General features: G+C 36.7%; 2 protein-coding genes across 3 annotated transcripts; one reads left to right on the top strand and one right to left on the bottom strand.

Moving 5' to 3' along the window:
• Positions 1 to 18,914: 18,914 nt before the first annotated feature.
• Positions 18,915 to 33,034, bottom strand: LACC1 (laccase domain containing 1). Of its 2 annotated transcripts, none has more exons than XM_046663950.1 (7): positions 32,771 to 33,034; positions 30,658 to 31,277; positions 29,831 to 30,009; positions 28,923 to 29,088; positions 25,575 to 25,800; positions 24,304 to 24,464; positions 18,915 to 23,068 (listed from the first exon to the last, which is right to left on the bottom strand). In XM_046663950.1, the coding sequence occupies exons 2-6, from the start codon at positions 31,217 to 31,219 to the stop codon at positions 24,305 to 24,307; spliced, it is 1,293 nt and encodes a 430-aa protein (XP_046519906.1). In that variant the 5' UTR covers positions 31,220 to 31,277; positions 32,771 to 33,034; the 3' UTR covers positions 18,915 to 23,068; position 24,304. The 2 variants fall into 2 exon arrangements, with proteins under 2 accessions (XP_046519906.1, XP_046519907.1); XM_046663951.1 differs by lacking the exon at positions 32,771 to 33,034 and adding an exon at positions 32,024 to 32,158.
• CCDC122 (coiled-coil domain containing 122) lies at positions 32,134 to 66,080 on the top strand. The gene is made up of 6 exons (XM_046663948.1): positions 32,134 to 32,833; positions 42,050 to 42,139; positions 42,657 to 42,772; positions 48,416 to 48,814; positions 49,586 to 49,702; positions 65,614 to 66,080. Exons 1-6 carry the CDS (start codon positions 32,134 to 32,136, stop codon positions 65,761 to 65,763), a joined length of 1,572 nt encoding a protein of 523 aa, XP_046519904.1. The 3' UTR covers positions 65,764 to 66,080.
• The last annotated feature ends 6,009 nt before the right edge of the window (positions 66,081 to 72,089 follow it).

The following is a 72,089-nucleotide window of genomic DNA, read 5'->3' as shown; positions in this document are numbered from 1 at the left end:
GAAATTTTCATTATACCTTAGAAAAATTATCACAAAATGAGTCCTGAAGAGGAGATGGATATAAGAGAGCAGGAATAGGATCATAAAGTCTATCAGTCGCTCTCTGCGGCTGAGTCAAAAAACTAATCAAGATAGGCTGTGGGCCTCAGTCTCCCCTGCACACATTGAGGTGATTTTTCAACTCTGTGCCTTTCCTAATGCTGCTCTCCTCACCCATCTGACTTTCAGATCCTGCTCATTCTTTAGAGCATTGCTGCAGTTCCAGCTCCTCCTCAGTGCAGTCCTCTCTCTAATTCCTCCTACTCAAAATGACAGCCACTTTCTGGACGCCCCATGAACCTTCACAACATTGCGGTTTACCACTTAATGGTTCTTTAATGGGTGTTGAGTTCTTCTTCTGGATTAGACTACAGACTCCTCACTTGCAGGACTCAGGCCTTAAACCTTTTAATGATTTATGAACTTATTTATGAGAAAAGTCTTACAAGATATAAAATTAAATCACATTAATTATATAATGAATTGCATTTGTTGAAAAAGACTAATATTGTAGGAAAGTGAAACTATCTTGGAAAACTTGGAATGTATGATTCACAATACCCATTGCAGTTAACTCCTTATAAGACATAAAGGAGAGACTAAAATATTTTTGGTTGATATATTGATTGATTGATAAATGGTAATAAGGAAGTTTTTCTTTACTGAGAGCTTTCATTCCAACCTATATGTTAATAATGTATGAAGTTGATTAGTGCAAATCATCAGAAACACCAAAGTAAACTTAAGGTATTCACCACCCCCACCCCCAAAAAACTGTTTTACCTCCTGTATCCTCTATCCTAATTAATGACATCACCATTCACCCAGTGACCTAAGCCAGGAATCTCCTGGTCACCCAGCATTTTCTCTTTACTCTCATATTTGATTCCTCATCTAAAAGTTCTGGGACCAATTCCAATTTGTGTGGAGAGGGATTTTCCCACACATCAACATGCAATTCTCAGACATCAGCTGGGTGTCCTACAACTCAACTCAATCCTGACACCACATACTCAGAGGTAGCATCCGATTCCACAGGTTAAGAGTTCAGTTATACCCGACCTTTACCCCCTTACTCACCCCTATTCTCACCCCAGCGCTTCATATGCCAGTCCCAAATCCAGGTTGTCACCTGTGCTTCTGATCCATCAGCTATAGATCAGAGGTTCCCATGACCCTCTCCTCTTGTTTGATTAATTTGCCACAGCAGCTCACAGAACTCAGAGACACATTTATTTACTAGATTACCAGCTTGTTATAAAAGGATATGACTCAGAAACAGCTAAATGGAAAAGATGCATAGGGCAAGGTATGGGGAAAGGGAACTTCCACACTCTCTCTGAGTGTACTGTCCCCAAATCTCCAGGTGTTCACCAACCTGGAAGCTCTCTGAATCCCATCCTTTTGAGTTTTAGGAGGCTTCATTATATAGGCATGATTGATTAAATCACTGGCCACTGGCAAATGATTCAACCTCCAGCCCCTCTTCCCTCCTGGGAGGTCAGGGAGTAGAAATGAAAGTTCCAACCCTCTAATCACTTAGTTGGTTCTCCTGGCAACCAGCCCTCACCCTTAGGTGCTTTCCAAATGTCACCTCATTAACATAACAAAAGACATCTTTATGGCTCTCATCACAGGAAATTCCAAGGGTTTTAGGAGCTCTGTGCCAGGAACAGGAAAAAAGACCAAATATCTCTCTCCTATTATAAATCACAATATCACATCACCAATTCTGTTGACTCTCTCAGATCCATCCCTGCCTCTTGTTCAGTGCAGTTTTTACCTTGGTTCAGGTCTTAGCATCCCCACCCAGGCTCTATGGTCATTTCCTAACTGGTTGCCTTGTGTCTGGCCTGACCTCTTTCCAATCCATGCCACAACCGCTTGGTTTGGGATGATCTTTCTAAAGTGCAAATCTGTTCTTAAAATTACAATGACTTCTAAGGCCTAAAGGATAAAGTCCCAACTTCTTTCCTTGTCATTCAAGGGCCTTCATAACCTGGTCCCTGCCTTTCTTTTCTTTTTTTGGTTTTTTGTTTGTTTTTTATTGAGATTATGATAGTTATTCAGTCATATTATAGGTGCACCACTTCACCCTTTGTGCCCACCCCCCACTTCCGCTTCCCCTGGTAACCACTAATCTATTCTCTTTGTCCATGTGTTTGTTTGTCTTCCACATATGAGTGGAGTCATACAGATTTTGTCTTTCTCTATCTGGCTTATTTTGCTTAACATAATACCCTCAAGGTCCACCCATGTTGTGAATGGGACAATTTTATCCTTTTTATGGCTGAGTAGTATTCCATTGTATATATACACACCATATCTTCTTCATCCAGTCATCAGTCAATGGGCATTTAGGTTGCTTCCTTGTCTTGGCTATTGTGAATAATGCTGCAATGAACATAGGGGTGCATGGGTCTCTTAGAATTGCTGATTTCAAGTTCTTTGGATAAATACCCAGTAGTAGGATGGCTGGGTCATATGGTATTTCTATTTTTAATTTTTTGAGAAATCTCCATACTGTTTTCCATAGTGGCTGTACCAGTTTGCATTCCCACCAGCAGTGTATGACTGTTCCTTTTTCTCCACAACCTCTCCAACATTTGCTGTTTTTTGTCTTGGTTATTTTAGCCATTCTAACGGGTGTAAGGTGAAATCTGAGTGTAGTTTTGATTTGCATTTTCCTGATGATCAGTGATGATGAGCATCTTTTCACATGCCTATTGGCCATCCATATGTCTTCTTTGGAGAAATGTCTGTTCATACCCCCTACTCATTTTTTGATCGAGTTGTTTGATTTTTTGTTGCTGAGTTGTATGAGTTCTTTGCATATTATGGAGATTAACCCTTTGTCAGATATATGATTTGCAAATATTTTCTCCCAGTTGGTGGGTTGTGTTTTTGTTTCAATCCTGTTTTCCCATGCCTTGTTGAAGCTCTTTAGTCTGATGAAGTCCCATTTGTTTATTCTTTCTATTGTTTCCCTTGCCCAAGAATACATGGTGTCTGAACATATCCTTTTAAGACCAAAGTAAAAGAGTGTACTGCCTATATTTTCTTCCAGAAGTCTTATGGTTTCAGGTCTTACCTTTAAGTCTTTAATCCATTTTGAGTTTATTTTTGTGAACGGCATAAAAGAATGGTCTATTTTCATTCTTTTACATGCGGCTGTCCAGTTTTCCCAAACCATTTGTTGAGGAGACTTTCCTTTCTCCATTTTATGTTATCAGCTCCTTTGTGGAAGATTAGGTGTCCATAGATGTGTGGTTTTATTTCTGGGCTTTCAATTCTTTTCCACTCATCTGTGTACCTGTTTTTGTACCAGTATCATGCCATTTTGATTACGATAGCTTTGTAGTATATTTTGAAGACAGGGATTGTGATGCCTCCAGCTTTGTTCTTTTTTCTCAGGATTGCTTTAGCAATTTGGGGTCTTTTGTTGCCCCATATGAATTCTAGGATTCTTTGTTCTATTTCTGTAAAGAATGTCATTGGGATTCTGATTGGGATTGTTTTGAATCTGTAGATTGCTTTAGGTAGTATGGACACTTTTAACTATGTTTATTCTTCCAATACATGTGCATGGAATGTCTTTCCATCTCTTTATATTTCAACAATTTTTTTCAGGAAAGTCTTGTAGTTTTCATTGTATAGGTCTTTCACTTCCTTGGTTAAATTTATTCCAAAATATTTTATTCTTTTTTTTGCAATTGTGAATGGGATTGTGTTCTTGAGTTCTCTTTCTGTTAGTTCGTTATTAGAGTATAGAAATGCTACTGATTTATGTAAGTGGATTTTATACCCTGCAACTTTGCTATAGTTGTTGATTACTTCTAACAGTTTTCCAATGGATTTTTTAGGGCTTTCTATATATAAGATCACATCGTCTGAAAACAGCAAATGTTTCACTTCTTCTTTGTCTTTTTCCTTTTTTTTTTTTTCTTGCCTAATTGCTCTGGCCAAAACCTCCAGTGGTATGTTGAATAAGAGTGGTGAGAGTGGGCACCCTTGTCTTGTTCCTCTTCTCAGAGGGATGCCTTTAAGTTTTTCCCCATGGAGTATCATGTTGGCTATGGGTTTGTCATATATGGTCTTTACTATGTTGAGGTACTTTCCTCCTATACCCACTTTATTGAGAGTTTTTATCATAAATGGATGTTGGATCTTGTGGAATGCTTTCTCTGCAGCTATTGAGATGATCATGTGGTTTTTGTTCCTCATTTTGTCAATGTGGTGTATCACATTGATTGATCTGTGGATGTTGAACCATCCCTGTGTCCCTGGTATAAATCCCACTTGATCATGGTGTATGATCTTTTTAATGTATTGCTGTATTCAGTTTGCCAATATTTTGTTGAGGATTTTTGCATCTATGTTCATCAGTGATATTGCCCTGTAATTTTCCTTCTTTGTGTTGTCCTTGTCTGGTTTGGGGATCAGGGTGATGTTGGCCTCATAGGATGTGTTACTAAGTGCTCCATCTTCCTCAATTTTCTGGAAATGTTTGAGAAGGATAGGTTTAAATCTTCTTTGAATGTTTGGTAAAATTCTCCAGAGAAGCCATCTGGTCCTGGACTTTTATTTTCTGGGAGGTTTTTGATTACTGTTTCAATCTCTTTACTTGTGATTGTTCTATTCAGATTCTCTATTTCTTACTGATTCAGTTTTGGGATATTGTAAAAGTCTAAGACTTTATGCATTTCTTCTAGATTGTCCAATTTTTGGCATATAGTTTTTCACAGTATTCTCTCATAATCTTTTGTATTTCTGTGGTATCCTTTGTAATTTCTCCTCTTTCATTTCTGATTTATTTGAGTCTTCTGTTTTTCTTAGTGAGCCTGACTAACAGTTCATCAATTTTGCTTATTTTCTCGAAGAACTCTTTGTTTCATTGATCCTTTGTACTGTCTTTTTGTTTTGATTTCATTTATTTCTGCTCTAATTTTTATTATTTCCCTCCTTTTACTGACTTTGGGCATTGTTTGTTGCTCTTTTTCTAATTCTGTTAGGTGTAGTTTGAGATTGCTTATTTGACATTTTTCTTGTTTATTGAGGTGAGCCTGTATTGCAATGAAATTCCCTCTTAAAACCACTTTTGTTGCATCCCAAATTATGTGTGTGTTTTCATTTGTCTCCCAGATAATATGTGATTTCACCTTTGATTTATTCAATGATCCATTGGTTGTTCAGAAGCATGTTGTTTAATCTCCACATCTTTGCCCCTTTCCCAGCTTTATTCTCACAATTGACTTCTAGTTTCATAGCATTATGTTGGAAAAGATGCTTGATATTATTTCAATCCTCTTAAATTTATTGAGGCCTGCTTTGTTTCCCAATATATGGTCTATCCTTGAGAATGTTCCATGCACACTTGAGAAGAATGCATAACCTGCTGTTTTTTGATGGAGTGTTCTATATATCTCTATTCAGTCCATCTAGTCTAGTTTTTCATTTAATTCTCCAATTTCCTTGCTGACTTTCTGCCTAGATGATCTATCCATTGGTGTTAGTGGGGTGTTGAGGTCCCCTACTGTTATTGCATTCTTGTTGATATCTCCTTTTAGTTTTGTTAATAGTTGCTTTCATACTTTGGTGCTCCTGTATTGGGTGTATAGATAAGTGTTATGTCTTCTTGGTGGAATCCTGTCTTTCTTTTTAACATGAACTTTGGCCATTTGCCTATATACATCAGACCTTCTACTCATGCTAGAATTGTCAGTTCTTGAAATACCATGCCATTTCTTCTCACTGTGTAAATCCATCTTTGATTCTGTATCCATTTAAACTATTTTCATTACCTCCAGACCTAAGCTAAGGATCAATTTCTTTCTTGACCACCCCTACAAGACTGTTACTTTGGTTACCACTATGCCTGGTAAATACCTTCAATATACTTGTTCATATACCCATTTTATCAACTAGATCTTCCCTACTCTCAGACAGGTAGGGAGGGACAGAGCAGATTCTGGTATGGGGAAAGAGTACACAGTTTGGCATTTCATATATTACCATCACCATAATAACCACTCAAATGTTTGCTGAACACTGGTGAATCAATTTAAAAAATTTAAAAGAGAAGGAATTTCAGGGAAGAGAATAGCAAGAGCAAAAGCTCAGCAGCAGCAGTGAACTGGCAGGAGGCTGGGAGCAGCCCAAGGTGTTCTTTTCCTGACATTGCTAAATGGGAGGTTTTTATGAAGGGGCTAAAAGTGACAGAAGGAGCCAGTTTGAACAAGCAGTCACTCAATAAGTAAAACATGAAATGAAACAGAAAAATAACTCAAAGACTTCTGCCTGGGAGGCTGGAAGACTTTTTTTTTTTTAACAGAAAATCATAAGCCTGGATTGCACATTCAGACCAGTTCTCACCATCCGAATTTGAAAAAATGTCTAAGAGGAAAATCTGAATGGTTACCAATAAATTACCTACAAATGTCCTTGCCAATCTGAGGGCTTATGCCACCTGGTGGCAGTTTGCTGAATTTTAGATTCAGTTCTTTAAAGTGGTATCAGCTCTTGAAATTTGTACTTGCAAACCCTAGCACAGTGCCACGCACGAAGCAGCTCTTCAAACACTTCTTGTTGATTGACTGAATGAGTTGATTGTATAAATCAATGATTACACGAGACAAAGTTCTGCGGTGAAAAGAGCTCTGATCTGAAGGCAAGAGAGTTGGCATCTAGTTGCACATTACTACCTGTGGGGTGACCCGAAAAAAGCCACCAGCTCTCTGGGTCTCAGTACTGGTGTATGTAGACTCTCTAAGTAAGTGATCTCTAAGGTCATGTCCAGCCCTAACATTATTGACTTTCTATTGGGGACTCTGTTTACTGGTCTGAAAAAAAAAAGAGGAAATCAAACTTGATGAAATGTAAAAATCCCTTAAAGTTATAATATCATGATTTTTTTTAATATATACAAAAACTTGTTTTTCCTGGAAAATTATTAGCTGACGTCAAAACTCCTTGGAGAGTCACAGCATAAGGTTTATCAGAGCTGATGTGCAAACTTCTGGCAGTTGAATTTTAACTCACAGCTGGAGGACTCTTTCTGGTTCTGACTAGGTTCCCTTCTGATTATGTCATTCTCTCTCTTCCTCAGCTACATATTTCTAAAAATGGCATTCTAGATGACATGCCTCCTGGTTCGACCCAGCCCCAGGATCCCCTCCTACACCCCTCCCTCAAATCCAGGCCATTTTCATGGATGGCAATCGAAGAGGGAAGAAATATTACTATGTGAATTTTTTTCTTTTTAGGCTAATCTTAGGCTTAAAAAATAGAATGCCATTATATGTTGGTCTAACTTTCTCAGCTAAAATGCAAGATCTAGCTGAAAAGAGATTTTTTTAAAAAATTATATTCCTGGGGCTGGCCCCGTGGCCGAGTGGTTAAGTTCGCGCGCTCCGCTGCAGGCGGCCCAGTGTTTCGTTGGTTCGAATCCTGGGCGCGGACATGGCACTGCTCATCGAACCACGCTGAGGCAGCGTCCCACATGCCACAACTAGAAGAACCCACAATGAAGAATATACAACTATGTACCAGGGGGCTTTGGGGAGAAAAAGGAAAAAAAATAAAATCTTTAAAAAAAAAAAAAAATTATATTCCTAACACAAGATCTTGCATGCAAGAGACACTCAGTACTTTTTGATAGTGATCTTCATGATGAAGAGTTAAAAAGCATGAGCCAATTCTAGGAGCGGGGCAGGGACTGTACACGATGAGTATGGAGGTCTTGTAGTGCCAGAAAGTAAGGGGGTGCGAAAAAACCTCATAATGACGGAATTATGTCAAAGGGACAGAGGAGGCAAACCGAAAAAGCTGCAAATGGCCAATTTGAGCAACAAAATAAACTAATATTGGATTATAATCCAAAGTATAAAATAAACATCCATGAGTCTATACTGATGTAAATAAACTATTGAATAAATAATAAATTCAGGAGAGTAGACAAATCTCCTGTACAGAAAAGTTTCAAATAATTTACATCGATACTCTGCCGTTGCAGAGGTGGAGCATAACACCCCACTCCATAACTGCGCACACCCCACCAAGGAGTAAAGCGTGGAAAGGTGGAATAAAAGAGTAACTCTGAGTGGAGAAACGTGGCAAATACTACCTCAGCCAGGTGACGAACAGTGCAAAGTCATGTCAATAGCACTTACCCTTGATATGCCTTTACCTCTGCTGTCTTGCCCCCCATAATCCATAACCCAAGTCCAATCATTAGAAAAACATCAGAGAATCCCAATGGAAGAGCATTCTACAAAACACCTGCCCAATACTCCTCAGGGACAATCTTTCTCACCAAAAAAAAAAAGATGAGTCAATCTTCCCATCACACTCAGCACCATGCGGAGATTCAAGGAAATGTCAAAATATTATTATATACCTTTTGGAAAATTAGATAGCAGAAGGATATATGAAAGAAAAAGGAATTTTTCAATCTAGGAAGGAGAAAGATAAAAGATGATTTAGGTGCAGTTATATATATTTTTTCATTTGAAAACAGCATAGTTAATTAAAGAAAATACAGAAAAAAATACAGAAAAAGCAGAAAGGGGAAACAATTTCATACTTAGCTTGCATAATTTCACCATCTAACACAACTATGTACTATTACAGGTGTTTTACTTTCGATTTTTAAAATATGTATATATTTTTGTGGGTTTTTTCACGTTGTAATCATACTTGATATACAATTTAATCTCTTGGAAGTGCTCTTAACTGAAGATAAATCCTACACAGAGCTAGTTAATTGGTCTCACTCTGCGTTGTGGGCAGAATTAATTTAAGTGAAAGGGAATGATATGGTTTCGCAAGACTACATGAATACCCAGAATCTGCTCTACTTATCTAGCATATAGAACAAAACCAGAGGGAATGCATATGACATTGGACAGGAGCCCAATTGTATGTCTCTTGATTTCATTGCAGAGAAAGTATGATATTTAAGAAACAAAATGGAGAAAAGGAAAAGTCCATTGTCAGGCAAAAGCCACAGAAATAAGAGGTAGGTTACTAAGAGTAGAGGAGTTAGAAACTAGAGGAATTTAGAAAGGTATGTGTGTGTTTAAAGAGTAAGGTATGAGTATAAAATGGCGAGGAATGAGAAGGGCATGAGGGATCATCTATTTTGCAAATGTGTGGTGGGTGAACATGTTGGGAGAAGAGAGAATATGGTTGAGAGTAAATGATAGGGAGTATCAATATTAGTAAAATCTCCATAGTCACTTCTAGATAGGAGTTTGAATTCAGACAATACTGTTTCTTAGATTTGATACAATGGCTATTTTCCAGATAAAAAAGTTTGGCATCTTAAATTCAGTTAGGTTGAGGGAACTAGAAACAGTAAACATTCTTGGGTACATATTGCCACCCAGTGGCTGAATGTGCATGATGCACAAAGCATTTGCAAAGGAAAAGACAAAGGAAGACTAAGAGATTATGGTGTTAAGGCTTTGTTTATGTTCAGTGAAGGCCAGATATCATACGTGACCCAAACCTGAATCACACCACTCACTCAGAATGCCAAACTAGATTTTAATATACATTTTCAAAATATTCTCACAATCATCAGAAGCTTACAGCAATGAGAGAAAAATGTTATGCGTATGCTTACCACTACATTAGATACTAAAGTCCCATTAATGCTAATGAAACTTATGTCCATGAATTTCCAATAAGATAAGTCAGACATACTTAACTTACAATAGGGCTGGTAGGGCAGAGATAGAAGATTCAAATCTTGACCCTCTAGGGTGCTAAGAGCTTTGACATGAAGTCAGGGATGAATTACATCTTTGGCATAATAGTCTTGTTTCCCTTCACCTGAAAGCAAATAAAGATTTACTAGAGTAAGGAAATATAGAAACAATTGATGGAAGCTGGGCATTTAAACATGTAGTGAGGCCATGTTTATATAGGGATTTCCTAGTGGTTCAACCTGGAGAGGTACAGCAAAATCCTTCTCTTGGAGTAACTCCATAAGAGTCTTCTCATATTCCACAGACAAATCTAAGCCTATTTACTGTGTTTTCTAAAAATAATAGAATTTACGTGATTGGAATGACATTGAAAATCCAAGGAAAACTAGTCTTGGGCTTTATGTTTTGCTATGTTTATGCACTATCCTTACCAAAAGGTTTATCTATCCACTTTTGAAAACCTCTAGACAGGGAACCTACTAATGTGCTTCTCCTTTGTTGGGTCTGGGATTTATTGATTTACCCTACTTATAAGCTAATAAGTTAGCCTATTACTGTTTCATGGATGTCGGAGGAAGACATGAGGTGCCTGAGTCAGAGACAAAAGATTTCATTATTCACAGTTAGCAAGCATATTCGAGTTACTTTCCCTTACCCCCAATTCCAGGGGGGCACCATAGAGGGGTCCAGGCATATTCTGTGCACACAGTAGGTTTTTGTCCTAGATTAAGAATATTGAGCTCGGGGAATCCACTGCCTTTATAATAAGTGGTAAGCAAGTCTGCCTTTTTCCAAAGTGGGATCTTAACTTATCCCTCAAGGTTGCTTGTTGCAAACACAACTCTGATAAATGGCCTGGATAAAGGGCATTCAGGGCCTTGCTGGGAAACTTAAGGCCCACGGAAGATTGCAACTCCCAACATTCACACTAAACCCAAATCAGCCTTCCTACAATTTCCACTAATTAGTTGTGGGTTTTTCTATCCCTCCAGCATTTTGTACTTCAAACATCTGCAGAGTGCTGTCTTATTGCCACTGAGACTTTTTTCCAAACTACTCATTTCTTATACCTTTGACTATTCCTCTCGTGATCCGGCTTTGGGGCCTCTCACCATTAGTATTGCTTTTCTCTTAACCTGTTTAAGGGTTACTTCCTAAAATGTACTATAATACTCCAAGTATGGTCTAATCACTTCAGAGCAGAAGAGAAACATTACTTTGCTTATTCTAGAAATATACTTCTATATGGCAACCTGAGATCCCATGAACCTTTTGGCAGTCCCATTAATTCCCACTGAAAAACCCTGACTTTTACCACAAAATGCTATTAAGCCATTCTACTCTAATCTGTTCCGTTCTGTTCTGTTCTATTCTATTCTTATGCCAGAGGATGGAAGCTCCATGTAGTTTTTCATTAAAGGAATCATCATACCAACCAGACTCCAATTAATAATAGGAAATGTAAAAGTAAGCTTCTTCTTTTAAAGCAGTTGTTATTTACCAGTTCTAGCAGAAAAGTGTAACTCCTTATGTCTCCTATTTTGTGAATTATGGACCTCTTCTATATAAACTGTTTGTTCTCTGTGTTAATATAAATAGCATATGACTCTCATATTCTTTGTTTAAATAAGAATCCAACAGAGACCTTTGCTTTCTCCCCTCCCCTCCCTTCCCCACACCATGCACATACAAGAATAGGGAATTGGCAACGCTCATCTTCTGCTTTTAACAAAGGAAACCAACATGTATACATACTTTTTCAAAAACAGAAATGTTACTTTAAATATTCTAGCAGGGCAATAAGTTTAAATTTTTTAAAAACTTATGGCTAAATTTCAAATATACAGAAAAGTTGAGAAAATAGTACAATGAACCCCCAGATAACCATCACTCAGGTTTAACAATTATCAAGATTTTGCCACATTTGCTTCGTTGTCTCTTTATTATTATTATTATTATTATTATTGAGGCATTTGATAGTGACTTGCACATAACACATCAGTTTACTCCTACATAGTTCAATATGGATCAACATAGATATTTTTTACATAACTGCAATGTCATCAACATCTAGCAAAGCTAACAATAATTCCTTGTATTATTTAATACCTAGGCCATATTCAAATTTCCCTGGGGCTGGCCCAGTGGCATAGTGGTTAAGTTCACATGCTCCGCTTCAGTGGCCTGAGGTTCGTAGGTTTGGATCCTGTGCGTGGACCTAGCACCACTCATCAAACCATGCTGTGGCAGCATCCCACATAAAGTAGGGGAAGATTGGCACAGATGTTAGCTCAGTGACAATCTTCCTCAAACAAAAAGAGGAAGATTGGCAACAGATGTTAGCTCAGGGCCAATCTTCCTTACACACACACAAACAAAAAACCTTTCCCTAATTGTCTCACTAATATGTATTTATGGTTGGTTTCTTCTCATTGGAATCCAAACTAGGTCCACTCATTGCATGGGATTTTTATGTCTCATAAATTTATTTTAATCTAGAATAGTTCCCTCCCATCCACTTTTAAATTCTTGACTAGTAACAAAAGTCGATCACTTTTTTACCACTCTGAATTTGTCATATCCCTTAACTTAATCCTCTCTCCCCCATATTTCTTATAAGTTGATATGTTAGATCTAGGGTTTGATTAGATTCAGACTCAATATTTGTGGAAGGAATGCTTCAAAGTGGTTCTGTGTACTTCCTCTTCCAGCACAGTGGGAAGCAACAATATTTGGTTGCCTTACTATGATTAAATTATTTTAAGGAATTATGCATTGACTCTTACTGGGCTTTTCTTTCTTGCTTGCTTCCTTCCATTCTTCCTTCCCTCCTTCCCTTCCTTTCTTTTTTCTTTTTTTCTGGTCAAGAATATGTGTTGAATTTTGTCACCACTTTTAGACATCCATGGAGATAGTCACATGATTTTTCTTCTTATAATTATTGGTATGATGAACTGATGAATTACACTAATAGATTTTCTAATAATAAACTCTGCTGGCATTCCCAGAATGAATCTCACTAGCTTATGATGTATTTTTTTAATACGCTTTGGATTTGACTCAATATTTTATTAAGATTTTTGCATTGATATTCATAAGTGAAATTGTCCTGTAATTTTCTTTTTGAATAATCTTTATTAGGTTTTAGTATCGATACACGATTACTTCACAAAAAAAATTTGGAAGTTTTCTTTTTCTACAGTATGGCACAATTTAAGTAGCATAGGGTTTATCAGATCTTCAAAAGTTTGGTAGAATTCCTTGGTGAAATCAATCAGGCCAGGAGGAAGAATTGGGGGAGAAGAGCAGCCAGGAGCAGACTTCGACATCTTTTAGGAGTCTTTAAGCGTATCTGCATACAATTATATAAAGTTGTCTCATTTTTAAAAATTTTCTCTGTTTCAAAGATTATTTCCCCTGTGTCATTTTGTATTTTGTGAACTTGTACTTTGTCCAGTTTGGTTGACTAATAGCCTATCTTTTGTTGTTGATCTCTTTAGCCAGCTTAGTTTTTTTAAATTAGTTTTTTTGTTTTTCTCTTTTCTGTATCATTAATTTCTGTCTTTATTTCTATCAATTCCTTCTGGTTACTTTTAGTTTGCATTCTTTTTTAAACATTCTGTTGAGTTGAAAATTTTTTTCATTTTTGTTGATAAAGGTAGTTAATGTAGTACATTCTTTAAAACACTGCTTCAGCTTGACAAATAGAAATGGCAAGCAATAGCATATATTGGAGTATATGAGGAAGCCATTTGATGTAAACCTAATTCGGCCTGACTTTGTTTTTCCAAAAGGGCCTGACTGTGGCCATTGAGCATGCATTGTATATCTGCTTTAAACATTTACTATAGCAAGAACAAATGCCCTTAGGATAAAGGTGCAACTTCCCCCCACATTGGCATTTCCTTAAGGATAAGCATCTCTCCCTAGGTTAGGAACTGATTGCTGCACTCACCTTTGACCACCCAGCTCACCTGTGACCACCCACCTTGAGACAGCAGACCTGCCACCCTTCTGTGTTCACTGAGACAGCAGAACTATACCTGCTGTTTCATCAATCACTGCGCCGACAGAGAAGTCTCGTGACTATTGTAAAAGGGACATTTCAATCATATGTAAAACATCCTCTTTGGGGGTATATAACCACTCTGTACACCCCACTTCTTTGGTGCCCTTTCTTCCTTCGGCAAGAAAGGTCCCAGACCATGGTCCTCACATTTTAGCTCAGAATAAACTCTCCCAAATTTTCATTTATAGATTGGTTATGGATTATTTTCATCGATAAGCTGTATCCCATGGATTTTGGTGCTTTTCTCATTATTTTCTAGAAACTTTGAAGTTTCATTTTGCAACCTCTTTCCTTTCAGCAACTCTTACAACACAGCTGCTCATCTTGCTTAGGTCCTGCTCCTGTTGGAGATTTGGCCACATCCACCTATATTCTTGGATTTTGAGGAGTTTCATGTCACTGACTTTTGTTGAAGATGCTATCCATAATTCTTTCTTTTGCCATCTTGTTAGTCTGTTTGGTTTTCAGGAGGAGTTTTAAAGTGATGATTCAAAACTGCCACTATGATCATAAATCTAGAATATCTCCAAACAAATTATTTAGTAAAATAACCAGTAGGAATTGCAGATATTTAGATATTTTTAAAAGATACTAAAGATTATTGTCACAGAACATACTAACAGTTCCTGAAGCCTGGGAGCCTTTAAAAGCCTTCTTTGTTAGAAACAACCTTTGCAAAGATAGTTTTACAACCCAGCCACTAGAGAGGAAGAAGGAACTTTTCCCTTTATCATGTGATTTCTTTTATTTCTGTCACCAGCAGTTTGAAGAGCCTACATTTTCAAGGCCAGGCACCAGTATCCTATTAGCATAGAAAGAGAAAAGCAGCCCTGAGCAGCTCAAAACTTAGCATATAAAAAGTAAAGGACAGAATAAGAATTTTAGCAAATAAAATCTGGGGTGTACACTGTTAAGCTATGTCTTCAGCCAAGCCCACAGATTTTGGAAAGGAAGCACAGAGCTGGAGAAGGAGATGCCTACTTAGATCCTGAGAGGAGCAAGTGAGTAAGATCTGCCATTAATCCTTGAATTATCAAAGCCAAATTTTCATGTGCCTTAAATAGATGTGATCTTTACAGGGTTATGAATTAAAATTTATATAAATAATATGAATAAAAAGAAAGAGAAGAAAAGATAAAGCAGATATAGATTCCCTCTCTATAAGTCTCTTTTATTTCTTCTAGAGTAATTTGGAAAATTAGAGATGTGATTTCCCACGAAGTTATAAAAGAATGTAACATGAGACATTTCCTGTTGTGGAGTCTTTATTGAAGGACCAAAGGTGAGAATGGTGACCTCACCTTCTAGAGAGGAACTAGGCACAAAATGCAGAATTTGCAGAGAAGTAGACCCCCAAACAACTCCTGGGTCCTCTAGACTATCATCTACCTGCAGAGAGTAAGGGTTCAAGGAGGGGAGTTGTGAGAATTTTTTTTTAAGAGCATGGTCAGAATCTCGTGCATTTCCCCTCCCTCCTTGAAAGAACCCACCCCCCTCACCTTGTCCTAGCAGCGTCAAGTGCTGCAGGGACCTAAAGAAGATCATTTAAGAAGTTTTACTAAACTTGGCCTGTGGTTTCCACATTTGAGGGTTGCATGTACTGTGACCCGTGCCTGACTCTTCCGTGTTAAAGTCTAAAGAAAAGGCGCTGTGGATAAAAAAATCTAGACTATTGGTGGTAAACACAATGCAGTCTATACAGAAACTGATATATAATAATGTACACCTGAAATTTACACACTGTTATAAGCCAATATGACCTCAATAAAATAACGGGGAAAAAAGAAAAGATGCTGATTAGTGGCTAGAGCAGCCTGGAATAGCAGAGAAAAGAGAGAGGGCTATCTTGGGAGTAGTCTGCATGTCCAGAATTTAAAGGGGCAAAAATGCCAAGGTTCCTGCAGGCTGAAGGAGCATAGCTAGACTAGAACTGTATTCAAAAGACTCTGCCAAGGAGAATCGAGAGCAACAGTGTAGAGTGTACCATCAAAGCAGGAGTTGAACAGTCAGCTGGAGAGCACTTTGGATGTGTGTGTGGAGGGAGAGTAAGTTGAAGAAGTCTCCCACTAACACAGCCTCTCTCTCATCCTTCCCTGCTCTCAAAGCTCTGGCATCGGTAGGTGGAAAACAAGAGCAAGGCAGGGAAAATAGAGAAGAAATCAAGCCTTATTCCTCAATGTCTATCTGGTCCAAGTGAGGAGAGGAGAAGCAGATTAGACTTGTTAATATTCTAAAATTTACCACAAGTTGCAAACAGAAAAGTCTAATAATGGGTAAAGAAACCGGGCCAAAAGCCTTGAAACGGATCTCCATTACAAACGTTCTTTCTTTATAGTGCCTTTAATAGGTCACTATTATTAAATAAATTGAACTAAACATTGAAGATATAAAAATACTTGATGAGCAGTGGTCCTCAAAATCGGCTACATATGACAATCCTCCAGAAAACTTTAAAATGCACTGATGCTTGGTTCTACTCCCAAATTCTGATTGAATTAGTCTGGGGTGTGGCTTAGGCATCAGGGTTTTTTAATACTTACCAGGTGATTCTATCATGCAGCCAAGGTTGAGAACTACTGCTCTAGAAATAGAGTCTACAAAAACCAAAAATCTATTTTACTATCAAATATCTACTACTTTTCAATACTGAAAAGTTGGAATTTTCATGGAAAAGGTCTACCTTTTTTTTGATCTTTACTGTCTAGGTCACTGTCAAAGAGATTTGATTAAGTGTTGTATGAATTTGTTTCATTAAAGGCACGTAAATGAGTATGTTCCATGAGGAGAGGGACTATGGCTCTTTTGTGATGTAAGATAAATACTCGAAACATATTATTACAGAAGTGGAAACAAATAAGTTTTGCAAAATAAATATTGGTCTCTAACATATATGATTGCCACAGGAGGCATGTATCCTAAAGCACTATTTTAAAGTTTGTATTGTTATACAAGTTGGAAACAGGAAAGTCTAATGATGAGTAAAGAAACATGGCTGAATGCCTGAAAACAGATCTCCATTACAAATGTTCCTTTCTTAGACTGACTTTAACACATCACTATTATTTAAATAAATTCAATTAAATATTGAAGATATAAAAGTACCTGGTTAAAATGAACAACATATACACATCCCCAAAAATGGTTTATCATCTTTACCCTTCCAGACTTTGTATTGGATCATTAAAAGATTCCTGCCCCTCCCTCCTTCCCTTTTTTCCTTCTATTGATATTAGATGATTACTATGTGCCAATATTTTTGCTAGATACTAGACATATGAAGATAAGTAACAGAGTCTTACTCGATGGAGCTTATAATTAGTAGTAGATAAGTAAACAGACCAACATTTAAAAATCAGTACACTAAATACTATAAAATATAATGCACAGGATGCTAGTGAGGAAGACCACCAAGGAAAATGTTCTGGAAGAAGTGACCCCTGGTCTGAGTCTTCAAGGATGGTTATGAAAAGTGAGGTTAAGAAGTGCTGTGCACACAGAGCCAGCAATAGGTACGAAGGCAGGAGGCACAAGAAAACATGGCTATAGATCATGGTAAGACCTGCTGGGGACCCAATGACACAGAAAAAACAAATTGTTCATGTTTTTAGATATAGCAAAGCTTTTCTTATAAGGTAGAAGGTAGACCTTTGAACATTAACCTGGCCCCTCACCTTGCCTAATGGAACAAAAGCTACTGAGCTTTTGTATATGGCCTGGCATACTTCTCACTGAGCACGTATTACAGTGACAACTGAATTTTGGTTATATCTCCATGAGAAACTAGGGGGCACTAGAGTGCTGTATCCATTCACTTGTTCATGTGGTATATGTTGTTGGTACTGCTTGTTTGCTAATTTAGTAGAAAGCCTAAGTGAAAGTAATCTTGAACCAAATCTGAGTTCCAGTCAGTCTTTGAATGCAAACCAACCTCTGTGGTCTGACCTAGCTTAATGGCAAATTTTAGGACATGAAAAAAGTAAAAAATGGCTGGAATATATGGTGTACAATGAGGAGTGGTAGAAATTGAAGAGGTAAGCAGGGGTGAGATCATGAACATTTATAAACTTTAGTGAGTAGATCTTTATCAATGGAAAAGCCATAAAATAATTTTTAAGGATGTAATATGACCAGATTACTAATTTAGAGCAATCAATAATGGAGTGTGAGAAGGGACTCAATGAGGAAGGACTAGTTAGAAGCCTGCTCCAACGATGTAGGTAAGAGATGAAGATCTGAATGTCTGTGGCAGTTGAGATAGACACAAGAACAGATGGCAGATTTACAAACTCAGTAGTGTGGGAAGGGAAGGGGTGAAGGAAAGGGAGGCATCCAGAAACACTCTAGGGTGTCTGGATGGGCAACTGCATGAATAATGATTTCATTCTTTGGGATAGAATACCAGAGGGGAGCAGGTTTTGCAGGCGAAATGATGATTTAAGTTTGGAGGAGGTTATATTTGAGGGGCCCATAGGATATGTCCAATAAGCAACTCTACAGCCAAGTCTAAATACGTATTTAAAACTAGAAAATTCAAAGAATGAAGTTACCTTATGAATATGAAACATCAATTATAGAAACAAGGATGACGGGGACAAGAAAATACAACTCTAAAATACGTGCTTAAAAAGAGTAAAGGAACAGGGAAGTGCTGGTAAGATGTAAACTGAGGCAGGGTGTGATGCAAAACTAAGAATTAAGAAAATGGAATTAAAAAATTCAAAATTCAATTGTTACCATGAACAAATCTATTTTCTACAAACTTTTCTCATGAAACGAGAGTACTCTTTTGTGGTTGCTGCTGGAAAGGAATGTGGTATTTTGAGCTATAGAGTCTGCTGGAAATTTTAATTTTCATAAAATACAGTAACTGGACACCCAACTTCTGAGAATTAAATAAAACAAAAAAGCCTCCTCCAGACACAGAAAGGACATCGTTCACCTCAGGCACTTGGCACCACGACACAGGGAATGTGATGTAAGCATTTCCTTCGCCACAAAGAAAATGCATCTGAGGAGAATATGAAAAGTTGGTCTCCACAAAATTGACACGTGATCATTGTGAGTCCAAACTAAATGTGTTAATCTGGAAAAATGAGTACTGGCAGATTTCTTGTTCCTTTATTAAGCAATGATCTAGCACAAAACAATGCATTACTTATAGCATCTGCCTCATCTTTGAAATCACAAGTAAAGTTTTAAAACACTGCCTACAACAGAAACGTACATGCTCTGGACCAGAGCTCCCATAAACACATACAGTAAACACACAGACCATGCTTCCCATTCTTTACTGCAAAATTTACCTGAATTTTATAAAGAGAAATCTATGATTCCACAGCACCCAATGTGTCTTGTGTGAACTGACATTAGCTGAGGCAAAGAGGCTCTACATCATACAGAGGACATACGTATTTCTTGTTTGCCATTTAGCGCACACACACACAGAGTTCCCTGTATGCACACACACAAACACACAGGTAACTGAGCAGGGCTTTCTTCAAAGTGCTAGACTTCCATAGATTGGCAGCATTCTTTAATAAGAGTTCACATAAAAAGTAGGATGGATACACTGTAAGTATAACTTTAGGACAACCAAGCAAAAAAAAAATATCAAATCCCACTTTGAGATATAAAATGATGTAACTCATATGTCACTGTCACTTTATCTTCCAGCTTCTGAATCCACGGGTATTATTTCTGTTTTTGTTATGTGACACAGAATAAGCTTCTCTGAATTTCCCCCCCCCAAAAATCTACTTATACAGAAAAGCAGTTACTGGAGATTCTCTAGACATGACATCCAGGTAGGTGAGGGCTCCCAAAAGCTTTTTTCTACTTGAATCACAATAGGTTGCATCTAAAGTAAGAGCACTTTAAACGCCTCTCCCTTTTTTTTGTATAAGTAAATACAGATATTTAGATTGGCTCAACTTCACACCAAGACACAGAGCAGAGCTACCTGTACTGCCTCCTAGCGGAAAGATCATTTTTTCATTTGTTTCATGAAGCACTGGAGTATAGCATATTTAGTTACTAAGCTATTCTTCACGATTTAAAATTACAATTACACAAATTTTTAGTTTGATAATTAGTACCTCCCAAAAAAGCATGTCGTGAACTCTCATTTTATTTACAAACATAATTGCTCTTAATAAAACAACCACCAATATTTCCTACATACAGTTAGTAGCAGCTCTTAGATAGAAAACAAAACAAAGCTTATTAAAAAATCATAATTGTGGTTGTGCCCCAAAAGTCTCAGAAATGAATATACAAATGCTTAAGAGTGACAGAGATCTTGTAGAAGCAATAAGGTATGGTTATTCCACAACCCAGTCATTCTGTCTCTGAGTTACTGACTCAATATTTTCACTAGTAAAACAGCAAGGAGACTTTTCATTATGCGCTTTGGCACAGGTAATCCAAAATCATAGATAATCAAACATAGTTTTTATTTGGTTTTGGAATATTTTGGTACAAAAAGTGAAATATGGCTGCCTAATACTCTGAAAATTTGTAAACTTCAAACAAAATAACGCACAGTGAAAATCATCAATCTTTCTCAAAGTGTGAAATCATTAAACAAACGTGTTTGAAATTGCTGTCCTATCTATGCTTTGTGTCTCATGCCATCTCTGAATTGGCAGAAATGAGGTATCTTATTTAAATTTCACACTGAGCTGTAAGTCGCATAGAAGAATTAAACTAAACAAGGTACCAGGTTGTGACAACCTTACAACACATATCACAGTATTGAAACTGTTGGGTTATTGACTATCACATTTCACTGGATATTAAACATCTTGAGGGCTGCAACTGTATTTTTTTTAACCTATCCTAGTACTGCAACAAAATTTTGACTGAATGTATAAATAAATATTAATATTAATATAAATATAGTTGAAAGCAAAAATTTAATTTAGATAGCTTTGATTAACTGTAAACTCTGAAATGAGATTCTGTGTCACAAGATGTGGGTTCAAATCTTCCATTATCACAAATTATGTGATTTTAACCTCCACCTCAATGAGGCTCAGTTTTCTCATCTGAATAAAAGGGGTAACACCTGGCTTATGTATTTCAGAGTAGCTGTAAAGGTAAAATGAGGTAACACATAGTAAGTCCTTTGTAAATACCAAACAAATGTAATTTTCTGTTATTCTGTATGTTCAGGAAAGAAATATATGTATGACACAAGTCTTTTTAAGATGCAATGTGACAACTCACATTAGAAATATATACCATATACACCATTTTTTCCAAGTGAAAAACTGCTTGACTCTTTTCTTCAGCCTACAAATATACTTAAAACTCCTCATCCAAAAAATACATATACCCCTTCCTTCACAATGCAGCCCCCAGTGCTTTATTTTCTCTAGTAAATGCTGTCAAAGAAGAGTGGACACCTATGCATCCCCTTTCTCAATGCACTGAAATCTGACTCTGCCACTGCCGCCTATAGAATAGCTTCAACATGGTTAATCTATTGGTTTCTTCTCAGTCCTCATTTTACTTTATCGCTGAAGATTTCTTTTTGAGTACCTCTCACATAGACAGTGGCTTCTTTCTTCAAAACGACTGTATGGTCGTCTCCCCTTATCCAAGGGGTATATGTTCCAAGATCCACAGTGGATGCCTGAAGTTGAGGATAGCACCGAACCCTACACCAAAGCCAATATTGCAAGAGTAGATCTGATAACCCAGTTGGCTAACTGAGAGACTAACAGGCGGGTAGCACAGACAGCGTGGATGTGCTGGGCAAAGGGATGATTCACATCCAGAGGGAGCAGGGTGGTGCGAGATTTCATCATGCTAGTCAGAAAAGCGTGCAACTTAAAACCAGTCAATTGTTTATTTCTGGAATTTTCCATTTAATATTTTTGGACCACAGTCGACCATGGGTAACTGAAACATTGGATAAGGGGGCACTGCTGTAGCCTATTCTTTTTCTTACTTCTATGCTTAATCTTTTTTAATGGCTTAGCTTCTTGCTCTTCAAATGGAGGTACAGAGATTTCATTCTTGGGCCTCCTTTTTTCTCACCCTATATTTCTGCCTAGATGATCCAGCCTACTCCAAGACTCAGACATCATTTCTGCATAACCAGCTTCACAAGCTGTGTCTTTTTTCCAGGCTCGCTCCTAGGTTCCAGGTCTATATTTCTAATTGTTGACCAAATATTTCCATCTGGATGTACTTCAGTCTGTGTGTCAAAGTCACTATCCTTCTCTCTCGTCCCTCTTTGTTGCCACTCTTGGGAGTGAGCCAAGCAGAAGTTGAGGTGTCATCAGTGACTTCTCCACTCTTCCTCACCTCTCACCTCCATTATCCAGTAACCAGGAGCTACTGATTCCATCTCTGAAATGTCTCCAATCCATCTGCTCTCTTCTCCATTTTAATTTCCACTGCATTCAGGTCTCATTATTTCTTTTTAAAAGTATTCTGATGGCCTCTTAACTAGTCTCTCTGCCTTGGTCTTTCACAATTTAAATCCATCCTGTTAAATAAGACGCCAAGGAAATAAAACCACTCCTCAACTTTTTATGCCTACTCTTTGCCTGGAAAATAAACTCCAAACTCTTTGGCATGGCATTTGGGACCCTAACGAATCTATTTCCAACCTGTTTTTCCAGTAACTCCTGTCCACACCCTTCTCTTTCTAGAACATGCTAAACACTTTCAGTTTCATGCCCTAGTTCCTGGTGTTTCCTCTACCTGTTATGACTATTCTTTATTTGTCAAAAGCCTGTACATCTTTCACATGATATGGTATTTTCTCTGTAATACCTTCTCTACCCTGCCTTGTAGATAGAATTAATCCTTCCTTCTTCTGTACTCTTCTGCTATTAAAATGAAAGTGTTAGAAGTGTTTCTCTCCTCCACCGCATTAGGCTCACAGGGGAAAAGTCTAATTCATTTTGATGTCATCTATGGTTCACACAATGCTTAACAGATAGAGGCTACTCAATAAATACTGAACTGAACAGACTTATTCCTGTTTATATGACAAACAGAACAAACTTTAAGAATAATCCTTATCTGTATAACATATACGCTACATCATACTGATTGTTTTGTCAGTTATTAGAATCAAATGAAAATCATTCGGCTTTGGATAATAGTGAAAATATACCCTAAAGATGAATTATCCGTGTAATCCTTTTGGTTTTAAGTAAATCACACAGCTAAATTTCTCTCTTGCAGTCAGTTTGGAAGGAGGCAGAAAACAGGTAAAAATCCAGTCAAGTATCTGTAAAATACATAAAAATCAAATATGAGACACTTACTAGTGCTATTAAAATATCAAGGTAAGAATCATTAAGTATATTAAAGAGTTAAAGACATTATGAAGGCTAAATATTAATTCAGTCCAAAGTAACCTTAAGGAAAATTAGATATATGTTAAAGGGTCAGTGCTAAATCACTGTCATGAAATATTTTTGTATAATTCTTAAAAAAAACTCTAATGGGGCTGGCCCCGTGGCCGAGTGGTAAAGTTCGTGCGCTCCGCTGCAGGCGGCCCAGTGTTTCGTTGGTTCAAATCCTGGGCGCGGACACGGCACTGCTCATCAAACCACGCTGAGGCAGCGTCCCACATGCCACAACTAGAAGGACCCACAACGAAGAATATACAACTATGTACTGGGGGGCTTTGGGGAGAAAAAGGAAAAAATAAAATCTTTAAAAACAAAACAAAACAAAAAAACTCTAATAAATAGTAATTTAATGAAATTACACTTAATTTTATTTTATGACTGTAGATCAGGTGTCAGCAAACTATAGCCTGTAGGCCAAACCTGGCCCCTGACCTGTTTTTTGTAAATAGAGTTTTATTGAAACACAGCAATACTCATTCATTCGTTTCTGTATTGTTCCTGTCTGCTTTTGCTCTATAATAGCAGAGTTGACTAGTTAAGACAGAGACCATACGTCCCACAAAGCCTACAATATTTACTATCTGGCCCTTTAAAGAAAATTGGTCAACTCCTGCTGTAGACAATCAGTTGGAAATCTAGATGAAAATGAAGTTAGTCTGTGTATATGAGGATTTCTTATTATTCTAGAATTTAGAATCTTTACATAAAGATTTCTTCTCAAAAGTAAAAACAATTTTTTAAAAGATATAAGGATGATAGAAAATGTACAGATGCCAAATACATACAAGAGATAAATGGCATACATACAGGATTTTTTAAAGAATAAATTATTTTATTTTTATACTTCTAATATTTGTCTGCCTGACTATCCTTCATTAACTAGGAAAAGGAATGGTTGCACTTTATATTAGAGTATGTCACTGAAAATCAACTTTTCTACCACTATTGCTTGATTAAAAGGTAGAAAATTAATTCTTCCTACAGGAATAAAGGAGAAAAGTTAAATACAATTAATTATTTTTAAAAATGAGGGGAGGGAAAGGAGGAAAGAAGAAGGAGGAGAGAGGGGAAGGGGGAAACAGGAGCAGAGAGAAACAACCTACTATACCTCATTTTCTAATTGATATGAAGCCAATCTGTGTACCAAAGTTAAGGCCATCTCGGACGTGGGAGAAAAACTTGTCAGGATGGCAGGATGTACAGAGGTTGAGATCTTGATTCAGGTCCTGAAAATTCTGTGGAAGAATTCCTCCCCGTTCTAGAAGAATCCTTAGGATAAAGATTTTCAAAAGATAGCAAGAGTTTATTTTACCAATAGCCAAAGCAATATAAAAAAAATTATGGATATTGGTGGAAAAGAATTCTAGGAAAAATCTGCTTGGAACAATGCAAAGTGTTACTCAATTATAGAATACGGACTAGTGAGGAAATGGTAGACTGCATTACCATTTTCACTTAAGTTCATATATAATCTGCACAACCTCCTATTGTCCAGCAGACAGGATCTGGGTACAGAGTTTAATCAAAATCAAATATTTATTTAAGAAGAAACTTCTAAAGTTACCAGAGTATTTGTAGACAAGATTCATTTGACTCAGACGTAGCATGCTTTTTAGTCATCTGGGTCTCCCATTTCCTTTCTTCCCATTGACCAGCTTTTTCACAGAAAACTTGCCTCTCCATAAACACTTTATGGTATGAAATATGACCATAAATTAGCAATATTTATTCCACAAATGACACTTAGGAATCAATTTCAATCCTTTCTACTTATGTACTAAACGAGGCAGAATCTTGGCTGACTAGAATAGAAACATGATTCAATCAGACATCAATTTTCCTTTTTAGAAATGACAAATAATTTTTAATAGTTATTAATAGCAAAACTTCATAAATTCAAAAACACAAGGGAACATAAAAAATTGACAGTGACTATGTGTTTATATTATCTAATATTTTTGCTAAGAAATATTTTTCTCTAGTTAATTAAAGAAGAAGAAGAATTTTTAAATATCAGCTTCCTGATAGTTTATTATTAATTTAGGAGGCTTTGACTGAGGAATGGCTGCAAAATAAAAGTACATGACCAACTTTTCCTATATGAAGTTTAAGTAGATCTCATAAAACCACATGCCAACTCTTTCTTCCTTCACTTTTAAATAAATAACAGATACCAGATTGGAAAATTTCTGTTTTTCAAACTTAAATGAGAACAGATTTTACATTTAAAATGAGTTTGTGTAGATGTGTATGTCAGCTACTTAAATATCTGCCACCTGAATTTTTCTTGGAGTTACTAATTGTTCTCTAAAATAATTTTCATTTTAGAAGTAATAAGTGATAACCAAACTTACAGTTCCAGGATGAAATCAAACATACCTGGTGGCTTTACGAATGTCAACATAGGGATGTGGTGAGTCAAACAGCCGCACACATTCGGGATCAAGATTATAAAATGCTTTTGCTGATTCCCTTGGAAGAGTAAAACAGCAAGGTCCTACTGAAGGTCCCAGGACAACAATAATGTCTTCCAAACTACAGCCATATTCTGCTATCATAGCATTCACTGCAGCCATAGCAACACCTAACAAAGTACCTTTCCAACCTGGTAAAGAGAAAAAAAGAGACAGGGAAAGTTAAAGCCTAAGAAAATTTCACCTTAATTTATATCTAAGTTGAAAATGGGCAGAGTCAGTTTATGTTTTTTTCAAAGTCCAGAAATAGTAAATGAATCACAAAATTAATTAAGCTAGATAATCAACTAATTGAAATATTAGTTTCTAACTGAGCTATACTATAAGAAGCATGTTACATGGAAGGTACAGTTAATTGGAGGTCTGTCCCTTCCACTTTCTTTTAAAAATGTTCTATGCTTTTAGTTTCCACTGGGATTACACCTTCTTAGTCTTCTCTCTCTCCTTCACTTGTTTTTCACATTTCTAAAAATTGTTGGAAAAAACATATAACATAAAATTTACCATTTTAACTATTTTTGAGTGTATATCTGAGTAGTGTTAAGGTATATTCACATTGTTGTGCAACCAATCTCTAGAACTTTTTCATCTTGCAAAACTGAAACTATATCTATTAAACAATAACTCCTCCTTTCCACCTTCCCCCAGCCCCTGGCAACTACCATTCTACTTTTTCTATGAATTTGACTACTCTAGATACCTCATATAAGTGGAATCAGTATTTGTCTTTTTGCCCTTGGCTTATTTCACTTAGCATGATATCCTCAAGGTTCATTCATGTTGTAGCATGTGTCAGGATTTCCTTCCTTTTAAAGGCTAATATTCCATTGTCTATATATACCACATTTTGCTGATCCTTTCATCCATTCATGGACACTTGGGTTGCTTCCATGTCTTAGCTTTTGAGAATAATTCTGCTATGAGCATGGGTGTGCAAATATCTCATCGAGATCCTGCTTTCAATTCTTTTGGATATATACTCAAAAGAGGAATTGCTGTGTAATATGGTAATTCTAAATTCTATGATAATTTTAAAATTTTTGAGGAACCACTATGTTGTTTTCCACAGCAGCTGCACTATCTTACATTCCTATCAATAGTGCATCAGGGTTACAATTTCCCCAGATCCTCACCAACACTTGTGATTTTGTTTTGCTTTTTTAGAAAAAATATTAGCCATCCCAATGGGATGTGAGGTAATATTTCTTTGTGGTTTTGCTTGTATTTCCCTAATTATTAGTGATGTTGAGAATCTTTTCACATGCTTGTTGCCCATTTGCATATTATCTTTGGAGAAATATCTGTTGAAGTCCTTTGCCCATTTTTTAAATTGAGTTATTTGGGATTTTTTTGTTGTTGTTGAGTTGTAGGAGTGCTTTATATATTCTGAATATTAACCCCTTATCAGATATATATACGAATTGCAAATATTTTCTCCCATTCTATGGGTTGCCTTTTCACTTTGTTGACTGTGTCCTTTGATGCACAGAAGTTTTTCATTTTGATGAAATCCAATTTATCTCTTTTTATTTTTGTTGCTTGTGCTTTTGGTGTCATATCTAAGAAACCGTTTCCTAATGTAAGATCACAAGGATTTACACTTATGTTTCCTTCTATGAGTTTTATAGTTTTAGCCGTTACATTTAGGTCTTTGATCCATTTCAAGTTTAATTTTCATGTATGATGTAAGATAAGGGTCCAATATCATTCTTTTGCATGTGAATATCCAGTTTTCCTAGCATAATTTGTTAAAGAGGGTGTCCTTTCCCCATTGTATAGTCTAGGTACCTTCTGAAAAATCATTTGCCCATACATGCGAAAGTTTACTTCTGGGCTTTCTATTCTATTCCATTGGTCCATATGTCTGTCTTTATGGCAGTATGATTCTTTTTTGATTACTGTAGTTCTATAATAAGTTTTGAAATCAGGAAGTCTGGAACATCTAACTTTGTTCTTTTTCAAGATTGTTTCATTTTGACAGCTTTAATCTTTGATATTTCAAAACTTAATGTTTCAAAACCTAAGAAGTAACAAATAATATTCCTATTTTATATCCAGGAACTAAGAGTCAAATATTAAATAACTTTTGACAATGTTACATAATAAACCTGACTTCTAGTCACCCAATTCCATTACTTTAGCTAGGTCAAAATAAAAAACACAACACTTTTTTATTTATTTATAGTACAAAAAAGCAAAGTAGTCATAGATTTACAAGCAGAAGGAAATCCAAAAGGTCATCCCTCATTTCACATAGAATTGTAACTGCTGGATAATCTAAACACTATTTTAAAATATCTCCAGAAAACAAATTCCATAACCTTAACATAACACAGCATCTAAAAATTCTTTGTTCTTATTTTTAGAGAATAAAGACATTAGACTACAGCATATTAAACTAAACGCAGTCTTCCAAACATATCTTGCTTTTTCTCACCTCAGTACATTTACACGTGCTGCAGCATCTTCATAAACACCTTTCTGCAACATGCCTAACGTTCTTATTCCCTATTGCCTCAAGAAGAGGCAGTATGGCTCCCTGGGGGGTGTTTTTTGTTTGTTTGGTTTGGCTTTGTATTTTCTTGTGAAGACAATTGGCCCTGAGCTAACATCTGTTGCCAATCTTCCTCTTTTTGCTTGAGGAAGATTGTCCCTGAGCTAGCATCTGTGCCAGTCTTTCTCCATTTTGTATGCAGGATGCTGCCACAGCATGGTTTGATGAGCAGTATTTAGGTCTGTGCCTCGGATTCCAACCCATGAACCCTAGGACTGCAGAAGTGGAACGTGCAAACCTAACCACTATGCTGCCACTGGGCCAGCCCCGCTGGGAAGTGTTTCCAAAAGCACGAAGCTTTTTTTTTTTTTTGGTTATTACAACTTGGGGTGCTACTGGCATTAAAAATTTCGAAAGCCAAGCAAATTTAGTCTACAATGTAAGATTATCTCGCCAAAAATGTTAATACCAGCCCTGCTGAGAAACACTGGCGCTTAGCCAAATCCTACAAATTCCTCAGGAATCAGCCTAGGTACCACTTCCTTTGAGAATTCTACTCTGATTCATATAAGTTCACTTAGGTACTCCTTTTATCTGCTCCTATAATAAGACTACATTAGCTCTACCCCTATTTGTACACTTATCACCATGTGAAGCAAGTAATTAACTGCTTGTCTGTTACGCCCACCAGAAAGAAATATAACTTTTCCTCTACTACAAAATTGGTAAAATCCTAAACGTTTAATTAAGTCCTCTTACCAGAGTGAGCAACCCCACACGCTTTTTTGACGGGGTCTGCAAAAACTATCGGTATACAGTCAGCGCCAAGAGCCGCTATTGTGACTCCTCTCTGATTTGTGGTGATTCCATCATAAGATTCAGGCTCCTTCCTTCCCATAATCCAGATGTCATTGGCATGATCCGTCTAATACCAAAAATGTGTGATAAAAAATGTTTTGAAAGTAGAATTTCTCATACCATAAGCTTTTCTCAAAGTACTCATTTTGTACAAAATTAGAGAAACAGTTTAAGATTACTAGCATTCATTAAATATATCACTTCTATACATGGTAAAATAAATTTACTTATTTAACTTTTGGAATTGTATTATCTGCATATTTTATTCAAAGGGAAGCAGACTTTACATTTCAAATTCAACATAGTTCGTCCATCAGGGACACCTCCCACTAGAGATGGGCAAATCTCTACTTGGAGCACTTTCCACAAAGTACTACTTTACTGAAAGAAGTTAAATGAATTACCAAGTCAATGAATTTTTACTTTTCTAGACTCAAGTAAAGCTAGAATTCTGTAAGAAACAAAGCATTATCTCATCAATTGTGACCCTAGTTCCTCCTTCATTTAGAAAATAATGGCCTTTCTTTCCCACCATTCAGGATCCTTCCTTCTAAATCAAAAGGGGCAGTGGCACTATACTCTGAGAATTAACCGTACTCTTAGATGTGAGGAGCTACAGGTGAAATATATATGTCATAGAACTGATCTTTACACTGTGGTGTATACAGCTAAGAAAAACAACCAAAGCATTATCCTAAAATTTTACATAAAACACCAGATGCAAAAGTTAAATAACCTGATTAAAGTCCACGTAGCCATTAGCAGAGTTGAGAATACAGATCTTCCAAAAAAATGAAACAAAATTTTACCTTTATTTGGTAAAATTTCTCTGCATTAAATCCTGCAGCACTCCCCAACCTCCGCAGATTTTCTCGAACAACAGCCTTGGGATCTCTCCGTTTGGAACTACTGAAGAGATTGAATGAGCTAAGAGTTGGTATGTAAGATATCCCACCTGTTCTTGTAGTAAATCCATGTATGAAAATGTCTGTGAAAGAGATAAGTAGTGAAGATTAAAAACATACTGTACAAAAGACTATAAAGACCCACAAACCCAGTCTCTCACAAGACTTTCCCCGATCATCTCGACCTGCACTTGTTTATCTAGCATCTAATTTCTACAGCACTTTGTACCTCTATGTGTTATTACATACCGCTTTGTGTTTGTTTACCTTCCCTAGGGGATTATTGCTCTCAAAGACTACCTTCTGTCCACTTGTCTTTGTTATACCAAACAGCATAGAGCTCACAGTAAATATCCTTTAACCAAGAAGTAAGATTGTCTTAAATTTCACTCTTTCGTGATGGTGCCAAGGAATCAAGGTTGCAGAATTTCTAAACAGAAGATTCTTAGAGTTCCCAGTCTCATTTTAAAGGACGGCTTCGGGATTTGTCTTAAAGCTGAATTTGCATAAAGGACACTTATTTGTGTGGGATGGCTTTGAAGGGGCAATCCCTTGACATCCCTGACAGTACAAGGCCCTCCATGACACTCCCTTGTTGCAACTGATGCTAACGAGCACATAAGCCCACAACAGTCTACAAAAGAAAGAAGGAAAAAAAGAAAGGAACAACCTCCAAAGAAAGACTGGTTTTTCATATACACAGTAAAAACAACAGATAGTGTTTAGCATACCTGAGATCAAAGGAGATGTGATAATGGCTAATTCTCCTTTCAGAGCCGGCAGACTTCTCAAATATGTTTCTATTTCATTCTGGATTGCTTCTAGTTCTTGAGCTGTGATCATGTTTATTTCAGTGGACTGTTTCAAAAGATCTCCCCTCAAAGTCACCTGTAAATCTTCAAACTCAAAATTGTAAACATCAGTAAAGAGTTGATCAATAAAAGCCTTCATTAATGTCTTCCGGTGCACGGGTACAAAGACCTTAACGCTGCTCAGATTTTTTTCATCAATTTTTTGTTTAATGGTATACAAACAGGCAGCCATGCTGGGATTGCTAACAGTCTCAAATTCTCTCAAGAGAGTTGATAATCCATTGCTTGTTTCTAATTCACAAGTATCATGGGCACCATCCTTTTCACAGCTGATGTTACTGCAACACATTATGCAAAGGAACTTAGCCTTGGCAGCGTGGTGGTATCGAATAGCACTCAATGTCTTCAGTAATGGCTGATGATAGTTCTTCTGAGAGTTCAATTTCAAACCAGAGAGATCAATCAACACTGCCTCTGCCATCCTTCAATAACTGTACAAAGTTCTTCAAAGAAGACTCTTGTGCCAAAAACAAAATCACCTGTAAAGAAAAACTGGCATAAGTAAGAATGCAAAATTGTATCAATCTTCTTATAGTTACAACAGAAATTTGTGGCTGGAAAAAAAAATTCCTTTAATCAAAAGATGTAACCACAATAGTAAATCTAGGCCCCTCCCGGAAAAGCTGGCCCACTATTTGTCAGAAGAGTACCATGACAAATTAAAGCAAAGCCAACTTTTAATTCATTTTCTGAAAGTATCTGTCCATCTTTCCAGCAAAACAACAGTTCCTGTTTTTGTTTTGTTTTTCACATAGGAAATTTTAAATAGGGAGTTACTTGCTGACTTGGACAAAGTCTTGTTTATTAATGACAGGGTGTCAACTTATGTGATAATATCATTAATCCTGACATGACTGGCATGTTAGGTCACATCCCTTTATTTGAAATACCGGGGTCTTACATTCAATAGGTTAAACCGAGCTGCACCTAAAAATCACATTTTTAAGGAGATAAAAGCCGAGATGACCGATCAACTCCCGTTAGGACTTAGCACCCCAGGGATGGCAATGAGCACAAAGGCGGCCGCGATTTGCATCAGGCGTGCTCTGTACCTGCTTTCTGGCTCATTCCCCGCCCTACCTCCAAAGTCACCCCCCCCCCCCCCACATTTTTCACCTTCAGCCCCTGCCCTCGCATCCCAGGTCTCTCACTAGGGACCCGCTTTGGTGACCCCTTTGCCCCGGACGGTTTTCTCCCGCCGCCTCTCCTAACCTCCCCTCCCTACCGTGCGAGGCTCCCGCTGAAATTCACTTCGCCAGTTTTGAAAAACATTAAGGGAAGCGAGGGGGTGACCACCCCCCTTCCCTCTGCTCTGTGAAATTCCACCAAGCGCCTATGTCACCGCCGGGTCCCGTGCTCCGTCCCGTGCTCGCCTCCTCGCCCCTGTGCGCCCGTCCGCCCGACGGCCGCGCCCCGCAGCAGCTTCGCCGTCCTCCTCCTCCCCCGGCACCTTCGGCGGCACAGTCCGTCGGCGGCCGGCTCGGGGCCCGAGCGAAACCCGGGCGCCGCGCGCGTGCCACCCGGAGTCCAAAGCCCGGTCCCCGCGGCTGTGTGGGCGGCGGGGGCGACGCGCGCCCCGCCTCAGCCACCTCTGCCGCTTCTCCGGGGCCGCAGGGCCCCCGCCCCGGCATCGGCCCCGGCAATGGCCCCCGGCTCGCGCCCGCACGCCGAAGGGCGCGTTCGGAGGGGAGACCCCGGACGGAGCCGAGCGCGACAGCCCGCGCCCGCGGGGCCGCAGCAGTTCCGGGTCAGGCGGCCGCGGCTCACGCAGCCGGGGCCCCGCGGAGGGAAGAGGAACCGGAACCCGGGCTGCGGACGGGGCCTCCGAGCCAGGCGGGTCTGCGCGCGGGGAGCGACCTCGGGAAGGAAGCAGGCTCCTTCTGCGAGCGGAGGCCCTTTGCCCCAGGCCCCTCTGCAGCCGCTCGGGACGGATCGCTGCCCCCCAGTGTGGTCGGGAACGTGGTTTACTCACCAGAGTCCAGGCCTGAGGACCTCCTTCCCTCAGCGCTTGGCAGTTTGTCCATCCAAAGTTCAAGTAATGGGCCTCCTTGGCGGGGGGAGGAGGGTTAACCTGTTTGTGCTTTCCCAGAAACAAGTCGGTTGAACCTCCCTTTGCCTTTTTGCTGATTCTGCCTTACTTGCTGACTGGACCAACACTCTTTACAGCTCCTTCACTTGTACGGGACAAACAGACGTCTTGTGTGCCCTTTTAAAAATATGTGCCACCAGCAGAAGGCACTAACCCTTAGCATTGCGACAGAGGTGCCAATTAGCATCCTTTCTCTGTTCTCAAAGAGTACAACGTTCATTTATTTAAAGATATTGAACAACTACTATGTGGAAGGCAGATGCTATGGTAAAGGGAAAGTGTATCCAGCCTTCAAAGAGTAGGAGAAAGGGTGCTTCCTGTGGAACTGGTTATGATGGAAGGGGACATCCTCTTATCTTGATTGTGCTCAGATGATAAGTACTGAAGAACCTTTACCTGAAAGAGAGAATCTCGGGTACCTGGGAATTCAGAAGAGCACTTGGAGGTGGGCAAGTGCTGCTGTTCTGTTTGACTAAATAACGGGATCACCAACCCAGAATAGGAACCCACTGTTCAGTGTCCCTTGCAGATGTTTTTGTCAAAATTTGCATTTGCATTATTTTTGCTGGCCATTTGTTAAGGCCCTTGAGTGGTAGATGGTACACCTGATCAGAAGGGGCACTCTCTGCACTGAGCTTGTTTTATGTTAAATTTTCCCTTAAGAAAAAGAGAGGTCTTTTAGTTACAAAGCTGGTTTAAAACATTTATCTCTGTTTTTATAGACAGTAGTGGGAATTCATTTTCTTTCATGCAACAGTAGTGGCAGTAAAAAATTTAAAAAGAAATATTTCAAAATAGGGAAGCTGTCAGGGAAGAGAGAATTTGTCATTGTAGTTACATACCATTTCCTTTCACCATCTGGTCCTAAACTATCTAGCCTCCTCTCCTAATGCTCTCTTACCTCATCCCCATTCACCCCACTCCAGTGGCTCTCAATCCTGGCTGCACATCAGAACTATAAGCAGAACTTAAAAAAAAAAGAGATCCAAGAACCCCACTCCAGATATGCATTTGAATCAGAATCTCTGGGAGTCGAGTCCGGGCATGTTTGGCTTTGCTGTTTTGTTTTGTTTTAATCTCTACAGATGATTCAGATGCATAATCAGATTTGAAAAGACAACTACTCTGTTCCCAAGCCACTCAAATTAAAGGCTGTTCCTTGGTTGGGCCACATGGTCTCATCCTTTACATACACTAGTCCTTCTACTTAGAAGACTCTTCTCTTTATATGCTTATTTAACTGCTGCTTGTTCAAGATCTTTGAAGCTCAAATATAACCTTCCTTGAATCCCCATCCCTTCACCAAGCAGAATTAATTGCTTCTTTAGCATTTTGTTCGTATAGAAGCAGCCTCTCATAGATTCAGTCTGGACCCATAGCCAAGCAATAAATTGAAAAAGTCGATTAAACATTGAATTGTACACTTTATAAGGATGAATTTGACGGTATATAAATTATCTCTACTTAAAGCTCTTTCAAAAAGAAATCAAAGTCATGAAAAAGTATAACATAAAGACCTTAAACATTTTGTTTTGACGTATAACAATTCTATGCTCATTTGGCAATCTATTGAGAAAGTCCAAGGCCTTTTCCCTGCATGTGGTCTGCTGCTGAGCATTCTGCGTTGCATCTCTTGCATAAACTCTACCTCGAGACCATTAGCTAAGATTTCCCAAGATTTCGTCCCTTTAAGAGGAAGGTAACTTACAGGCACTTGCGAAGCTGAGTGCAGATTTCTTCTTTATAATCTTTTATAGTTATCTCACACATTCAAACAACTTACCTTTATTGGGTCTTTCCAAAATATTAAACAGATTTTAAAGAAACAACAAACTTTATTTCCACACTATTTCATTGGTTTACATAATATTGAATTAATTATGAAAGCAGAATAACAAGTACAACTGGCAAAAACAGGTTTCAGAACAAACACAAGTAACTCATTGTCAGATTGTACAATTCAACTGATAGGAGGAAAAGTGGGCAGACTCACTGGAGAGTAGCTTCCTAACCACAAGCGTTCAGCATGAGCATTCAGCGTGATAGGGGAATTAGCAGATTATGATTTACAAGGGAAACAGAATGAGTTAATTGGTTAGAGGTCAAGTGTAGGTAGACTAAGAGAGCATCTACTGTACCTCTACATTTAATTATTTGACTATGTGTCCGTCTCCCTCATAGGGACTTAGAGCATTTTGAGGGCAAAGATAGTGCCTGGCTATTAAAGGAAACCATTGGAGAAATGCCCTTTCTTACATCACCATGTAAATCTTTCTTCTGATGAGAATAAGTAGAACTTTTAAAAACTGTAAACAGTTGTTTTTAGGCCATTTACACTAAGGTTTATTGGTCCTTCCAGAAAAGGCCATATAACATGTAAATTTCCTTGTTAAAAGCTTGCGTTAGTTTCCTAAGGCTGCCATAACAAATTACCACAAACTGGATGGCTTAAAACAAGAAAAATGTATTCTCTCACAGTTATGGAGGTAGAAGTCTCAAATCAAGGTGTTGTCAGGACCATGCTCCCTTCAAAGCATCTCATTTTCCTTGCCTCTTCCAACTTTGAGTGGCTCCAAGTGTTTCTTCACGTGAGGCTGTGTGTCTCCAACCTCATACAGTCTCTTAGTGTATGTCTCTATCTCAAATGTCCCTCTACCTGTCTGATATAAAGATACCTGTGTGGAAATAAGGAAAGGCCAACCATATGAGAACAAGCAAAGGTGATTTATTCAGAGCTTGTTATAGCAAGGGAGTCAGCCACCATCGCTTTTATTTTGGCAGAGACTTGAAGGCAGGCAGAGGAGTGGGAAAGTTTTATAGTGGAAAAAGGGAAGTCTTCAGGTATACCCTGATTAGAGGCTATTGGCGTGGGGAAGCTGTAGGTGGGCTAACTATAAGCAGGGCATCCTGTGCAATTCATTGGCTTCTCTGGTTGGTCCCAAGTTGGAAGTGGAGACAAAAATTAGGGACACTGTCAGTTATCAATCAAGCACTGGCCATTTGGGGCCAATTGTTACAGGAGTTATGGTTTGGTTTCCTGAACTGTTATTAGCAATAGTGGTCTGATGTCCTACAAGTCTAATTTACAGATAGCAGGATGGTTTCCTGCACTGATTACTGGAGATAACAAGTTGATTTCCTGGGTTGGTTGCTGCAGGTTGTAGGTCAGAGTTCTATATTTGTATATGATCTGGCCACTGTTTTTTGCATATTCAGTCTCTCATGTGGCACACCCTAAATGCAGGATGATCTCATCTGGAGATTCTTAATTATATCCTCAAAAACCATGTTTCCAAATAAGATCACATTCACAGATTCTGGGGTTATTATATGGATGTATTTTGGCAGGGGCTGTCATTCAACCCACTACAAGCTCCTCTTGGTTTAGAAATCATACTTACTTGTATATAGAGCAAAAAAAGACCTTGCCGTTTGCTTTCCTGAGTGAGATAAGCAGGTAGGTGATAAATGGACTTTGCCGAAGGCCTATCATTTCTGTTTGAAACAGTTGCCTAGGCATCCCTTAAAGCTTGGATTTGAGCTTTAGACCAATCTTTGTATGTCTGCACCCCAAAATGAGATATTTTGGTAGTCCAGTACTATTGGTACATTCAGAGAAATCCCACCTTTGGTAGAAAGCTAGAAGCAAGGTGAGTAATGTATGAATGTTGCCTATGTTGTCTTTGATAGGAAGTAAAGGAACCGTACAAATCCTCTGGCTTCTTTCTGTTTTCAGTATCCTGAAACTTTAATCTTGTTGCTTAGTCAGAGAAGAGAATAATCCCTAGTCTTAGCAGATCCTAAGACACTGATATATAGTAGGTATTAAATAAATTTTTAATGATTCAATTAATTAAATCCTTTTGGATGACTCTGATGATGTTATAACTTCTCTGGAAAACATGTGGTTGAAAAGACTTATAGTCTTTTTTACCTGAAGTATGTATTATTGATTCTTACTCATTTGTGCAGTATGTCATATTTTTCCCATTATTATCTTTATTTTATTTGTTGGAATTGAACCACCCAGATCTGATTCCATCATGTTAATGACAAATATAGACCATAATTCAAAATTTGCTTGATTCCAGGAAATCCTGTTATCTCATCTTCTCTCAGGTTAATTTTTTAGCTTCCTCAGTCGAACATCAGTTTTAAACTCCCTCTCCCACTTAAAAAGCAAAAGCAATTTCGCCTTTATGTGAAAAGTATGTACATAATTTTTCTTTCCTTGTTTTCTGATAAAATATCTATTTTAAAGAGGGTAAAATGAAATTATAAACTTAACTACTTTGACCACCTAGCAGGTCCACACTCAGCAGCTCTTTCCATTCAGAATGAAAAAGGGTACTTATGTGACATGGGTGAACATATACAATTGCCTCCTCTTAATTCTTCTAAGCCAAAAGCTCTCAAAAGCCCCAGTGGAGTTTGACAGCCTTGCTTTATTTTGCTCATTAGCTGTGAGGGAGGTACCAGATGATGAGTTTCCAAAAGCTTGAACCATGGCCCTTTTAAAACCTCCTCCCAAGGGTCGAATACAGAAGCTTGCCTCTTGAATTCAAATGAGATAGTGCACAAATCAGGCTTATCACAGTGCTTTACTACATATAAGTGCCTAATAAATGTTAATTTGGATCCTAATTGCTTCAAATTCCATCCTTGCTACTTGTTGGATGTGTGACCCTTGGCAAATTTTCTAATTTCTCCAAGTCTTAGTTTGCTAATTTATAAAATATAGGTAAAATAATATCTAGCTTGTAGGATTACTTTGAGAGACAATAAACATAATCCATGTAAAAGCACTTAGAACAGTGCCAGTTATTTGTAAATATTCAACAAATGTTGACTATAGTTATTACAGAAGAATGGTAGTTTATTATAGTATTTCCATTGCATCGTTTTCTATAAAGCTTTTTTGGAGTTGAAAGTGTCGTTCCTAAATGATTGTGTTTTATATATGAGTTTGGACATTTGCTACCAAATACTGTAGGTATTGTAAGATTGCTGTTTTTTTTTGGAATCAGAGTCACTTAATTCATCTTTCTAGTCCCCACAATGCCTTGCATACACAGACAGTCCTCGTCTTAACCATGGTGTCGACTTAGGACTCTTTGACTTTACAATGGTGTGAGAAGAATACACATTCATTAGAAACCATACTTCAGTTTTTGAATTTTGATCTTTTCCAGGCTAGCAATGTGCAGTACGATACTCTCTCATGATGCTGGGCAGAGGCAGCAAGCCACAGCTCCCAGTCAACCCTACCATCACCAGGGTACACAACCAATACACTGACAACCATCTGTACCCATACGACCATTCTGGTTTTCACTTTCAGTACAGTATTCAATAAATTACATGAGATATTCAACACTTTACTATAAAAGAGGCTTTGCGTTAGATGATTTTGCCCAATGTAGCCTAATGTAAGCGTTCTGATCATGTTTAAGGTAGGCTAGGCTAAGCTATGATGTTCGTAGTTGAAGTGTATTTCATGCAGTTTCAACTTAGGGTATTTTCCGCTTATGATAGGTTTATTGGACATAACCCCGTCATGAATCTAGAAAGATCCGAAATATGTACCCACATTTGTGGTTTGAATGAAAGAGTAATTGATATTGTCTAGTCTCTAAACTCTTGTTTTCATTGACTTGTGCAATTGTAATGAATTATCAGTAGATGGCAGTAGCTTGTTTTCATTTTTATTTTATGTCCATTCTACAACAGAGATCCAGACAGAGAAGAAACCAAAACTTTCCCAATTTTAAAGCAGATATCCTTTCATGAATAGTTGGTTTAAATAAATATCATCTAAGAGTTCTTCAATTTATGTTGCTTCAGAAATCGAGATCAAGAAGTACTGGTCACTTTGTTTTTTTATTCTATAAGTTTAATTTTTTTCATTTTTTAGGTTTCTTCAACAGATTCTTTAGGGAATACGAAAATAAGTAAGACACTGTATTTGCCTTCATGAAGCTTTTTGTTTTGGAGTCAGAGTCACTTAATTCATCTTTCTAGTCCCCACAATGCCTTGCCTGTACAAACGGTCCCCAACTCAACCATGGTTCGACTTAGGACTCTTTGACTTTACAATGGTGTGAAAACAATACACATTCAGTCTAATGGGGAAATATCATATAAAAGAATGGGAATAAGAGTAAAAATTTGTTGAGTGGCAGGAGTTTGCTAAATGCTTTAAATGCATTATTCCTTTTAGTCTTCACAATAATCCTAATGAGGCAGGTACTACTCTTGTTCTCATTTTACAGATAAAGAATGTGAGGCCTGAGTTGGAAAGAATTTATCTAATAAACTAGCAAGTGGCACAACCTGGACTCTAAACCAGCTCTGTCTTACTCTAGAACCTATACTGATATCTATCATGGTATAATAGGGATATAGAAGAAATTGCACTAAAGAGCGAGAGAGATCATATCTATCCAGAAAGATCAAGAAAAACTTCTTAAAGGAGATGCCATCTAAGATGGAGTTGAAAGTTGGCTGTGATGTTGACATGATCAGAACAGTATTTTGCAAGCATTATTCTGTCAGTGGACAGGGTGAATTAGAGTGGAGATTGACTACAATTAGGCCCCTATTATGTGCCAGGCACATAGTAATGGAGAGCAGGAAAAATGCCTCACGTCCAGACTTAGTGGCTTGAGAATGAGGAAGCAGTATCTTTGGAGGATTTCGGTTCGAGCAAAAGATGAAGGGAAAGTTCACTGAAGAGACTGAAAATAGAGAGGATTTTGCTGAAGATGGACCAAGAGTTTCAGGGGTCACAATGGAAGGATATAAAAGAGCTGGAGAGTGGGTAACTATCAAATCAGGGGACTTACCAAACATGAGAACTTGGGTCTTCAAGATGAGGAATGATCTGGGAGTCTCAGTCTTCTTCTGGAGATTGAGGTTAACAGGGATGTAGGGTAAAATGGGAATAGTACACAGTGAGTGTCTTAGGCAGTTTGTGGAGATGACACTATGATTTGGGGGAGAGAGAAACAGGAGGACTCACCAGAAAGGTAACTTACCTAGAAGGAACTTCCCAGGAGCATGAAGAACTCAGAGTCTCCTCTTGATAGTACAAATTGTGGTGTTGAGGCCACTGGAGGTCTGTAGAAACTCTAGCAGTTCCATCAGTGGACTTTACTCAAATAGTTCCCCTAAGAAGAAATGTGGGTAGCCGTGGGAATGGAAAGGAGAGAGTTGACTAAAGTGGTATTTTAGCAATACAGGAATACAAAAGTAGTTGGATTCTGGAGTGGTATATAAAGACATGGCTCTCCTCTTTAAAAAATTATAATCTTGGTAGTCTAGCCTACTGGTTAAGAACGTGAGCCCTGGAGCCAAACCACCTGAATTCAAATCAAATCTCACACTAATAGGTGTCTTAGTTTGGGTAAATTTTTTTATCTCTTTGTGCTCACTGTATTTCTCTGTAAAATGAAAATTATAATAATAGTATCTACCTCATAAGGTTAAATGAGTTAATATTTGTAAAGTTCTTATACATGGCACAGAATAATCACTATATAATGTTTGTTTTTGTTGTTATTTTTTTATGTAAAGCACTTAGAACAATGTCTGGCACAAAGTAAGCACTATATGTTTACTATTGTAATCAATTGAGAGAACTAACTGGAAGTATAAATGTAAAGGGCATGCACTTTTCAAGGTAGATAGATAGAGAGAATTAAGGGTGAAGTCTGTGATCGTGAAACCCATACAAAAGAGCTAGAGAGAAAATCAGATTTGGCTATATTAGCATTAATCTGGGGCAGTCCGCATGTTAAGCAGAAAGGACATAGGTTAATAGCATGAAGAGGAAATGGACTCAGTTTCAAGGAAGACATCATAAAAGAGGCAAGTTTGAAATGGGATTTGAAGGGAGTGAAGAAACAGAGAAGAATTGTAAATTCTCAGGGGTTATTATGACCCTCTGCTGAGTTAAGCTCTCAGGATTTCTTTAGCTTGATAAGATATTTCTGGATAGATTTGAGTCTCCTGATTTAGGAAGAAATTCAACTTTGTTGTTCTTTCCTTTTTGCTTATATATCAAGTTTCAATCCTTTAAAATTTTGTTTTTGGAAAACACATCTAACTTGTATACAAAACTTTGAATGTAACTTATCTTTAGGAAAGATACTTAGTGATTCTGCAGATTTCCTTGTGAAAGCTTCCTTACATGTGCCTTACTGTTATGATAATATTTCACTTCTTCTGGCTTGCAAAGTTTGTCATGACATGACTTTAGTATGATTGGAAAGATTCACAGGTTCTATAAAAATCAACTAAGATTTTTTTTAAAACAGATGTCATCTAAATTTAAAAAATCCATATGTTCAAATGTTAAATAGGAGATGACAATTTCAGAAGTATTTAACAACAGCAAATTTTTTTAATCATGCAAACTTGTACAATTTCATTTATGTAGGAATGGACTGGCAAATTCAGATACCCTTTTCCCAAAAGCTGGTAATGCCTTTACTCTGCCAACTCAGCATTTGCTGTGTTGGTAGAGGGAAGGGACTCTTTCTCTCCTTCGTTCAAAGAAGAAAAATATCTACCCATTCATCTTATCAGTTACTCCTAGATATAGAAAAGATTGAAATAAGGTTTTAAACTTGCACAGGGAGTACCCCAGCCAGAATAGCACTGGACAGGAGTGCTACATTCCCTATATCCTAGACCGCGGCAGAAATTGTTAATCCATCTTGGCACTGTTTCTCACTGATTCTGGTTATAGTTTCAGAACCCATTTCATCATCATACTGGAGGTACCGACTACTAATCCATAATAATTAATTACCTTCTATATATGTCAGGTACCGTGTTAAGCTTGTTACATATATTACTTTAATTATTACAAAAGCCCTGTGAGGTTTTACCGGTGGGGACACTGATGATCAGAGAAGTTAAGAAACTTGCTCAAGGTCATAACAGTTGAAAAGCAGGAGAACCAAGATTCAGATACAGTTCTACTTTCCTCCAAAAATCTCTCACTTAACCATTGTATTTAACTCTTAGAACAAATGATGAAATGTCATTGCCATCCCTGGGAGGTATTTGACAATTAATTTACTTTTAGAATCACCAATATATGAAAGGAAAAAAATAAAGAAAAATGAAAGATTATCAACAATGATTATTTTGTAGGAGTAAAGAAGGTGAACCAGAAAGGGGAAAAGAGGCACACAAGAATGTCAGGGAACATAGAAAGGAAGAGTCAAGGAGTTCCTGAAGAAGGTAATGAAGGATTCTTAAGAAATACATAACTAAAAGATAAGGGACAACAAAGTACTATGATAGGATGATTGTGTTAAAATTGATAGCAAATTAGAATAGAGGGAAGCTGTTAAATTTTGCCAGGAAGAAACATATACAGTTTTTAGAAAAGGCATAACAACCTGAGAATGCAGGCCTATAATGAAAATTCATTAACTGTAATTGCTATAAAGTTGTTATGGCAGCACTATAATTATAGTATTTATGCAAGTGGTCTGGATAAAAAAAATAGGACAATCAAAATATTTATGTTGTTCCATAAAGGAATAAATATAACACTGCAGTAGGCTATTTTCAATTGTCTATTATTATTGCCTTTGATTTTGGTTTTGTTTATAGTCATAAAGTTAAAATTACCAATCCTAAATGTCGTTTATTTATGAGAAAATATCAAATCTTTCATGATTTTGAGTAAAGAAGCATAACTTTCTTAGAATGTCTGCATTTAAATTTTTATGTGCTATATTCTTTTGTCTAGCTGTGGCTAAACAGGACACATCTTCATTAACTGATGCTGTAGAGCAAGTGGCAAAGCAACAGCAATCACAAACATCGGAAATAGAGAAAAATAAAAAAGTTTTATTCCATTTGCAGGTAACCTATTTCATACAGTCTTTTAAATGAGTCTTTACTTTCTTCAAAACTATTTTAAGTTAGTAACAGAGAAGTTTTGAAGGATACTTAATGTGGGGAGGCAATTTTAAACACTTCTATTTCACACTTACTCCTTCTTAATGATTCTTTTATCACTAAGTGAAGTCTATATGAGCATTTGAGTTTCATGGAACATTTTACACACCCAGTATGCAAAGATTCAACAGTGTCATTGCAACTGTACTATGAGCATATAAAACCCAATGTGTCACACAAAATTATTTTAAATTTACTTCTATTTGATAGTTCTTCCTAAAATGCCGAATTGAAAGAAGGTTAAGTTTTTAAGCCAGTGTTTTTAAAGCTATGGCTTGTGAGTTACTAGTTGTGAACTAGTGAGTGAACATTTCAAGTAGACAAAGAACATTTCTGTGTCCCTTATATTTCATAATATATTCATAATTCCACTACAGGTAATCTGGAAGCTGTAATTGGTTTTTGCATGCAGCATAATTAGATATAACTGTACTCTGTTAATATAGCTAAAGAAGTAATATGGAGGTCCCAGCCGCATGGCCAAGGGGTTAAAGTTCCATGCACTCTGCTTTGGTAGCCTGGGTTCATGGGTTTGGATCCCAGGAACAGATCTACTCCACTCACCAGCCATGCTGTGGCGGTGTCTCACATACAAAAAGAAAAATAGAGGAAGATTGGCAGGGATGTTAGCCAGGGGTAATCTTCCTTGACCAAAAAAAAAGGAGGATTGGCATTGGAAGTTAACTCAGGGTGAATCTTCCTCAGCAAAAAAAAAAAAAAGAAGAAGAAGAAGAAGAAGGAAAAATGGAAATAGTATCTTTACTATGTGCTTTGTAAAGGTTTTTCTTAATGAAATATATCATAGAAATGAAAAGAATAGGCTCTAGAGCCCAACTGCCTAGTTTGAAAAACAAGATTTGCTACTTGTCGCTCAGTGGTTTAATTTCTCTGTGCTTCTGTTTTCATATTTGTAAAACGGAGATAACAATAGGACCTACTTCTAAGATTTTCATGAGGATTAAATGAATTAATACTTATAAATATATGTAGGATATTCTTTCTGGGGCTCTGGTGGACAGTATAGGGCTGGATTTTGACATTAGGTTTAGATATTTTCTGTAAAACTTCTCAGTCTTCAAAGAGTTTCACAGATGTTATTTCACTTATATTGAGGGCTTATGTTCTATTCAGCATTTTGCTAAACATTGTCCTCGCTCTTAAGTTTCTCACCATCTATTGAAGAGGGAGACAAAGAAGTAAATAAATAATTACATGCAGGGTAGTAGTGTCAATAGAGGCATGAACACAGATTTAACCCGGAAGAAGTGATCAAAAGAAAGTGATGTTTCAGTTGAGTTTTAAAGGATAGCTGGAGTTCACTTGAATGGTGTCTGGGACAGGTTTAAGGGTTAGAGGGTGAGGAGGAGGATATTCCAAAAAGAAGAACCTGAGAAAATTCACAAAGTCTTGGAATCGCATTGATACATTCATAGAACTATATGTAGTTTGGTGGTGGTATAGTCTAGAGTGTGTTTTGAGAAGTGGTGGGAGATATATACCATGATAAGAAATCCAGACTTTATTCTAAAGGTGATGGGAAGGTTTTGATGGGCTTTAAGCAAGGGAGCAAAAGATTAAATTTATGTTTTAGAAAGAGAATTCCAGATGCATAAAAAACACTTGTCATAATCCAACATCCGTTCATGATAAAAATTCTCAGCAGAGTAGGAATAGAACAGAACTTCCTCAATCTAAAAAGGGCATCTACATTCCTACATGAATCCTACAGCCAACTTCATATCTCATGGTAAAAGACGAATATTTCTCTCCTAAGATCAGGAACCAGGCGAGGATGTGTGCCCTTACCACTTCTGTTCATTCTGTGGTACTGGTAGTTCAAGCCAGTGCAATCAGGCAAGAAAAATAAATAGAAGGCATTCAGATTGGAAAGGAGGAAGTAGAACTGTTTTTATTTACATATGGCATGATTATCTTTAGAAAATCCTAAGGAATCTATAAAAAAAACTATTAGGACTAATAAGTGAGTTTAGAAATGTTGAAGGAGACAAGACTAATATATGAAAGTCAACTGTTTCTATACATTGAAAGAAACAGTCAGAAATTAAAATTTAATTTGTATTTGGAGATGGGACTTTGGAAAGTAATTAGGCTTAGATGAGGTCATGAGAGTGAGGCTTTCGTGATGTAAGAAGAGAAGAGGCACCAGGGCTTGCTGGCTGTCTCTGCCATGTGAGGACACAGTGAGCTGTCTGCAAGCCAGGAAGAGAGCTCTCACCAGAATCCAACCATGCTGACACCCTTTCCAGCCTTCAGAACTGTGAGAAATAAATTTCTATTGTTTAAGCCACTGAGTCTACGGTATATTGTTATGGCAACCCAAGTAGACTAAGACGGTTTGTGAGACCTGTATGCTGAAGACAGAAAAACATGGCTAAGAGAAATTACAGATCTAAATAAATAGAGAAATATACCATTTTCATGAATCAGAAGATTCAGTATTGTTAACATGTCAGTTCTTTCAATTTTATCTATAGTGTAAAAGCAGTTCCAATCAAAATCTCAGCAGGCACTTTTTAGAGCAATTGACAGGCTGATTCTAAAAGTCATATGGAAATGGAAAGGACCTAGAGTAGCCAAAACCATTTTTTTCCCCCTTTTGGAGGTCAAGATTCTCCCTGAGCTAATATCTGTTGCCAATCTTTCTCTTTTTTTTCCCCCTCCCCTAAGCCCCAGTGCATAATTGTATATCCTACTTATAAGTCCTTCTAGTTCTTCTATGTGAGCTGCTGCCACAGCCTGGCTACCCACAGACAGGTGGTGTGGTTGCATGGCCAGGAAATGAACCTGGGCCACTGAAACAGTGAAAGTGCCAAACTTTAACCTCTAAGCCATCAGGGCTGGCTCCAAAGCAATTTTGAAGAATGAGAACAATGTTGGAAGTTCATATATTACCTGATTTTAAGATTTATTATAGAGTACAGTAACCAGGATAGTGTGATCTGGAATAAAGATAAGACATACAGATCCATGGAACAGAATAGAGTGTCCAGAAATAGCCCCACACATATCAATTGATTTCAAAGAGATGCTGTTATGGACTGAATGTTTGTGTTCCCTCCAGTGTGATGGCATTTGGAGGTGTGGCCCTTGGGAGGTAATTAGATGAGGTTATGAAGGTGGGGCCCCTATGATGGGATTAGTGTCCTGATAAGAAGAGGAAGAGAGACCAGAGCTCTCTCTCTCTTTCTCTGTCTTATGAGGACACAGCAAGAAGGCAGCTGTCTGCAAGCCAGGGACAGGGTCATCACCAGGAGCAAAATCTGCTCATAACTTAATCTTGGGCTTCCTAGATTTCAGCACTGTGAAAAATAAATGTCTGTTGTTTAAGCCACCCAGCCTTTGGTGTTTTGTTATAGAAGGAGGCTGGAAGAGGGGAGAATAGCACATGAGAAGGATGGCACAGTAGAGAGGGACTAGAGCACATAAGGCCGTGCAAGCCACAGTAAGGAATTTTAATTGTATTATCAGTGCAATGAGAAGCCATTGGAGGATCTTGAGCAGGGAAGTAACAGGATATGATTTATGTTTTTTAAAGATTCTTCTGCTTAATATATGGAGCCTAGTTGGGGGAAAGGAGGAAGAATGGAGAGAGGGAGACCAGGTAGGAGCTAGACCACGCTACAAAGATTGGTCAGAAGTGAATTTAGGATTTTATTTCGGAGGCCCAACCATCAGGATTTGCTAGTCAATAGGTTCTGGGGGCTAAGGTAAAGGGAGGAATCAAGAATAGCTTCTAGGTTTTTGAGTATCCAGGTGCAAAGTGGTACAGTTTATTGAAATGAGGAAGACTGGAGGAGAAATATGCTGGGTATGTAAAATAAATGCTCTTTTCTGAACATGTATAGTTGAGATGTCTGTTAAATATCTAAATACAAATGTCAAGCGGGCATTGAGATATAAGAGCTGGAGATATCAGCATCTTGTATTTTTCATGGTGCTTCCCTATCTTGTCTCTGCCAGGAAAAGACAGGTTGGGTCTGCCTTTTTAGTGCAGCGCCTCCCTCTCAAAATTATAAATTTATTTAAAGGATAACCTACTAGATAGGGAAAAAAAAGGATGGAGGATGGCCTACAGAGTTGTTTTGGTGGGAGGATCTATAGAACTTGATGAACAGTTAGATATAGATAATAAAGAGAAGGGAGGAATTAAGGATGGCTCCCAAGTAGTATCATTAGTTAATTAGTTTGGGAAAATAGGGGTGTGGTAATTTGCATTTTTGGTCCAGATTCTTCCTCCTTGTATATATCTACACCCTTTGCCATGTATCATTACAGTGTCCTTCCATAGTGAGTAAGCATACTTTTACCCCCTTGACTGTGTGTTTCATCATATGACCAGCTGGATGTCAGCAGATGTCATTCAAACAGAGGCTTGAAAAAGCTCTTACATAGTTGAGCTTCCATTCTTCTGCATCTGCTATCATCATAAGAGGGACCTGTCTGGCCTGGCCCACTGGAGGTTAAGACACATGTAAAGCAAAGCCAAGACACCCCAGCCAGCCCAGTCAGCCAATCATCTTCCAGCCAGCCAACCCCCAGACATTTGAGCAAATCCAACCAACGTCAACATCTAGCCAACCCCAGCTGCTCCCAGTCATGTGAGCAATAAGCAATTATTGTTGTATGTCACTGAAGTTTTGTGGTTCTGACAATACATAACTGATGCAAGGAAGAACAGGATGGGATGGTGAGGGGGATTAGTCTGATTTTTGGACATGATGATTCAGATGGCCAGTGGCAGCTGAGTGTAGGACTCAACAGCCACTTGTGATCTGTGAATCATCATCATATACATAGCTCAAGATTTAAGTAAGGATAAGATTACCCCAGGATTATATATAGAATGAAAAGAGGAAGTTATGATGACTGCACCCTGAGGAAGACCTATATTTGAAGGAACCATTGACATTGAGAAGGGATGCTCATAGATATCTGAGGAGAACCAGAGAAGAGTGGTGGTGTGAAAACTTCAAAGAGGAGGTGTTGGTTAGAAATGCCAAATGTCACAGAGAGGTAAAATAGATGCCTTTATACTCATTTTACAAATGAAGAAAGTGAGGTTTGGATAGGGTAATTAAGCTTGCTATGTATGATCATACCAACTAGTAAATAGCAGTAAGGGCAGTAGAACCCAGATCTTTTGATTTTTTAACCCAAGGCTTTATCATTTTTATCATATTGTCTTTCTTCAGTGTGTACTTCCAATGCCCATAAATACATTATTAAAATGATTGTAAAGTATCTTTTATATATAAAATGTTAAGACAAATGATAAAATTGTAATATTTAGAATTAGATGAACTTTAAAAAATAAGAAATATATAACTTTGGGCTCCCTCTGAGATTATAAAATAATTTTTTTACTTTATTGCACATTTCTTTCTATTCATCAATTTTTCTATATCTGATAAATACATATTTTTTATGTTAAGTGATTTTCCTACATGCACTGTGGATCAAAACAATGACTTTTCTCTTATGCTGTATATCGTGAATTAATAATAATAATGTTGAAATATATTACAGAATGAACTTCATGAGCTTGAAAAACAAATAGCATCTGTCTCTGCAGAAACTAAGGAAACAGAGAGGCAAATTTATCAGCAAGATGCTGCCATAGAGAATACCAAACTTCAGTGTGGGAGCCTAGAAACTCAAATCAAATCCTTACATTCAGAAAACGTAAAGCTTAAATTTGACATAGAAGCTGCCCAAGAAGATTTTGAGGAACAAGTGATAAGATATAATGAATATCATGCAAAAATAAAAGTGCATAAAGATAGTTTGGGGGAAATAGAAAGCAAATGGTCATTTATGAGTGAACTCCAGGAAAAACGAGATCTTGTTAAAAAACTAAAGGCAATGAAAGAGGAACTTATGCAAGATCTCCAAAATCCAGAAGGAAACCAGATGAAACAAGTACAGGTTTGAAATATCACTTATCAAAACTTTTTCTGTCACTCCTTTTTTGCAAGTACACTTCTTAAGTGATAAATTTATCACTACTTTAATAAAAAACCCATAGCTGCATTAACTAGCTTCAGAAACTATTTTCACAATTTTTAAAAACTTGGATAAGTACATGAATATGTAACAACTATGCCAAATGTGAAAAAGCATAAAGGAAATGTCCCAAATCCTCTGTGGATTAATAAAAATATATAGACAAATAAAATCACAGTGAACAGTTAACCCATTTGTTGCAGAAAGTAGAACTCACAAAAATGTTGAAGTCCCAGCTTCTAGACTGATGGATCTAGACCAATTCAAATCAATTTAGTATGCTTAATGCTGTTATGCAAACACTATGAATTAATAATTTCACCTTAAGCATCTTCTATTTCTTTTACTATTCTTTGAAGACAGTGGGAGACACAAACTTAAAATACCTATAATTTCTTACAAGAGAATGAAAAATGCCCATTATACTATTTCTGGGCAGTCGCCACTATAACTACCACTTTCCTTTATGTCTTATTTTCATTTGGTTTTTAGTTCTAAGTTTTCAAATCTAAAGTTTTTCACCTGAATAACAGTTCTTTATCCTTTGTACATATGGAAGCAATATTCTAATCCTATTTAACAAAATTAAATGTGATGGCTAGTTTTCTTACATTATAGAAACACTGAAAATCTTGGATTTATACTGACCATTCATTGTTTGACTTGTATGTTTTGAATTTTATAAATATACAGGAAGACATTACAAAGCTAAAGGATAAAATTATAACTGTAAAAGAGTCTATCATTGAAGAAACTTGTTTTCTTGAGGAAGAAAAAGAGACACATGAAAGATTAAGGAAAGAAATAGAGGTAAGCTTTAATTATCAGGATTTCAATGTTTATGAGATCATTTCTTAAACTTATACTATATTCATAATTTCCATAGTTTACTCTCAATTCTCAAAGCAGCAAGAGGACAAAAAAGAACTATAAAAAGCAGTAGATAAGTCCAAATCATTATCAAAGGTGTTCAAATACGTGAATGTATTCAAACAGAGCAAGCACTCAGTCCTATTTAAATCTGGCCTAGAATTCTTCCAGGTCTCATTCCACCCACTGCTTGGCACCAAATTAATGGCTAGAAAACAGAGGCTCTTAAGTCAAAAAGATGACAATTCCTAAGTAGACATCAGAGACTCCTCAAAATAGAGTAAAAAAACCAATGGAAGTCATTAGTATTCTAAACCTCTCTGACTTCATACTTGCCATTACCAAGAGTCAAATTAAAAAAAAAAGTGATGTGCAAAATTGAAAGTGAGACTAAATTTGTACCACCACTGGTAGACTTCTGTGATCATTATTGTTCACAAAATGGAGAACAAAAATGGAAAAGAATATGTCATTAAGGGCAAATAACTAATTTTCACCCTTAAGAAATTAATTTGTAAAATAAAAGATGCAAGTTTTTAACTTGCTTGTGACTAAATTTGACACAATTACAAAGTATCTGAGGAAGTTGAAGATAAAAAAACCTCACCTTTACAAAACATTCTCTTTAAGAAACACTATGATTTTCTCTTATATTTTACTAGTAATCAAAATAAGTGTGGGGTTTTTTTGCCCTTCTAGATATCAAGATTTATTGTAAAACCATAAGTAGTAAGACAGAATATAAATGACATTGAAATGGAAAAAAAATTGTTAAAGAAAAAAAAGAATCCAGCAATAACCCATCATATGTGATACAAAAAAATCTGTTAGCCATATGGAAAAATAAAGAAAATTTTGAAATACAACTGCATTCATACCTCATAACACACACATACACACACTTCCAGGAGGACTGAAGACAATATAAATGACAAAATTAACCATTTGTGTCAGAGAGATATTTCTTTTAAAAGACACACACACCTACCCACACACACACTGCATGATTAAATATTACTTTTGACTATATCATAAATTTCTAGGTTGTTGAAATGCACCATAACAATATATAAAACAGGATTCATTTTGAGAGAAGATATTTGTAACACACATAAGTGACTAAGAGATAAGAAAATGTCAAACAAGCCAGTAGAACATTGAGTAAATAGTATGAAAAGTCTTATTTTTTGAAATATGAATATCCCAAAAAGCAATGGCAAACATGACTAACCTCATTAATGGATTGATAATTAAAACCAGAATGAGGTCCCATATTTAGCCCATTGGATTATCAGTATTACAATTGGTAAGATGTGGAACACTGGAATTCTAATATACCATTGGTATGAGTATAAATTGGTAAAAGCATTTTGGAATGGAATTTGAGATTACCTCGTAATTTTTTTATGCTAATAGACTTTATTGAAGTATAATTGTCATAAGAGTAAGTACATAGATCGTAAGGATTTAGCTTGATTAATTTTGCCTAATGTATGTTTTGACTTACACCCATGTTACCATCACCTAGACCACGATATAAAACTTTCCCATGATGCCCAGAAAGTTCTTTTGTACCACTTTCCTCAGGCTAACACTGATTCTTTTTTTTGGTGAGGAAGATTGACCCTGAGCTAACATCTGTGTCAATCTTTCTCTATGTTTTGTATGTGGGCAACACCATAGCATGGCTTGATGAGCAGTGTGTAGGTCAGAGATCCAAACCTGCAAACCTTGGGCCACTGAAGTAGAGTGTGCAAACTTAACCACTAAGTACCCAGGCTGGTCCTGGGCTACCTCTGACTTTTTAAGACAGCTTTATTGAGATATAAATCACATACTGTACAATTCACCCATTTAAAGTGTATAATTCAATGGTTTTTATTATAGTCACACATAATTTGTAACCATCACCACAGTCAATTTTAGAAATTTTCATCACCTTGTAAAGAAACCTCATACAATTTAGCTATGACCTCTCCATTTGTCTACTGTATTTACCCATGTTTTTGCTCTACTATATTCTTTCTTCCTTCCAGATGTTCTAAGATTCCTTCTTTTATCATTTGCTTTCTCTTTAGAAAACTTCTGGGGCCAGCCCCATGGCCAATTGGCTGAGTTCATGCATTCCACTTCAATGTCCCAGGGTTTCACCAGTTCGGATCCTGGGTGCACTCCTCATCAAGCCATGCTGAGGCAGCATCCCACATAGTAGAACTTGAAGGACCTACAACTAGAATATACAACTATATACTTGGGGTCTTTGGGGAGAAGAAGAAGAAGAAAAAAAGAAGATTGGCAACAGATGTTAGCTCAGGACCAATCTTTAAAAAAAAAAAAAGAAAAGAAAACTTCTAAATGCATTCTTTTAGGATAGGTCTGCTGATGACAAAGTCTTTTAGTTTTTTTTCATCTGAGAATGTTTTGATTCCCCCTCCATTCCTGAAGGACATTTATGCTGGATATAGAATTCTGGGTTGACAGTCCTTTCTAAACTTGAAAAATGCTTCTTTATGGCCTCCATGATTTCTGAGGAGAAATTCAGTCATTCAAATTTTCTCCATATGGATAAGGTTTTTGTTTCTTGCTGCTTTCAGGATTTCCCATGTCTTTGGTTTTTGGAAGTTTTACTGTCTTTTGGCATGAATTTCTTTGGATTTACCCTATTTGGAATATCTTCAGCTTCTTGATTCTGTAGGTTTATGTCTTCTGCCAAATTTGGGGAATTTTCAGCTCTTATTTTTTTTGAATACTTTTCCATCTTGGCCCTCTTTCTTCTCTCCTTCCAGAACTCTGATGACACAAATGATAGATTTTGGCTATAGTCCCACAGGTCCCTGAGGCTCTGTTTACTCCTTTTTCCAGTCTATTTTCTATTTTTCAGATTGAGTAATTTCTAGTGTTCTATCTTCCATTCACTGATTCTTTCTTCTTTCCCCTCCATTCTGCTACTGAGCCCAGCCATTAAATTTTTCATTTTGATTATTATATACTTTCCATTTGGTTCTTTGTATCTTTTATTCTTTGCTGATACTTTCTATTTTTTCATTTGTTTTAGGCAAGTTCGTAATTTCTCATTGAAGCATTTTTATGATAACTGCTTTAAAATGCTTGTCAGATAATTCTGACTTCTGTGATTTTCTTAGTACTGGCACATGTCCATTGTTATTTCTTATTAAGTTTGAGATCTTCCTAGTTCTTGGTTTGATAATTGATTTTCTATTGAAATCTGAATGTGTTGGGTATTATGTTTTAAGACTCGTGATCATTGTTACTTCCAGGTGGTGGTTAGAAAATCAGATTCTCCACTCAGTGTCCATTGCCACTCCTGGAGGGAGAAAAAGCTTCTTGTTCCTGCTGGCCAGGAGAGGGAGTTCCTCCTGCCCACTGGGCCTCTGCTTTTAACCCCCTGGCTGGGAGGGGCAGGGGCACCTCCTTACTCTTCCCCATGTGGCCTCCGCTGATACCATGTAGATGTGGCCTTGTCTCTACTGAATGGTGGTGCATGTCCTGACTCTCAAGTAGGCCTCCTCTGACATTCTCTCAGTGAGAAGGGGAAGGATGAGTTGCTACCACTAGAAGGGGTTAGAAGTCCAGGCTCCCCAAATTGGCTCCGGTGACACCACTGGGTGTGGTTTTTACTGCCCAATGGGGATGAAAAGTCCTGGTTCCCTAATTAGCCTTTTCTGACACAACCCCAGCAGGAGGATTAGGGCACCTTGTTATAACTTAGCAATGGTGGAAGTTTAGGCTTTCCACACAGCCTTTGCTGGTGTGTGTGTGTTGGGTGGGTGGGGGGGGGGGGCAGTGGCAGGGGACCATAGTTTATTCGTGGTGTTTTACCTTAATAAAGTAGTTACTATCTAAAAGTTTTCTACTTTGCTAGGCTGCCCTTCTCCTAGTTCTTTGGCTAGAGAGCAGACTTTTCTTGGAAATTTTTTTGTCTGCACCTATTGGCATTTCCAGGTTGCTGTCTTCTCCAGTATCTACTCTGGGTATATGAGGCAAAATAAAACCCAGGGAACTCATGACCATGTTACTCCTTGGGTCCTGAGGTCCATAGTCCATTTGCCTTCTTCTCTCTACCTTTCAGAAGCTTCTTATTTTTATTTTATATATAATGAGCAGGGTTTTTAGTTCTACTTAGCAGGAAGAATACGTTATGAAGTATGTCTACTTCATGTTGACAGAAGCAGAAAAGTAAGTGGGTACTTTTAATGGTAGAGGGTGATGTAAATGGCCACTAATGTGAGATTTAGATGGAATGTCACTAGCTTGAGACATCATTTTTTAATGTTTTCATCATTGTGGTTCAAAATCCACAAATAAATCAATGTGGTACACCACATTAACAAAATGAAGAATAAAAACCACATGATCATCTCAGTAGATGAAGAGAAAGCATTCAACAAGATATAGCATCCATTTATGGTAAAAATTCTGAATAAAATGGGGATAGGAGGAAAGTTTCTCAACATAATAAAGATATGACAAACCCACAGCTAATATCATACTCAACAGAGAAAAACTGAAAGCTATCCCTTTAAGAACAGGAACTAGACAAGGATGCCCACTTTCACTACTCTTATTTAACATAGTATTGGAAGTCCTAGCCAGAGGAATAAGGCAAGAAAAATAAATAAAAGGGATCCACATTGGAAAGGAAGAAGTGAAACTGAGACGTTTTGCAGATGACATGATTTTATATATAGAAAACCCTGAATAATCCATCAAAAAACTATTAGAAATAATAAATGAAGACAGTAAAGTTGCAGGATACAAAATCTGTATACGAAAATCAGTTGCTTTTCTATACACTAACAACAAAGTAGCAGAAAGAGAAATCAAGAATACAGTCCCATTTACAATTGCAACAAAAAGAATAAAATACCTTGGAATAAATTTAACCAAAGAAGTGAAAGACCTGTACACTGAAAACTATAAAACATTGTTGAAAGAAATTGAAAAAGACACAAAGAAAGGGAAAGATATTCTGTGCTCTTGGATTGGAAGAACTAATGTAGTTAAAATGTCCATACTTCATAAAGCAATCTATAGATTCAACGCAATCCCTATCAAAGTTCCAATGACATTTTTCACAAAAATAGAACAAAGAATCCTAAAATGTATATGGAACAACAAAAGACCGCAAATAGCCAAAGGGATCCTGAGAAAAGAGAACAAAGCTGGAGGCATCACTCCCTGATATCAAAATATGCTACAAAGCTATAATAATCAAAACAGCATGGTACTGCCACAAAAACAGACACACAGATCAGTGAAACAGAATCAAGAGCCCAGAAATAAACCCATACATCTATGGACAGCTAATTTTTGACAAGGGAGCCAAGAACATACAATGAAGAAAGGAAATTCTCTTCAATAAATGGTGTTGGGAAAACTGGACAGCCACATGCAAACGAATGAAAGTAGACTATGATCTTATACCATGCACAAGAATTAACTCAAAATGGATTAAAGACTTGAATGTAAGACCTGAAACCATAAAACTCCTTAGAAGAAAACATAGGGAGTACACTCTTTGATGTCAGTCTTAGCAGTATATTTTCAAATACCATGTCTGACCTGGCAAGGGAAACAAAAGAAAAAGTAAACAAATGGGACTACATCAAACTAAAAAGCTTCTGCACAGTAAAGGAAACCATCAACAAAATGAAAAGACAACTTATCAATTGGGAGGAGATATTTGCAAACCATATATCTGATAAGAGGTTAATACCCAAACTATATAAAGAACGCATACATCTCAACAAGAAAAAAACAAATGACCCAATTAAAAAATGGGCAAAAGATGTGAACAGACATTTTTCCAAAGAAGATATACAGATGACCAACAGGCACATGAAAAGATGCTCAACATCACTAATTATTAGGGAAATACAAATCAAAACTACAATGAGATATCACATCACACCCGTCAGAATGGCTATATTTAACAAGACAAGAAATAGCAAGTGTTAGAGAGGATGTGGAGAGACAGGAACTCTCATACACTGCTGTTGGGAATGCAAATGGTGCAGCCACTATGAAAAACAGTACAGAGATTCCTCAAAAAATTAAGAATAGAACATATGATCCAGCTATTTCACTGCTGGGTATTTATCCAAATAACACGAAAACGTGAATGTGTAAAGATATATGGACCCCTAGGTTCATTGCAGCATTATTCACAATAGCCCAGACTTGGAAGCAACCTAAGTGCCCATTAAGGGACAAATGGGTAAAGAAGATGTGGTATATATACACAATGGAATACTACTCAGCTATAAAAAAAATAAAAAGATGAAATCTTACCATTTGCAACAACATGGATGGACCTTGAGGGTATTATGCTAAGTGAAATAAGTCAGAAGGAGAAAGTCAAATACCGTGTGATCTCATTCATAAATAGAAGATAAAAACAAAAACAGCAAACAAACACATAGATACAGAGATTAGATTGGTGGTTACCAGAGGGGAGGAGGGGAGGAGGAGGGCGAAAGGAGCCATTAGGCACATGTGTATGGTGATGGATGGTAATTTGTCTTTGGGTGGTGAACGAGATGTAGTCTACACAGAAACTGAAATATAATGATATACGCCTGAAATTTATATAATGTTATAAACCAATGTTACCTCAATAAAAAAAATTAAAAAATAAAACCTAAAAAAAAGTTTTCGTAATTCAACTTCTTCCCGGGAAATTTAATAAATTGTTTTTAAGATTTCACAATAGGGCTACCTCTCTTTTGGGCTTTTTCATTTTGGTTCTATTACCTCCAATACATTTAAAAGTAGTCCTCAATTCTACCACAATATTATGGTTGAAAAAATGAAAATCTAAGAAATTAGAGATTATCTATAAGAAATTATAAAACTGAAGACAAATACAGCCACACTATTGTCTTGAGAACATTGCATTTTTTTCAACAATTTCTCTTACTGCTTGACGAGAATTGATCATTGATATGAGTAACCTCTTTCTCAAAACAACCACTTTTTCAAGGGGATAAATTCAAGTACCAGAAGATTTTTACTTTTTATTTCTTCTTTGAGTCTTTTTTTCTACCCCTTCTGAATGTCTTTAGCCATGGCCTGGGTACAGTTCATGGTCATCCCTTGCCTAGATACAGCATTCTTTGTTCTAAACTTTAATGCTTTCGAACATTTGTGCTTTGCATGTTTTAGTTTTGATATTAATGTTGCTTTTTTACATTTTTTTGGTTCAGAAATAATGAAAATAGTTTTTGAATTTCACATGTATTTTTGTCAATATTTTTGGTATTTTTAGGCCATATCTAAATGAAAGAAGTATTTCCAAATGTTTATCCAAAAATGCCTTTTTCTCTTGTCTGTTGTCTGTATATGTTTTGGGAGAAGGAAACTAAAAATAAGAGAAAGGAGAATAAAAATAAGCTATGAGTCATTGATTTAAAAATTAAGGAAGCAAATACAAGGTATACTAACACAAAGCTTCAAATACAAAGTGTTCAGCAATAATCAGTGATTTTCATTTCAAGGTTACAAAAATATTATTTGCCAAATCTAAGAGTTTTCAGAAAAGGGAGACTAGTGCATTTAAGGAGTTTTTAGCAAATGATGAGTGCTGCAAGCAATATTTTGTGATAACAGATACTGTGTAAAGCATTTTGAGATTCACTGATGGTTGCTCTTGCCTAAATTTTGTACAACCTGGTCTCCAAATTTAAAAGGATAGGGAAAAATTTAGAGCACTTTCAGAGCTACTAGGTGTCAGGAACAAAATATGTTTAACCTGGTACAGTACAACATGCAGCTTACACAATTAATGCATTCATTTATTGAAGTCAGCCACAGAAATTATTATACAACTAGAAAGCCAGTCCTATGAGAAAAATCCAGAAAAGCAAAGGTTTAAAAAAATGACCTAAAGGCAGGGTAAGAATTATGCAGATAGCTAGATAACATGATAACAAACTATTCTATTTTATAAAAAGTACAAAGAGAAATGTTCAGTATTATTAAATCTATTGTTGTTTATAGAGTGCCTGGCATTTTTCAAACACTTTACATAGGCTATCCCATTTAAATTCTCATAATAACATATTTTGCAGAATTCAGAAATTTTAAGTAACTTGTATAAGGTTGTATAGTTAATGATAAGTGACTGAGTAGGGTATGAATCCAGGTTGGTTGGACTCTATTTCTCTCAGTCTTTTTGAAAAATGTTTTTCATGTCTATGGGAATACGTTCTCCTTGAAAAAGATTAAAATATTAGAAGGAAAGCTGTAGTTCCTTGACCACCACTTCCCATTGCATTGCTCTCTCTTATCACGCTCCCCTGTCACTAATAGCAACCACTGTTTGGTGTATATCCTTCAAGTCTTATATATGTGTGCACTTAAATGTGTGCGTGTGTGTATGTATACACACACACACACACACACATCCTGTTGCACCACATCCTCACCAGCATTTGGTATTGTCAGTGATCCAGATTGGACCATTCTAATAAGTTTGTAGTGGTATCTCATTGTTTTAATTTGCAATTCTCTGATGACGTATGATGTGGAACATCTCCTCATATGCTTATTTGCCGTCTGTATATCTTCTTTTGTGAAGTGTCAGTTTGGGTTTTTGGCCCATTTTTTTAACCTGATTGTTTTCTTATTGTTGAGTTTTAAGAGTTCTTTGTATATTTTGAATAACAGTCCTTTATCAGATGTGTCTTTTGCAAAGATTTTCTCCTAGTGTGTGGCTTGTCTTACCCTTCTCTTGATAGTGTAATTTCCAAAGCAGAAGTTTTTAATTTTAATGAAGTCCAGCTTATCAATTATTTTTTTCATGGATTGTGCCTTCAGTGTTGTATCTAAAAAGTCATATCATACCCAAGGTCATCTAGGTTTTCTTCTATGTTATCTTCTAGGAGTTTTATAATTTTGTGTTTTACATTCAGGCCCATGATCCAGTTTGAGTTAATTTTTGTGAAATGTGTAAGGTCTGTGTCTAGATTCTCTTTTTGTTTTTGCATGTGATTGTCCAGTTGTTTCAGAATCATTTATTGAAGAGACTTTCTTTGTATTGCCCTTGCTCCTTTGTCAAAGATCAGTTGACCATATTTATGTGGGTCTATTTCTGGGCTCTCTATTCTGTTCCATTGATTTATCTGTCTATTCTTTTGCCAGTAACACACTATCTTAATTACTGTAACTTTATAGTAAGTCTTGAAGTCACATAGTATCACTCATCCAACTTTGTTCTTCTCCTTCAATATTGTGTTGGCTATTCTGGGTCTTTTGCCTCTTCATATAAACTTTAGAATCAGGTTCTCAATATCTACAAAATAACTTGCTGGAGTTTTGATTGGAATTGAATTGAATCTATAGATCAAGTTGGGAAGAACTGACATCTTGGCAATATTGAGGCTTTCTATCCATGAACATGGAGTATCTGTCCATTTATTTAGTCCTTCTTTGATTTCTTTCATCAGAGTCTTGTAGTTTTCTTCATATAGATCTTGTACATATTTTGTTAGATTTCTAACTAAGTATTTCATTTTGGGGAGTGCTAATTAAATGGTATTGTGTTTTTCACTTCAAATTCTACTTGTTCATTCCTGGTATATAAGAAAGCGATTGACTTTTGTACATTACCCTTGTCTCCTGCAACCTTGCTATAATTGATTATTGATTTTTTAAAAGTTAGAAACAATGGAGGCCAGTAAAAAATAGACAGCATCATTAAATTGCTGAAATAAGGAAAAAATGTTGAGCAAGGACTCTATATGAACGCTAGATCTAATGAAAATATTTTTCAAAAATGAAGGTGAAATAAATTTCAAATAAATAAAACCTGATGGACTTTGTTTCCAGTAGACCCATACTATAAGAAATACTAAAGAAAGTTCTTAAAGCTGAAAGGAAATGATACCAGGAAGTAATTGAAAGCACTGGAAATGGAAAATATATGGATAAATAAATGAGCCTTTTTCATTTCTTGAATTATTTAAAGGTCAATTGACAGTATAAAATTAAAACAATAATGTATTTTGGGTATTATAACATATATAGACGTAAAACATATCTTAATAATTTCCTTTTGTTATAAGGTTCTTACATTTTATGTGAAGTGGTATAATATTATTGAAGATAGACTGTGATAAATTAAGACTGTGATAAATTAAGAACTATTGAAGTTCTTAGAACAACTTCCTTTTAAAAAAATACACATAAGTATAGCTAGAAAGATAAATGAGGAAACGAAATGGAATAATAAAATATTCAGTTAACCCAAAAGAAGACAGAAAAGGAAAGAGAAAGGAAAAAGGCAAAAGTGACTAATAGGAGACAAATATTACAATGGTAGACTTAAACCCAAACATACCAATAGTTACATTAAATGTAAATGGACCAAACACTCCAATTAAAAGGGACAAATTATCAGACTGGATAAAAAAACAAGTTGCTTAATATAACCTCTTCACAAGAAATGCACTTTGAATATAAAGACACAGATAGGTTGAAAGTAAAAAGATGGAAAAAGATAAACTATGAAGATGTCAATCTTAGTTGGCTATATTAATATCAAGTAGATTTCAAGATGTGGATTACTAACAAAGTTAAAGAGGGTCATTCAATTCATCAAAAAGGAATAGTAACACTACATATGTCTTCACCTAATCACACAGCTTCAAAATACATAAGCAAAAACTGACCAAACAAGAAAGAAAAAGAGAAATCTACAGTCATATTGGAGATATTAAGAATTTTTTGAGTAATTGATAGAATACAGAAAATCAGTAAGCATATAGATCATTTGAACAACTTATATACCAACTTAATATAATTAATATTTATAAAATACTCTAACAACTATTGATTATACTTTATTTTCAAGTGCACATGGAACATTCACCAAGTTAGACAGTATACTGGATAATAAATTTCAAAGAATTTGATATTCTTTGATCACAGCAGAATTCAATTCAATAGCAATAAGATAGCTAGAAAATACATAAACATTTCTAAATTGGGCATTACAATTCTAAATAACCCATGAATCAAAGGATAAATCACAAGAATTATTAGAAAATATTTGAAATTGAATGATAATGAAAGCACAACATATGAAAAATTGTGGAGGTAGCTAAAGCAGTATTTAGAGGAAAATTTTCACCTTTAAAGGCCTATATTAGAAAAGAAAAAAGATTTTAAAGCAATTAGCTAAGCTTCTACCATAAGAGACTAGAGAAAGAAAGAACAAATTCAGCTGACAGCAATGGAAGAAATGAAATAATAAAATAGCGCAAATCAATGAAATAGAAAACAGAAAAACAGGAGAGAAAGTCAACAGAGCCAAAAGCTGAAAAGACTAATAAAATTGATAAGCCACAGCAATACCAATCAAGGAAAGAGAGGATAGTGAGGATATTACTTCACGTCCTATAGACTTAAAAGGGTGATAAAGGCCTATTACGAACAACTTTATGTCAATAAATTTGACAACTTAGATGAAAGGGACAAATTCCTTGAAAAACACACATACCATAACTAACACAAAAAGAAATTGCTTTTATGTTTAGGCTTATGATCCATTTCAAATATCAGTGTCATAAATGGTGTTAGGTAGGAATCAATGAAATTGAATTCATAATTAAACCACCCCATCCCCATAAGGAAAGCTTCAGACTGACATGGCTTCACTGTGAATTCTATTACACATTTAAGGAAGAAATAATACCTAGCCTATAAAAACTCTTTCAGAAAATGGAAGAGGGAACTCTTTCCAACTCATTTTATAAGGCCAGCATAACCCTAATACAAAAAAATGAACAGGAGCATTACCAGAAAAGAAATTACAGACCAACGTCCCTCATGAACATAGATGCAAAATTCCCTAACAAAATATTTTCAAATTGAATTCAGTTATGTATAAAAAGGCTAATACCTCATGAGCAAGCAGAGTTTATCCCAGGAAGGCAAGGGTGGTTCAACTTTCAAAAAGCAAACAATGGAGCCAGCCCTGATGGCCTAGTGGTTGAAGCTCAGTATGCTTCACTTCAGCAGCCAGGGTTCAGTCCCTGGGCGTGGAACCACACCACTCATCTGTCAGTAGCCATGCTGTGGCAGCAGCTCACATAGAAGAACTAGAAGCACTTACAACTAGAGTATACAACTATGACCAGGGGTTTTAGAGAGGAAAAGAAAGAGGAAGATTGGCAACAGATGTTAGCTTAGGGTGAATCTTTCCCAGCAAAAAAAAAAAAATGCAAACAATGTGATTCCACATTAACAAAAGGAAGGAGATAAAAAGACATAATCAACTTAATAGTTGCAGAAACAGTATTAGAAAAATTCAACGCCCATTCTTAATAACAGCTCTCAGCAAATTAAGAGTAGGAGAGGGGCTGGCCCCGTGGCTGAGTGGTTAAGTTCTTGCACTCTGCTGCAGCGGCTCAGGGTCTCGCCAGTTTGGCTCTTGGGTATGGACATGGTACCGCTCATCAAGCCATGGTAGGGTAGCATCCCACATGCCACAACTAGAAGGACCCGCAACTAAGAATATACAACTATGTACTGGGGGGGCTTTGGGGAGAAAAAGGGGGAAAAATAAAAATAAAAATAAATTTAAAAAATTACTTCTCTATTTAGAGTAGGAGAAACTTGCATAACTTGATGGAAGCCATCTATAAAAACTTGTAGCTAACAACATTATATTTATTGGTGAAACATTGAATGCTTTCCCCCTTAGACCGGGTGCAAGGCAAAGATGTCTGATTCCACCTCCTCTAGGCAACATTGTATTGCAGGTCATAAAAAGTGCTATAAGGCAAGGAAAAAAATAATATAAGGCATAAAGATTGTAAAGAAGTAAAACTGTGTTTATTCACAGAAAGCATATTTGCTTATGTAAAAAATCCTAAGGAATTTACAAGAAGACTAATAAACCAGTAGGGTATTTCTATGTGGTTTCTAGATAGTAGCAGTAAACAACTGGAAAGTGAAATGAATAAAACAAAACTCTTTTCTCTAACACTAAAGAACATAAAATACTTGCTAATAAATTTTATGAAAAATGTATAAACTTCTACAATAAAAATATGACTGAGAATTTAAGAATACTAAATAAATCGAGTGATATAGTATATTCATGGTCTATGAAACTCAATACTTTTAAAGTGTTAACTTTCTAAAAAAATGAGCTATAGTTTTCACATCGTTCCGTTAATTCCTGTGGTGCTTTTTGTGGAAACTGACAAACTGATTTTAAAATTTATATGCAAATACAGAAGACTTAGTTAGCCAAAACAATCTTGAAAAAGAAGAATAAAGTTGTAGTACTTACCCTACCTGACATTAAGATTTATGAAGCTGTAATTATCAAGAAAGTGTATTATTGGTGGACGCTCAAGGAGTCAATCTCCATAGCAGGATTACGCTTGTCAGATGGACAGTACCTGGAGGGGAACTATCAACACATGCCTCCCTCACTTGCCTATTTCTGTGCTACGCTCTTCACAAAACCCCTTCTGATGATGTACTCACACATTGCTGGTGGGAATGTAAACTAGTGCAACCATTGTGGAAAACAGTATGACAGTTCCTCAAAAAATTAAATTAAAAGCAGAGTCTCAAAGAGATATTGTATACCACGTTCACAGCAGCATTAGTCACAAAAGACAGAAAGTAGAAGCAACCAAAGTGTACTTGGGTGGATGAACGGATAAACAAAATGTGGTCTATACATACAATGGAATATTATTCAGTGTTAAAAAGAAAGGAAATTCTGACATATTCTATAACATGGATGAACTTTGAGGACACTATGCTAAGTGAAATAAGCCAGTCACAAAAAGACAAATACTGTATGGTTCCACTTATACGAGGTACCTAAAATGGTCAAATTCATAGAAGACAGAAAGTAGAATGGTGGTTGCCAGGGGCTGAGGGGAGTGAGGAAGAGGGAGTTATTGTTTAATGGTTACAGAGCTTCAGTTTTCAAGATGAAAAGAGTTCTGGAGATGATGGTGGTGATGGTTGTGTAACAATGTGAATGTACTTAATACTACTGAACTGTACTCCTAAAGGTAGTTAAGATAGAGGGGCCGGCCCGACGGCCAGCAAAGTGTGCACGTTCCACTTCGGCAGCCCGGGGTTCGCTGGTTCGGATCCTGGGTGCAGACATGGCATCGCTTGGCACGCCATGCTGTGGTAGGCATCCCACATATGAAGTAGAGGAAGATGGGCATGGATGTTAGCTCAGGGCCAGGCTTCCTCCTCAGCAAAAAGAGGAGGACTGGCAGTAGTTAGCTCAGGGCTAATCTTCCTCAAAAAAAAAAAAAAAAAAAAAGATAGTACAATTTATGTGTGTATTACCACAAAAAATTAAAAGTAAATAAATTTAAAAAGAGACCTTAAAAAATGAATAGGTAACTTTCCCAGCCCTATTATTCTATTTTATCAGTTCATTTAAAGGTATGTGTTTAACCACAATGAGACACCACTTCACACACACTAGGATGGCTATAATCAAAAAGACAGATAATAAGTATTTTCAAGGATATGAAGAAACTGAAACCCTCACACATTGATCATGGGGATCTAAAAATTGTGCAGTCACTTTGGAAAACAGTCTTGAAGTTCCTCAAATGGTTAAACACAGAGTTACTTTATGACCCAGTAGTTCTACTCTTAGGTATATGCCCCAGAGAAGTGAAAACATATGTCCACACAAAAACTTGTACAGAAATGTTCACGGCAGCATTATTCATAATAACCAACAGTGGAGACAACTCAAATGTCCATCAGCTGATGAATTGGATAAATAAAATGTAGCCTATCATACAATGGAATATTATTTAGCAATAAAAAGAAATGAAGTACTGATACATGCTAAAACATGGATAACAAAAACATTATGCTAAGTGAAAGAAGCCAGTCACAAAAGACCACATATTATATGATTCCATTTTATAAAATGTCCAGAATAGGCAAATCTATACAAAGAGGAAGTAGATTAGTGGTCGTAACCCTCTAAGGGTGGGGATGGGGGAGTGGGGAGTCACTGCTAATGGATACTAGGCTTCTTTTTTTAGGGTAATGAAAATGTTCTAAATTTGATTGCGGTGATGATTGCACAACTCTGTGAATATATTAAAAACCCTTGAATTGTACACTTTAAAGGATGGATTGTATGGTATGTGAATTATATCTCAATAAAGCTGTTAAAAAAGGATTGAATGTTGTTTGTATAGCCAACAGTAGCATTAGGAATTTTGGCTTTTTTACTTTCTTGTGGCCTGACACCAAAACTCTTACACTTTCCACTGTGTTTCATCTTCCAGTGTAGCATTGTCCAGCTCAGCATAAATGCTGATGTACTTAATGGCAGGGAAATGGGCTACATGATCTCCAAGAGCTTTTAGATCAGTGGGTCAGGGAACGACTAGATACAGGAAATGAAACCATTTCCCCCAACTGGTAACTGCGTGATGAGTAGAAGGCACTCCATCACAGAAGCTTCATTTGGGTTCAAATTCCAAACACCATCACTTGCTAGCTGTGAAAACTTGGTTGAAGTACTTAAACTCTTTGATCTTTGGTTTCTTTATACAAAAATAAGGATAATAATATCCATGTCGTAAGATGTTGTGAGAATTTAATTATATGTAAAAAGCTCTCAGCACAGTATCTTATTACACAATATGTAATGTGTTAAGTAGTTCTAATTACTGTTTATTTTTATTATTATTATTATTTACAGTGAATAATTTCTAATCAAGTGCTTTCCTCTTTAGAGTAGTCAAAATATCATTTATGGCTATTTACTATTTATCCTTCTCAAGCCCTGCTGACGTGTAGTTTTCTTTTAATAGGTACAACATAAGAGATATGGTGCAATTCTTAAGCGTTTGCATTGTCAGGTGAACAAGCTTCAGTCAAATAGAAGACAATGGCAATGGAACATTCAACAACTGGAGAAAACTGCAGCTGAACTGAGAAAACGCATTGGAATGAAAGATTAACATGGCTGTAGGGCAATAGAACACAGGCTATACCAACAAAGATTATGGGGCAGAATGTTGGGAAAGTCCTTTGGATTCTTAACAACCAGCATTCACTGTCAGAGGTCTGTCTTAATGATGGATATATTTTCTCTTTTTTTGAACTAGTTATCTGTTTGTTAAAGTGCCTTCTAACCCTACAATTGATAGCAATATAGACAATAGGAATGCTTACAGAAGAATAGTGGAAGATGCTATATGAATATTTTGAATGTATAAGATGTATTGTTCTCATGAGTACTGTTTATAAACATGTTGCCTTCACTATCATATGAAGTAAAAACTTAGAAGAAAAGAAACTCTTGAATTTACAGTGATTTAAATTGTTAAGACATTTAAATGGTGTCTCTCTCAAACTTTTTATTAGAACTTGTTTTTCTACCACCATCTTCACAGTAGTCCATAAATATTGACATTTTCAATAATGTTGTTATATGTTCAGTGCTTCAGATATTTTTCTCAATTTTCTCTTTCATCCAGAAGGTAGCAATCATTTTTCTCTCTTATTAGATAACATATTTTTGGAGTGTTGCCATGCATACATTTTTTGTGCACTTTTCTGTCTGTAAATTCTTTATTACTATTCTATGACTAAATTAAAGCTATAACATTGTGTAAGGCAAACATACAAGCTCTTAAAAGAAGAATGTTGCCCAGTATAGACTAACGTATATTTTTTCATTCAAAGGCAAGGCAAATGCTACGTCCATGGCAACAAATCAAAATTTAACTTGCCCCTTTTTAAGATAAAAGTACTCCCTCTCATGGCTCCACCAAGTCAAATTTTTAGGAGCAGAAACAAAATATTAATTATTGAAGACACAGTTTTTAAACATTCACTTTTACGACTTGATTTCAAATCAACAACATCAAAATGACATCTGAAGTCCATTTTCTCTTCACGTTTCTATGTGCCTGAGATTCAGTAAGATTCTAGCTGATATAAAACCTGATGTTAGTAATCTTGGTATGTCTTACATTAACAGTCTTCTTATGAATTAGCGTGGCTTATTATGGCTAACACTTTAAATGGCTTATGCTGTAACGCAATCAGCTTTTGTCCATGACTCTGAAACACGGCTGTGAATGAAAAAGTTAAACCTGCAGATCGTGGAGCGAACCCACTATGCTCAGCTGAAGACAAAGCTGAACCAAAGCCTGGTTATGTCAAAATATTTCAATGTAATTTGCATATTTCAAAGGCTCTTCTTGTAGCTATACTTCATAATTTCATTTATAACTCATCAAAGAAAAATTCTAGTTTTCTAAATTCTTGTTAAGTTTACAACTAACACCTTGAGTTATATTTTTGAAAGTTTATTTTTATTTTTAAATTAAGATATGAAGAAAATAGGTTTGTTCCCTACTTGAGAAAGTAATTTAAAAAAAATCCATGATAATAATACATGTACCCATTTTAAATTTTGTGACAGTTGAAATAATTATTTGAAAGAAAAAACTTTTTCCTTCCTAGCCCTTTCTTATCTTGAAAACCATTTCAGATGACAGAAGCTTTGGGACTAACCAATAAGAATTAAAACTTGAGGCATCCTTAAGCCTGATTGTGTAGTTAGTGGATATGATATTTCAACATGGTCACAAACTCTAAAGTTAGAAAATTAAAGTAATTTAAAAAATTTCTTTATAACTGAGCCTAGCTTAGAACATGAGCTCTTGTGCTTAATGGCCTTTCTCACATATACTTTTGATTGAAAACTCAGTCTTTTTTTGTGTAACCACTCAGTTCAGAATTTTCCTCCTTGTCCTTCTCCTCATTTTCTTCGTGGAAGTGGTCTAAGTTCCTGGGGGATTATATTGTTTTGTCATCAGGGGAAGGATCCTGGTCCAGGTGCTGTCCTCTGACCTCACTGGCCTCTGCAGAGGTGTACTCCGTTCTTCTTGGTCTTGAGCATTACCTTTTGTCCATGCTGTGTCTGCCATTGTTTTCTCTGGTCAGTGTAGTCAGCTTCCTTTTCCATTCACCAGGCCTCTTCTGGTTCTATTAAATTCTCTCTTTCTGTATGCTGGCCAGATTTTACCTCTTGGGTCCCGTTATTCTGTCCATGCATTCTTCCTCACTCTTTGATTTCTGATATAAAATGAGGATTTCAAGGCTCTCAATGCTTTGGGGCTCAGCAAACATTTTTCTCTCTCAAAACGCCCAGTCTTCTGCAAAGGAAAGTTATGATTTCAAGAGTATTGTTTCTACTGTGGAGTTTTTAAAAAACCTAATATGAAGCTCAAAGCTGATGAATGACTTCTTACATCTCAGCAGCATCTGTCCTGACCCTAGCCTACTAGGTTATATTGCCTAAATGATCAGGAAAAGACAACTAATGCAAGGAAGCAGAGGGAGGAGAAAAAACCTACAGTTAACGTGTCAAAATAATAGTTACTACATGTGCAATCTATGGGCAAATTATAGCTGACCAACGTAAAGAAATCGATATCTACTTTTAAGACACATCTTAACCATGGAAAACACCAGATAGTACACATTAAAGCCAGTCAAGTCACCCACCATGGCCATGGCCCATATAAATGATCTATAAGTTATCTGTTAGGCCATACTCTTCCAGTCAATTGGGTAATCATACTATTTTCCAAAACACTACAGATATGAAATAACACTAATAACAATAACACTCAGCAACTATGCTGTGCCCTATTTGAAATAATATAATGATATACACAAATATGCAATTGTATATATACAAACATGTAATTGTATATAATATAATAATATATACAAATATATATTATTTCATTGTATATGTTATTATATTATTATATATTATTTCATTTAATTCTCAGAATGATGGTTTAAGGTATATGTTAGTAACCCTGATTTACAGATAGGGAAACTAAGGCTTAGACAGGTTAAGTAACTTGCCTAAGATCTCATCACACAGCTTTTCAGGGGCAGAATTGAAATTCAAAGCCCTATTCTTTTAGCTACATGGCACTGCAACAAATAATTCCAAGGGTAAGCCTCAATTTTACTGTAAATAAGTAATAATTTATTTCTACATTTAATGCATCCTTTTAATAGATTGTAAAGCATAAAAGAATTTAACCAAAAAAGAGAAATTTTGTGGTTAAAAAAAGTGGGGGTTGTGCATGGAAGAAGCTTGGAAGTCCTAACATCAAGTAAAAAGCTGAATAGGCTGAAAAATCAACACCTCTTCTTGGATCCCTAAGAGAGATGAGAACATGGGGCAAACTGCTGCCCCCAAGATTGGAGAGAGAGCCAGGCAAATACAGGGAGTCATGCTGACCAGAGACTCACAAGTAGAACTCGCCATGGGAACCAGTGCCAGGATTAGAAACCTGAACTGTAACTGATGAATTGCTAGAGGCTCAGTGTGGACAACTCTGAGAGTTAAAAACTCCAGGGGGACTCAGTCATGGGGGTCCCCAAAATGTTGTGAGATTTACCTCCAAATAAGAATTACATCTGACTTCTCAGAAACCATGCAAGCAAGAAGAGAGTAGAGGGAAATATTTAAAGTGTTCAAAGAAAAACCCCACCAACCTAGAATTCTCTACTCTATGAAATTATCTTTCAAAAATAAAGGAGAAATTGGGGCCGGCCCAGTGGTGTAGTGGTTAAGTTCACACACCCTGCTTTGGCGGCCCGGGATTCGTGGATTTGGATCCCAGGTGTGCACCTGCTCAATGCTTGTCAAGCCATGCTGAGGCGGTGTCCCATATACAAAGCAGAGGAAGATTGGCACAGGTGTTAGCTCATCAACAATCTTCCTCAAGCAAAAAGACGAGGATTGGCAACAGATGTTTAGCTCAGGGCCAGTCTTCCTCACCAAAAAAAAGAGAGAGAGAGAGAAATAAAGACTGTCTCAGACAAATTGAGAGAATTTGTTGCCAGTAGACCTGCCTTGCAAGAAATATTAAAAGAAGTTTCTTAGAGAGAAGGAAAATAATATAGGTCAGAAATTTGGGTCTACATAACATAAAGAAGAATGTAGGAGGAATAAGTGAAGATAAAATAAAAATTTTTATTTTTCCCATTCTTAATTGATCTAACAGATAACAATAGCAACAATGTATTCAATTATGTATGCTTTGTATATATCTTACATATATATGTATATGCTTATGTATGCTTATATATAAGTGAAATAAAAGATAGCAATGATACAGGGATGAGAGGAAGGAATTAGGGTTACTCTGTTATAAGATACACACACTACCTGTGAAGTGATATAGTGTTACTTGAAAGTGGACTTGGATTAGTTGTAAATGTATATTACAAACTCTAGGGTAACCACTAAAAAATGTAAAAAGAAGTATAACTGATATTCTCCAAGGAGAGAAAATTGAATCTTAAAAAAATGCTTGACTAAAATCAGAAAAGGCAGAAAAAGAGTGGAAGACAAAAATAGGAACAAAGAACAAGGGCAACAAATCAAAAATAGTGACAAATATGGTAGCCATTAATCCAATTATATCAATAATCTCTTTGAATGTCAATGATTTGAATGCACCAATCCAAAGACAGAGATTGTCAGAGTGGATCAAGAAAGAAAAGAAAAAGGACAATTATATATTGTCTGCAAGAAATCCACTTTAAATGTAAAGACATGTACAAATTAAAAGTAAATGGGGGCTTGCCTGGTGGCATAGTGGTTCAGTTTGCATGCTCTGCTTTGGTGGCCTGGGGTTTGTGGGTTCAGATCCCAGGTATGGACCTAGCACTGCTTGTCAAGCCATGCTGTGTCAGCATCCCACATAAAATAGAGGAAAATTGGTATAGATGTTAGCTCAGTGACAATCTTACCCAAGCAAAAAGAGGAAGATTGGCAACAGATGGTAGCTCAGGGCCAATCTTCATTACAGACACACACATACAAAGTAAATGGATAGAGAAAAATAGAGCATGCTAACACTAATGGAAAGAAAGCAGGAGTAGCTATATTAATTTCAGATAGAGCAGACTTCAAAGTAAGAAAAGTTATCAGAGATAAAGAAGGACATTACCTAGTGATAAAGGGGCCAATTCTCCAGGGAGACATAACAATTCTTAATGTGTACACACCTAACAACAAAGCATGAAACTATGTAAGGCAAAAACTTACAGAACTGCCAAAGAGATAGATGAGTACACTATTATAGTTGCAGACTTCAACATCCCTTTATCAGAAATCGACAGATCTAGCAGGCAGAAAATCAGGAAGGGCACAGTTGAATCCAACACCGCCTATCAACTGGATATAATTGATATCTATAGACTACATCATCTAATGACAGAAGAAGACACATTTTTCTCAAGCTCACATGGAACATTCAGCAAAATGGATGATGTTCTGGGCCATAAAACACACCTTAAAAAATTTAAAAGAATGGAAATAATAAAATGTCTGCTTTTAGACCACAATTGAATTAAACTAGAAATCAATGACAAAAAATAACTGGAGAATCCAAAAATAGGTGGAGACTAAACAATACACTTCTGAATAATGTGGATCAAAGAAGAAATCTCAAGAGAAATTAAAAAACATTGTGAACTAAATGAAAATGAAAACACAAGTCATCAAAATTTGTAGGATGCAGTGAAAGCAGTGCTAGAGGAAAATGTATAGCACTGAATGCATATGTTACAAAAGAAGAAAGATCTAAAATCAATTATCTGAGTTTCCATGTTAGGAATCTGGAAAAAGAAGAGCAAATTAAATCCAAAGTAAGAAGAAGAAAAGAAATAATAAGAATTAGAGCAGAAATCAAGAAAATTGAAAACGGGAAATCAATAGAGAAAATCAATGAAATTAAAAGCTGATTCTTTGAAGGATCAATAAAAGTGACAAACCCCTAGCCAGGCTTACTAAGAAAAAACGAAAAAGGATGCCACTTACTAATATCAGAAATGAAGAAGAGATATCACTTGGTCCAGTCCATGAGACCAGCATTACCTTAATACCAAAACCATACAAAGACACTACAAGAAAAGAAAACTACGGACCAAATCATTCATGAACATAGATGCAAAAATCTTCAACAAAATATTAGCAAATCAAATCCAAAAAACAGCATAAAAATAATTAATAGACCATGACCAAGTGAGATTTATCCCAGGTATGCAACGTTGGTTCAACATCTGAAAATTAATTAATATAATCCACATCAACAGAAAAAAATAAAATCACATGATCATATCAATAGATGCATAAAAATAATTTGACAAAATCCAACACATATTGATGAATAAAAACTCTCAGTAATCTAGGAATAGAGGGGAATGTTCTCAACTTGATATCTGCAAAAAACCTATA

This window comes from Equus quagga, chromosome 6, assembly GCF_021613505.1.
Source record: "Equus quagga isolate Etosha38 chromosome 6, UCLA_HA_Equagga_1.0, whole genome shotgun sequence".
NCBI classification, from domain to species: domain Eukaryota; kingdom Metazoa; phylum Chordata; class Mammalia; order Perissodactyla; family Equidae; genus Equus; species Equus quagga.
The sequence above is the reverse complement of the archived record's forward strand: the minus strand, read 5'-3'. Positions and strand labels throughout refer to the sequence as shown.

Bases quoted from the DNA above. Each gene is read 5' to 3' on its own strand.
- CCDC122 (XM_046663948.1), top strand. From the start codon at position 32,134: ATGTCACCGCCGGGTCCCGTGCTCCGTCCCGTGCTCGCCTCCTCGCCC. The intron at 42,140-42,656 runs GTAATGAAGGAT...TCTTTTGTCTAG, and splicing joins TCAAGGAGTTCCTGAAGAAG to CTGTGGCTAAACAGGACACA. The intron at 49,703-65,613 runs GTAAGCTTTAAT...TTCTTTTAATAG, and splicing joins GATTAAGGAAAGAAATAGAG to GTACAACATAAGAGATATGG.
- LACC1 (XM_046663950.1), bottom strand. From the start codon at position 31,219: ATGGCAGAGGCAGTGTTGATTGATCTCTCTGGTTTGAAATTGAACTCT. The intron at 30,010-30,657 runs GTATGCTAAACA...TCTCTTTCACAG, and splicing joins CACATCTCCTTTGATCTCAG to ACATTTTCATACATGGATTT. The intron at 29,089-29,830 runs GTAAAATTTTGT...TTTTGGTATTAG, and splicing joins AGAAATTTTACCAAATAAAG to ACGGATCATGCCAATGACAT.